General features: G+C 39.6%; 1 protein-coding gene, 1 non-coding gene and 1 pseudogene across 2 annotated transcripts; 1 reads left to right on the plus strand and 2 right to left on the minus strand.

Moving 5' to 3' along the window:
* Positions 1 to 12,749: 12,749 nt before the first annotated feature.
* NR0B1 (nuclear receptor subfamily 0 group B member 1) lies at positions 12,750 to 17,240 on the minus strand. Its single transcript, XM_004471298.4, has 2 exons — positions 16,061 to 17,240; positions 12,750 to 13,100 (listed from the first exon to the last, which is right to left on the minus strand). Exons 1-2 carry the CDS (start codon positions 17,238 to 17,240, stop codon positions 12,856 to 12,858), a joined length of 1,425 nt encoding a protein of 474 aa, XP_004471355.1. The 3' UTR covers positions 12,750 to 12,855.
* Positions 17,241 to 20,641: 3,401 nt separating this feature from the next.
* On the minus strand, positions 20,642 to 46,213 carry LOC101421195 (homeobox protein NANOG pseudogene; annotated as a pseudogene).
* A 1,293-nt stretch (positions 46,214 to 47,506) lies between these two features.
* On the plus strand, positions 47,507 to 47,669 carry LOC111767307 (U1 spliceosomal RNA). The gene has a single exon (XR_002799160.1). It is a non-coding gene; the product is annotated as a U1 spliceosomal RNA (small nuclear RNA).
* Positions 47,670 to 72,089: the final 24,420 nt, after the last annotated feature.

Here is a 72,089-nt window from a genome sequence, read left to right on the forward strand (position 1 = left end):
TCAGGACAGAGGAATAAAATATGTATTAGAGTGGTCCTACTGGTATTCCACTATAGAATTATAGTGACACTAACAATGGGAGAAATTATATCACTGATGTGGAGACAGTGGCCACAGGAGTTACTGAAGGCAGGGAGAGGGAAAAAGAGGTGTGATATTGGGGTATTTTCAGGACTTAAGATTTGTCCTGAGTGATATTGCAGGGACAGATGCAGGACATTATATATCCCGCCATAACCCACTGAATATACTTGGAGAAAGTGTAAACCACAACATAAACTATCATCCATGCTGTGTAGCAATGCTCCAAAATTTACTCATCAAACACAATGACTGTACCACAATGATGAAAGAAGTTCTTGATATGGGGGCAGTGGGGGGTGTGGGGAGTGGGGTATATTTTTTGATGAAACATTTTGTGTGATTTATGTATCTTTAAAAAAAAGATAATAAAAAAGGGGGAAAAAGAAAGATGGTAAAGGACATTTTTAAAATAAATGCTATATAATAGATTATGAGTTCTTCTAAAAATATATTCTTTCATCAGTCATGATAAATATACCACAGTAATGCAAGGTGTTAATAATAGGGAGGTATATGGCAACTCTGTATTTTCTGCATAATTTTTCTGTAAACATAAAACTTCTCTAATAAACAAAAAGCCTTCATGTGAGCTGTCAATAGATAAGTTGACAGCACTGCCCTACCTATATCCTTGTAGCATATATATTCAACCTCTACCTAGAAAAAATATGTTATGAGAGTATACCATCCTGTAGAACCAGGTTCAAGTTTCCTAGCAACTTGTTTCTTTATCTTTCTTTGACGTCCACCAAACTCATTTAACTTCTTGGCATTTTGTTGGAGTGTGGATTAAGTGATGACTAAGGGAATGGCACCACCTACGTGATTTTCTATGTATCTGTGTGTGTATTATTGGAGACTGATTTTTCTTCAAATTGTTACCCAGTGTGTCTTATGATATTTTAGGTCGAAAATTCATTGCCCTGCTTTTCAGATTTCTCCTTGTGAGAAAGTCAATCATTGCTTTTCCTATTTATTAACGCTTACTGATATTAACTTTTTTTAAAAGGCAGACATTAGTTTACCTAAGGAAGTCCAGTCACCAGAGGCAAACCACACCGGCCTCATGAAATCAACACACCCCCCCCAGTGAGCCCTATTTGGGAATATAAGTAAATCTATTTCCCCAGTATAACATGGTTATGCTCATTTATAAATTCCCTAACCATGATCCTTCTACTCCTTTTATCTGATTTTATCTATGATTTTCAATTTACCTGTTAAGTGTATTTCTCAGAGACTTAAAGCCTTTGGATTGTTCATATGCCTGATGAGCTCTGAAACACAGCAGATATACAGTCAACTTCTGCTCTCCAGTTCTTGGAGCCTGCCCTAGACAATTAACAAAACAAGAAGGATAGACCTGCTCCACCCAAAAAAAACAAGACATATCTTCACCTGCAAGCAAAACAACTCCATTCTTGCCCCCATAATATCTACATCCCTTTTCAGCCTGAAGCAGTCAGAGCAGACATTGTCCCAAACCCTTCATGACTGAGGAATGAGCAAAAATTGGAGGGGAGTAGACAGAGAGTGTAACCACTTACCAAATCAGATTTATTGTTATTGTAGTCATTATCTTGTGATTATAGAGAAATTTGTAACATTGATACAAATAATAAAAAATTTAAATAGAAAGTAGACATTAATTTATGTGTATTGAAGTTGCCACGTGAGCTACAATGGATTGTCCTTCAATTTACATTTTCCTAGAACACTTTGTTAACCTTATCCATAAGAATTTTGGGTGCATCCCATCTAAAATCAAATTCTCTATACCTTAGTTACTCACTATATCACTTTAGGTCGAGTTAGGATACAGAAACTGAACCAGTTATTTGAATAGAGAAAATTAATATAAAGAGTTAATAATTAATAAAAGTTAAATACAAACCAAGGTAAGAGAAGACTCTACAGCAGGGGTTCTTAACTTTTTTTGTTCCAAGAACCCCTTTGCCAATCAGGTGAACACCATGGACCCCTTATTAAGTCCACACTCTCCTGTGTACTAATTAATAAATATGTCACACCCACACCAACACGTCCCCAGAAGAATAATGTTTTTTTAAAAATTTCAATTCAAGCTCACGGACCCCTTGTTATGCACCCCTGTTCTAAAGGGCCCATGGGGGAGCAGGCTCAAAAAAAAAATCCAGCTTCAATCTCTACGCTGAGGAGTGCTGATAATAAAAGAACAATAACTTAGTAGACAGTGCTCCCAAGACTGATATACAGACCTCTTCAAAGAGGATAGGAATAGGCACTCTGCCACTGGCAAAGAAACTAGCCAGAAGACATAGATCAAAACTGTTCGGCCACTCAGTGGGAAGAATATGACCTGAGAATGTGGCTGGAATTGATCCATGAGAGTCAAAAAGCTCCCATGTTCAGTAGTAAAAAAGGAGAACCAGAATTGAGAAGGAAAGTGACTTCCTGCTGCTATTGCCGTGCAGTGTCCTTTAACTTATTTTTATTGAAGCCTAACATTTTGTCAACTGGAAAAAGAGAAATGTTTCTTGGTTGTGCCTTCAGTATCACAAAGCAAGGCAAGGAATGGAAGATTTGGGCTGAGAGCTGAGAAATTGATAATTGGCATACTTACATATATGACCTAACTTAGGTGTCCACATTTTTTAATATATTGGCCAATACAATGTATTTATATGTTTTCTTTCATCCTCTAAATCACATGGCCCTAGAGACCCAGAAAGTAATCCAAATGAATAAAATACACGAGATACAAGGCAGTGGTGTAGACTGCAGTGAAATACAGAGTATATGACTTGCTTCCTAAAGGTGTTCCAATTTATACCTGTATATCTGAAAGCTGTCTGTGGTGCTAATTTACTACTATAGTACTAATTTATTATATGCATAGGGACCCTATAATACTACGCTAATAATTATAAAATAATAAATAAATAAAATTATAAAATAATACATAAAATTATAAAATAAAGCTGTCTACAGATCAGAGGATTTTGTTTCATTTTGTTTTCTTGGTGTGGCCAGTGAGAAGTAGCATTCTTAAGTTAGTTAGGGAATGGCAGATACAATAAGCCATCCAATTGATTAGAAGAGATTTATCATTCATACACTGTTTAAATGCTGTCCATTGTAAGACTCCCAAATAAATAATTCATAGTATTTAACACGGTATATGTGTGAATGGTTTTTGGTCTAATTAAAAAGTAATCATTTTAATTTTGTATTGGAAAGAAAAGAAGTAAAGGAAACAAGGTTCCTTGTATTTTAATATTCTACAAGCTATGCCTAATTTGAATCAGGATACATTTTCCACATTGGCAATTCCCTTGTTTTTTATTTAAAGGCCATGATAATAGTATCATCAGACTTTAGTGCAATTACTTTGCAGAGGTAAGAAAAAGAAATAGCCACTTAAAGCATTGTAATTACATCAATGTTATTAAATTCTCTAAGTATGTTTTTAAATGTCAAAGTCCTAACATTAATTACCTTTATGCAATGAAGCGTGAAATAGTTTCAAAGTCCTTAACTAAACAAGGATTGTGACTAAATTAGAAAGGGTAAAGTCTCAAACTGAGAGTAACAAAAGACTTGGCTATAAAGGATAGAAGTGTGCTTATAGAACCATAAGTTTGATATTTTCTGGCTGGACATTATTTCATGACTTTGTTTTTCTTTTCAATTTAGGTGATTTGTTAAACATATGATTAAATACATTTTACATTTTATGGCTTCGTAAGATTTTGCATATAAACATGTTCAAATCTGAAGCTCATTTTGTAAAGTCTATGTCCCAATATTTGGATTGAAAAATGGGTTCCATGTACCTATACAATGTCAGTACAGGAACCAACAGGTTTACCCATAGCCAAAAGTGGTCTTAGGTACCTGGATTTAAAAAGAAAAGATGTATTAGGTGAAATCTATAAAGTGTCACAAACACATTTAAATATTGTATTAGTCAGCCAAAGGGGTGCTAATGCAAAGTATAAGAATTCTGTTGGCTTTTATAAAGGGTATTTATTTGGGGTAAAAGCTTACAGTTACAAGGCCTAAAGTGTCCAACTCAAGGTACCATAAGAGTTATTTTCTCACCAGAGTCTGTTGCCACTTGTTGAAGCAAGATGGTTGCCGATCTCAGCAAGGGTTCAGCCTTCCTCTTCCTCTTAAGGCTCCAGGGGCCCAGCTTCTTCCAATCTCAGCTGTAGGCTGGAGGGTTCATTCCTCTCCAGGCCTTCTCAGCTGCTCAAGGCGCTGGTCTACTCAGTTGCAAACTATCAGGCAAATGACTCAGCTCTCCCTGGGGCTTTAGCTGTTCAAGCCTTCTCCTTTCTGTCACATGGCAGGACCAAAATTGACCAAGATCTCTCCTCTTCTGTGTCTGTGGAGCTCTCTTTCTTCTTGTGCCTTCTTCCGAATCTTCTCCTGTGTGTCTTCTTGATTGAGCATCCATTTATATAGCCCAAGGGGGAGGGGACTCAACCCTGAGCCACACACTACTGATGTGGTCAAATCAAAGACCCTTAACTGAGATCATTATGTAAATTAAAAACCTTTGAATTTAAATCAATCAAAGGGTATCATACTCAGAGAAACAGACCAGTTTGCAAATATAATCTATATCACTTTACGGAATTCATAAATAATATCACAGTGCCACACACATTTAGCTTCAGCAGCTAAGTTGGGACAGTGTGGCATGGTGCTAGGAAAACAGGCACTCCCATCTTACAGGACTACTTCAACTCCTAGCCCACCTTATGCTAGTGACGGGTGCGGGACAAAATACCCACAATTGCTAAGCCTTGATTTCCTCATCTGGGAAAATGATATTTAGCTTTTAGAGTTATTGTGAGGGTTGGAGTAAAGCAAACAGTGTAATGATATTGCCTATTTTAGGTTGTCAGGCATTTATGTTACTTTTCTTCTCCCTTTCATTGCTTATTTTGTCTCCCACGCTCTGCTATTTGCTATTTTCCTATTTCTTTTCTACCTATTTTTACATTTCATTTTCTGTAAGTCACCCTGCATTTTTCTTTAATTACCTAAATTGCTCTTGAAATATATGTCAGAAATGTTTGGTCTTTGGCTATAAAATTAAGCATGGTTTGATGAGAAGGTTTTCTGGCCTAAACATCAGAGTCAGGATTAGATTTCACTTCTTCATACAGATGCCCATCTAGTGCAAAGACCTTCTCGGCCTAGAAGAGTTCAGGTTGCCATGAGTAACTTCTTGATATCATTCTTAAATTGTAAACTTGTGTTTCAGTTGTTCCCAGCTGAAAGAGCTCACCTTCAATATGAAGATGGCCATGCTGCCTCCATTTCCCTTCTCTTACAGATGCCAGGAAACCTTATTTGATCTGCCCTCTTCCAGTCTGAGCTCCCTTATCCGACAACTGTCCAAGGATCCAAGGAGTGCACCCAAGGCTTTCTGAAGGTAATACCACATTCTTTGTTGGACAAAAGGCCGAGCAATTATTTACAAGGTCCAATTATGTCAGAGTACCCACGGAGTGATCCTTAGCTCATCAGGCAAGATAAATTCCTTAGTATATTTATTTTTTTGTGCATGGTCACCTTGGTTCCCTATTTCATGGATATAAAAGCAAGTTGAAGGGAGAGGATGTAACTCAAGTGGTGAAGTGCCTTCTTCTCATGTTCAAGGTCCTGTGTTTGATCCCCAGTACCTCCTAAAACAAAACAAACAAACCAAAAAATCCAACTCTCATTGGGGAGCAGATGCAGCTCAGTGGTTGAGTGCCTGCTTCCCATGTGCAAAGTCCTAGGTTTAATCCTCAGAACCTCCTAAAAAATAAATTAAATTTTATAAATTGAAAAACAAAAAAGCAAGTTAAGGTCTTCATAATCATAGTTTGCTGGGGATCCTTGATAAAGTATCAATTATTAGTCATATTAATGACTGGAACTTGAAAAACTTCTAGTTAGGCACTATTGATCAGTAAGAAGCTCATAAAATTAAATTAAGTAATATCGACCCAACCCTTGGAGATTATTACATTAAGACACTAAACTGTAGCTTCTTATGTTCATATACATAACTTACTAACCGGGTGTGACAATGCCTGAGTGTAACATTCTAAGGAATTTTTTTTTAATTGTTTATTTATTATTTTTTTTAAATTACATTAAAAAAATATGAGGTCCCATTCAACCCCACCGCCCCCGCCCCCCACTCCCCCCACAGCAACACTCTCTCCCATCATCATGACACATCCATTGCACCTGGTAAGTTCATCTCTGAGCATCATTGCACCCCATAGTCAATGGTCCACATCATAGCCCAGACTCTCTCACGTTCCATCCAGTGGGCCCTGGGGGGATCTACAATGTCCCGTAATTGTCCGTGAAGCACTATCCAGGACAACTCCACGTCCCGAAAATGCCTCCACATCTCATCTCTTCCTCCCGTTCCCCACACCCAGCAGCCACCATGGCTACCGTTCCCAAACCCATTCCACATTTTCTCTGTGGACATTGGATTGGTTGTGTCCATTGCACACCTATGTCAAGTGAGGGCTTAGATTCCACATGGGTACTGGATGCACTCCTCCCGCTTCCAGTTGTAGACACTCTAGGCTCCATGTTGTGGTGGTTGACCTTCTTCAACTCCATGTTAGCTGAGTGGAGTAAGTCCAATAAATCAAAGTGTAGGAGCTGAAGTCTGTTGAGGCTCTGGGCCTGGGTGTCATATTATCAGTCCAGAGATTCAAATCCCCTACATATATCTTAAACCCAGCACCAACTACAATTCCAATAAAGTAGCATGAAAGTCTTGTGAAAAGAGATCCCCTCTGAGTCCAATTCCATCACGCAGAAACACCAGCTCCAAAGAAGGGCCATCTGTCATGGCAGTGAACCCCTTCTGCCATGACCATAGAACCCGTGGGTCTCTTTATCCCTCAAAAGAACCAATACCTGGGGTTGTATCTACCTTATCTGTCTCTTAGACTCTGTTCAGTTGTACATAGGGGTATTCCTTCTGACAACCTCCAGACTCTTTTTTAGAGACTCACAGCCTTATAATCTCATTTCTTCTTTTTTTAATGGCTTTGTTATTGTGTTCCAATTTTTTTCCTCTCCTCTTCAGAGCAGTATGTCACTCACCTTAACTTCAGTGGCTATATTTCACTATGTCATCTAACTTCAAGATGAAAATGAGTCAAAATGAAAAGAAACTACAGTGCTACAGGAAGCACCATTGACCAATGACTGAACAAGAAGGCAGCAAGAGTAGGGCCACTGCAGCCATCCAGACAGAATTTCTAAGTAGGTGTTTAGGGTCTGATGATTTTTCTCCAAAGACCTTTCTCTATTTATTGTTGGACCCTCTCACATGCCACCACTTCCACCATACCCCCAGCCTCAGTGTCTAGTTGAAATTTCCTAACAAGGTTAATTCCAAAATTTCTCATCCCCCTCAGCAGAGACAAACCCTTATTTCTTCAGTGCGCCTCTTCTTAGTGACTAATATTATTGGAAAAAACAAAGAAAGGCAATCTAATTTAGTATTTCTAACTAAGGTGTAAGTCTGTAAGTTGGTATTAGCAATTTAAAAGAAGAATATTATAAATCAAACCAATTTTCACAGATAGTATCAGCACTCTGAGAAGTATACACTGGAATCACAGAACCCTTTTCCTGTGTTGAAAGTGGACTTTCATCCATCACCTGATGAAAGACTGTTTGGAACATTCTCATGACAATGCTGCCTGCCAGCCCACTGTTGTATTTCAAAAGTGTGCAATCCTAGTGTGCCCCCATAGCAGTGTTTGTGAAATATTTAAATAGTTTACTGTACTTTGCCCTTATTATTTTATAAGAAAAAATAATTTAAAAAAAACACAGGAAATTGAAAAACAAGAAGGTGCAGGTCAAATTTAACACAACTGAGACAAAGTTTGAAACCATCATGTATTCCAAGAAAAGTGCTTATTGGGCTTACATGGTGATTATGGGTTCAGCCATTTAGGAAAAGAACATTAATGAATGAACATACGTTATTAACTGGATTTTTTAAGGAGGTACCAGGGATTGAACCCCGCACCTTGTACATGCAAAGCAGGTGCTCAACCACTAAGCTACCCCCACTCTACTGGTAACTGGTCCTTAAAATAGGATGCTGCTACAAGTTCTACTGTGGCACAAAGGAATCAAGAAGCCTTAATGTGTTTTGAAATCATGATTCATAAACAGTAAAGTTGACATGATTCTTAATTCCTCACCCACATCAAGATTGCAAAAGATTTGGAAGTTGGGAAGGAGAAAGAAATTCTGTGGGAGAGCTGATTGTGTGCTGGGGTGCCCCAAAAGAAGGAAGGGCGGTGCCTCCCCTTTCATCTCAAGCCAAGGACTTTGAGCACTTAGAGAGCTAACACATGTCTCTTGCATTTGGGGGACATTGTGAATTGGTGTCTGACTTTCACCTGGGAATCTGAAAAAACAGGCTGGCTAGGTTTGGTGGCAGAACACAAAATAGGTGGCTGGGTTGGGGAACCTACACTCTCAAAGTTTGCCAAAGCAAAAAATGAGTGTTTCCCTTCAAGAGGTTGAGAAGAGAGAGCACATGCATGCTGCCACCAGTTATCTTACATCCAGCCTAAAAAAGTTGCCCAGAGAGGTGAAAAGACTTAGAAGAAGGAAGCTGGAGAGAATTTCAGGTATCTGGGGACTGAGGAAGGAGACTTAAGACTAGAAGGGCTAGAGAGAGAGCGCCCAAGAGACCGCGGTGAGGGAGTTATGGAGGAGGTTCTCCAAAGAATCTGTGAAAGTATGCACAAGAGGAAGGGTCAGCTTTAAGCAGCTGACATGGTCAAAGGCAACTACATGATTGGCATCAGTCAGGTAAGAATTCTTCTGATCCCCTTAACTCTTCCCCCTTGGAGGTACCTACAAATGTATGTAGCAAGATATGGAAGTATGAATAGGACTGCAAAGTGGGTAAAAAGAAACCTCCACTGTCCCACAGCAGACGTTAACTTGGAAAGGCTCAGACTGGGGAAATAATTCACTATTCACTTTCAGTGGTTCTTAATTAATAACCAATGGACTCTCCCTGTTTCAGGAGCCAATGGATAGAAATCAGGGGTTATGAACTTGAGTGGGAAAAAAAGTTACATGTTTATTCAGCCCAATCAGTAGCTGCATATCAGGCACTACAATCATACCACATCTGAAACAGCAGCTGCAGTTGGAGTCACCACCTGTTTACATTTACAGTAATCCATTATCATCCTCCAAGATCCAACTGTTTACTGAACAGGCCAAATAGGAGAATTGAATGGACATGTAGCAGGAATCACCACCCCTGCATCCTTCAAGTCCTTGATGGTGGCACTGATCTCTGTTATCCCTCTGGGAATGGAGTCTTGTTTTTGGTTTACTATTTTGCTAGGTAGAGGCATTTCTAGTTGCTTCCACTTTGCCTTTCCTACCTTCATTCATAAGGCAGGGCCCCAATGTGGGGATTCTGCCAGTTGCTGAGTATATCTAGTCTAATTATGCATTCTGGAACTGAGGAAATAACCAGAGACTAGGTTTGGGAACCCACTGGACCCACTGTGAGATGGACCTGAGCTAGAACTCCTTTGCTCACCTGACCTCCATAAGCACCTACTCTGACTGGTGGACCACAGTGACGTTTTTGGGTCTCCTAGAATTAATGTCAGTTCAGAGCCAGAGTGTAATAATTCTCAAAATATATGATCATTTCCTTTTCCCCAATGTGTAGTCACACTGGTAAAAGGCCATAGGTCCCTTTAGGGAAGGCTGAGAAGATTACATTTTTGGCAGCGTAGGTGATCCTTCCCCAGTGCGACCCAACTTTCCCTTCATTCAATGTGTTCTGGGTCTGTAAACTCTCTCAAGTCTGAGAATTGATTAAGGGACTGTGACTCTTTTGTGTGTGTGATTAAAGGTAGATTTCTTCACTTGATCTTGGACTCTTCTGCTTATATGGGTCAAATAAGAATTTTGTAGACTGACCGACTATTTCACTTCTAGGTACCCCGTGTTCAAATAGCCAACACCATAGGTCTCTGCGAATCAGGCTATTCTGATTACTGCTTTAACTCTGCTGTCCTATGGTAGCCACATCCACCTTATCATTGATGATTAAGTGCTGCCACTTGGCTCCTGCCAACCCATGATCTGATCACCCCCATTGTGTTTAGGGAACCAAATTTAGTGGCAGCAATTCCCACAGTAATATCTCACCTACAAAGAAGAGTGACCACAGAGCTCTTCAGGGATGACAGAGCTGCTCTCGAAACTTTATTCCTCACAGTCCTGGTGAAAGGTGTGTCTTCTGCACATTCCTGGGGCAGGTGAGCAGGTCTTTCACGATAATTCCACTCTAACATTTCAGTCTCTCTAAGCTTTTAGATTTGTCCATCCACACTATACCAGGGCAGTTCTGGCATTTCAACTTCAGGTAATGCTGGTTTGGCCCACTCTTCATCTAACCACCCCAACTGTCAGAACCCTCTCTAAACCCTCAAGCTACCACATTGAATCCAGAAGTGGACCCATATCAATAAATTCATCCTGATCCAACTTTATGTTCCTTCCATCGTTATCCCACACCCTTAATATCTACTGCCACACATATTCCCCTGATTTCTATCTATATAAATGGGAAAAATCATGCAGTTTTTTTTGGAGTATAGCATACCCCCTCATGGATCACACTTTGTACCTCACCTTTCTGGACTTGTAGGGACTTCAGTCTAATTATAGGTCTGAAAGAAAAGAAGGGTGGGTCAAGAGAAGAATTAGCAGTGTTTTGCAAGCCAACTACCTCAGGGTATTGCACTACAGTTTCACAGGGTGAGACAGGGTTAATCTCTTCAGAAGGAGGTGTGAGGGCTGTTTCCTCAGCAGTGGCAGTTACAAGTTTATCAGGCAGAGCAGGGTTAATCCCTTCAGGTGGAGGGGGGGGGTCTCCTGCTAAAAGGGGTCCTAGTGGTAATAATTTTGCTGTAAGGGTGCTTTGGCCAAGGCCAAGTGAATGGACTAAGCTGAAAAGAGTGAGCATAGCAGGCTTGACTGATCTCCTTGGAAAAGGCCTGCTTATAGGCTTCACCCTTGACTGACGTTTGGGAAATCTGACTTTGGAAGTGTTCTCGTCCTTCCCTGATGAGTGTGGCTCACTGTGCCTGGACTGTTGGTGCAAACCCTGTGGCTTATGCTGAGCATGTGCTTTCCTTCTGGGAGTCTGGAATTTGGGTACATGCTAGTCAGAGTGCCTAGGTGAATACCCCCCAGTAAAGACCCTAAATTCTTGAGTCTCAAAGGGTTTTCCTGGACAGAAAATATTACATACACATTGCTGAATTTTCACTGCTGTGGGACAAGGCCACTGTATGTGACCTCTCATGGGAGGGAGTGAGCATAAGGAGCCTACACATGGATTTCTTCAGACTCTGCCTGTCTTTTTCCCTTATGATCTGGTTGTGTATTCTTACTACATCATGGCAATAAGACTTATCTGTGAGTACAACTGTATTCTGAGTCCTGTGAGACCTTCTAGGGACTCTCTGAATGGAGATCCCTGGAATCTACAAATGGATCTTGAACAGTCACCAATGGAAATCTCAGATATTTTCTTATCACATTATAGAGTTGCAGAGATCTTGAAATGTCAATGACATTTATCACTGCTTCCAAATTATGGTAGATATGAGAACTTCCACTGGGTATTTTGTTAATTAGTGTGTTAATAAAGAAGCTCGTATATTATTATGCCACATTAAAGTAGTTTTACTGTTGTGCTTCAAGACGGTTCATTTACTTGCTAATCCAAAAGATTTCTTTTTTTGCATCATACTGAGAGCCTGATTCTGAGAGGATATCCATAGGAATTGCCAGACTGCCAAAGGGATCTGCAGCATAAAAATAAAGTTTAAGGTTCCCTGCAATGGATTATTGTAATGGACTAAATGTGTTAATTGCTAACAGGTGATTTCTTACCCAAGCGTTAATGGACACATAGTTAGTTAAGGTATGGCTCAACTGAATCTGCATGACCTTAATCCAATATGACTAGAGTCCTTATAAGCAGAGGAAATTTGGACACAGGAGTAAGAAGTAGGAGACAATCAAATGAGAGACAGATTGAGTTACAGATTGGGGGCAAGCCACCATAAGAACACGTCAGACTTCAGAGAAAGCAAGATCATGCCAACACCTTGATTTTGGACTTACAGCCTCCAAAACTGTGGTACGATAAATTCCTGTTGTTTAAGCCAACCAGTCTCTGGTGTTTGTTATAGCAGCCCTGGTAAACTAAGACACTTGCTGACCCTGGCAGGTCATAATATTAAATGTCCTGCTGCTACCTATGAAGACAGCTTAGTTTTTGTTGACTAGTTCATCTAAGAATTTTAAAAGCCATACTTAAACGAAGCTTTTTTCAATCAAGTTAGTGGTTAATACCTTAAAATTTATTATAACAATATTACAATTTTGATATTAGCAGGTTCAATGGAGTCACTAAATTTGTAAAAATAGTTTCTTGGTGTAGAACTATACGTTTTTCCTTAAATATGTACAGGTATACCTGTTGGCAAATATTTTCCTTCACAATGAAACAGTATGGAGCAGAGGATTTTTTAAATTGTAATTAAAGATTTTTTAAATTGAACACAATCATACGGTGCATGGAAAAATAATAAAAAAAGTTTATTTTAAAATATATTACACTCTTCTGACCACACCTCCTTAGTCTTCATAGTGCCCTGCGCTCGTGTAGTCCACATGCTTTCATAACTTCGCACAGAGCATTTCCAGCATCATATCATCCATGCTGACGGTGCCAATGATGGGCCTGAAGAACAGTTCTGCAATGACATTGGCATTGATGAATCTCAGCAGGGAAAGGGCACTGTTCAGTTGGGCGAATCTGGCCTGGTAGCCTCTGTGCGTCATCCTGATGTGTTCACTGAGAATCTGCTGAGTACCCCACTGAAGGTTCTGGATGTACTTCACGCACTGCAGACCTGGCAGGTCTGGAAGAGAAAAAGGAAGAAAACCCTCTTTGTTTATAAACAGCTCACTGCAGAGTGCTTTGCCAACTTTTAAAATCTATCCACTTCAGCCTCTTCCTAACTAAATAAAAGCTCAAGTTTCCTGGTTAAAAGGCTTCCCTAGAGCAAGGAGAAAATGCCAAACCAAGTCTAAGTTTTCAGAAGCAAGAATGAAACATCACACGATTATTCTTATTTCATCTTCACTACTTTTGGTTACCCACCTTTACAAAACATAGGCCATGAGCTAACAAATGCATATTAATTTATTATGACACTAGAATATAATTTAATGAATCATTGATCCAGTTTACTATCTATGGAAATATGAAGAAATTATTTTTTAAAAGTACATACTTTACCTTTTACCTATGGGAAACAGGCCATTGTAAAAATCATAAGACGCTTTGCAAGATGACAAACATTTTACCAACCTTCCTCAACTTTTCTGCCAACATAATGATTATTCAGCCGGTGGCGATAAATTTCACAGCCACAAACTGACTCGTGGCTCTCATTTTAATTATTTGCCCGCAGGCTGATTTTAGTGTAAAAGCCCATAATAATGTAAAAGATAATGCTGACCACTTAGCTCTGGCCACTTAGCTCTTTGTACCATGATTTCTGTATTGGGGAGCATAAAAAAGGTGATTTTAATGAGGATCTCTTTTAAAAACATCACTTTAAAGTGAGGCTTTGAACTATTATCTTAGAATCATGAAAAGTTTAAAAAGTAAAAAACTTCATCATGGAAACATGGTTAAAAGTAACTTTTCTAATAGAAAAAGCATTTCCTTCCTGCAGTAAAACATAATACCTAAGTAAAACTGAATGAAATACAGTACAGGAAAGATCAAGTGCATGTAAATTTTATAAAGAAGGTGTCAAAAGGAGGCTGTTTTTAAAAGTCCTTTGGTCCTCCGTGATAGTAATGTTGTAGTAAAGTTTTTTTTAACTTGTATTTAAGTACTTATCAGTCATACAGTCAACTTAAATGATGCCAATGATGACTGCAATCACTTTCCTTCCCCTTTTCTACAAAATCCAACAGAAAAGTATTTTTTCTCTGCTTTCACGCCACATTCCTGCTTCACCCACTCTCCCACATACACCCCCCAAAAATGGCTTTTCCCTGAAAGTCAGGCTTGCCTTCAAAGCAAAGTCAGGAAACAGAAAAGGCAGACGCAGGCACTTCACTGCAGGGAGCAGAGCAGGAAGGAGGTTTAAACATTTATGCTCAGGGAATCCAAAAGGATAAACAGCAAAGAAAGGCCATAAATTTAGCAATCATTACTCCCCAAAATACAGGTGCATTTGTGTTTAAAACACACTGGGCTTGGCTGGTTAAACTCTTATTGAGAGGATTCATTTAAGCAGAGAAGGGAAGGAGGGAGGGAGGGAAGGAGGGGGAGAAAGAGAGAACCAGCATTCATGCTGGTTGGTGGGAAAGGTTTGACCAAAGTATGCAAAACAGGGTGGAAGAAAAGAGGGACACTATTGGAATGTAAACTTCTGAATGAGACTCTGTCTCACCTTTGTATCCCAAGAGAACAAGGTACACTGTAGCTGTCTAATAACACTGGATGAAGGAGTGATCATACATTGTTTTCCCAATGACCTTAAGAATCACCTGGAGAACTTGCTATGAATACAGATTTGCAGACCCTGGGCCAGAGCTACTGAATCAGTCTCTCTAGGGGAGAGGCCTGGGCAGACTTTTACTAAGCCCCCCTGAGTGCTTCTTATGCTCAGGCAAGTTAGGAAAACAATGAGATTAGCGAAAAGGTCAGGTCACTGGGCTGAGCTGAGGTCTCCCAGTCTTGCAACATAAGGCCTGAATTATTATTATCTCATTGAATCCTACTCCAGACACCCTCCTCAAATGATAGGCAGGAGGCAGGGACATGACCAGAGACCTGCCATACAGGAAAACAAGGAATGTGGAGAGAGCATTACAAAAATGACCCCAACTCTAGTTGCCTGGAAACTTCCTTCCCACTTGTGATCCTCTTAGAAGGATGCTGGTTGAAGATGACTACAGTAGTGGGAAATACCAGAGACAAGACACCAGGCTGTCCAAGCACATGTCCTCCCAGGATTTGGCTGCACTGTGTGGGGTGGAATGTCCTGCACCCAAAAGACAACCTAAAAGTATGGTGCAGCAAACATCCCACCAGGCCCAGAAGACAGAAGATTCAGGCTCCACAACGCACCTACCATTTATTTTGGAGTAAGGTCACCTGAGACTCTGCTACTTAATCTGTAAAATGGGGATGGGGTGAATGGGGGAGGGTGGAGGGGAATGAGTAGGAGGTCTCCAGCTCTAGAAGACTGCTTCTTTTCTCACCCTAGTGTGTCTCTTTCTTGCCCCTTTGCTAGTTTGGTAACCCAGATGCTAGAAAGATGGGATGATCTGGATGCTTATGACCTTCCAGAATGACCATTCAAAGGCAGACCTGAGAAACCCCAGTTTCTGACAGCGTCTCCACTGGATGGTCTCTTTATGGGTCTTTAACAAATTGGAATTGCCCTCCAAAAAAAAGGCTCCAGCAAATTTCAGCAAGAGATGGAATAGAATTTGCAGTGAGCAAAAGCGGGTTTTCAGTTACTGTACTGGATTTAAAAAGAAAACTAGGGAAGGAAGAGCCATACCCCTTGAAAGGGACACACTTTTCTCTAGGAACAGAAAGGTGTGGAGAGCTAAGTACAAACCACAACAACCAACCCCTCTCCTCTGGCTGAAGTTTCTGACAGCAGCCCACCCACAAGGAGTGGTCCCAGAGCCCCTCGCCCCAATTCTGCTGACTTAGGCTCCACTCTTCAGCTGCGCCCGGCCGCTGCCCTGACTACTGAGCATCTTCAGTGCCCGCACCCCGGGGAGGCACCGTTCAAAGCTTTCCTGAGCAGAGAAGCCGGAGCCCGCCCGCGGCAGGCGCCCTTACCCGGGTTAAAGAGCACGGTCCCCTTGAGGTAGGCGTACTCCTTGGTACTGATGTCCAGGCTCCAGCACTTGGAAAAGAAGCCCTTGATGGCCTGGACCTCGGCGGCCGAGGGCTGTGGGCCGGCGTCGGGCGGCGGTGCCAAGTGCGACGGCGGCGTGAGCAGGCCGGGCGGCTCGTCGCCCGCGGCCTCCCGCCGCCTGGCGGGGAAGATCGTCGGCAGCACGCTGGGCTCCGAGGTCTCCACCGTCTCGAAGTGCAGGTGGTCCTGGGCCAGCTCGAGCATGAGCAGCGGCGCCCAGCAGCTGCGCACCAACACCAGCTGCTGGTCCAGGGGCAGCACCTGGAAGCAGGGCAAGTACTTGACGAAGCGCAGCGTTTTCAGGAGGCCGGCCGAGGCCACCTCGCACACCACCTGGGGGCTCTTGAGGGCCACCGGCCGTGGCACGCCCCACGCCGGGCCCCACCGTGGGACCCCCGGCTGCGCCTCGGGCTCGTCTGGCGCCGCGGGCGTTTGCTTCGCGCTCGGGGGCCGGCTGTAGAGCTCGCTGCCCTGCCGCGGGTGGTCTTCGCCGCAAAAGCAGCAGCCGTACAAGAGCGCTACGGGCGGCCCACCCGGCAGCCCCTCTCTGTCCCCCAGCCTCGGCGCCCCATAGGAGCGGGCCCACCACGCACCTGCCGGCAGCGCCTCGGGCGCTCCCGGCGCCACGTGCGTTTGTTTGGCGCTCGTGAGCAGGCTGTAGAGGATGCTGCCCTGCCGCGGGTGGTCTTCGCCGCAAAAGCAGCAGCGGTACACGGGCGCCTCGGCCTGCCCGCCCCCCGGCCCCCCTCGGCCCCCCGGCCGCTCGGCGCCGCACGCGCAGCCCCAGCACGAACCCCCGCGCCGAGTGGCGGGCGCCTCGGGGGCCGCGGGCATTTGCTTGGCCCTCGTGAGCATGGTGTAGAGGATGCTGCCCTGCCGCGGGTGGTCTTCGCCGCAAAAGCAGCAGCGGTACACGAGCGCCGCGGGCCGCCCGCCCGGCAGCCCCTCTCGGCCCCCCGGCCGCTCGGCGCCGCACGCGCAGCCCCAGCACTGGAGGCCCAGCGGGGCCCCGGGCGCCGGGGCGGCGGCGCGCGTCTGCTTGGCGCTCAGGAGCATGTTGTAGAGGATGCTGCCCCGCCACGGGCCGTCTCCGCCCGCCATGGCCCGCGCCGCCTGCAGCCCGGCTCTGCCCGGCGGCCGCCGCCTGGGACTTATTTATACCCCGCGCGCACGCACGCGCGTCGGCCGCCTCCGCCCGGGCAAGGGCGCGGCGCTGGGCGGGCGGGTAGACGCCCGGGACCTGAGCGGTTCCAGAGGGGCCCATGGTGCTTAAAGGCTGGAAACGGAAGAGCAACGGAGGCGTGGGAGCTCCTGAGCCCTTCCCTCCTCCCTCTCTTTACTCCTGTCCCTCCCTCTTGGGGAAGGGAGGGGGTGCGCAGAGCGGCAGGAGCAGGGAGCCCCGGCACCGGTCCAACTCTTATTGTCCCTTGGCATCTCATTTGTTCCCTTTATTGGGAGGACGGGGGTACCTAAAGGGGAAGGGAGGGGGGGGCGAAGCTATTTCTATGCCATCTTTATAAACTTTCATTAAAAGATCACGCTTTGCATGACAGTACTTTGTGTGTGAGATAGAGAGGTCTCGTGTGCTGGGACTTTGAAAACTATAGATCATGTAGCAGCAGTAGCAGCGGCATGTGGGGATTTGTTAGAAACGCCCAATCCCAGGCCCCAGCCCGAGCTTCTGACTCGGAATCTGCATTTTTAACAAGGTTTGCATGAGAGCCACGTGTGCCTTAGAGTTTGAACAACGTTGGTCTAAGGATGCTATAACGTTTCCATTCAATTCAGTCAGCCCACTATATCCTAGACGCTGTGTTAGAGAGCTGGTGGCAGTGTCCGAGAAGTAAAGATAGCTAAAACTTGGGAACGTAGGGAATAAACGGTTGTTACAGTGAGAACCTTGGATCCTCCTAGAAGTGTTGCTTTGGGTAGAGGCATAAGGTAACCTTTCTTTACCTCCCATCCTCCGAAGCAAATGATGAGAAATACAGGTATCAGGGAGCCTGACTCCTTTGACCCTCACTTGCCACACAGCCTTCTTCACAGACGTCCCAACAGGCACTGAGCTCAGTGGGTCTCCCCACACCATCACCTGCCCCTTGTGTAACTAGCTGGTCACAATCCGCTGGTCCTCAAATTCTTCATTTCTGAAATGGGAAGTTTCTGTTAGTGAGCTCCTGGGCCCAGGACTGAAGTCGTAGAGCAGAGAAAGGAATGGGAAGCTGGTATATGGGGCCCCTGGCGTATTTTTAGTTTTCCTGAGACTGTTGGGATTCTGCACATAGCAGGAAAACATAGGAGACCCTCGTGTTGCATTAAGCCTGACATTTTTTTTTATGCCTGTGAGAGGCCCTAAACAGTGGTTAAATCTCCAGCACTGACACCAGAATGCCTCAATTTTAATCCTGTCCCTAACAATTTGCAGCTCTGTGGCCTTGGGCAATGCATTAATTTTCTATTGCTGCTGTAACAAATGACCAGCATTTAGTTGCTTAAGGCAACACAAATGTATTATGTTACAGTTCTGGAGGTCAGAAGTTTGAAATCAGTTTTGCTGGGCTAAAATCAAGGTGGCATTATTTTTGGAGACTCTGAGAAAGAATATGTTTTCTTGCCTTTTCAGTTTCTACCCACATTCCTTGGCTCCTGGCCACATACCTTTGACCTCTGTTTCCCTTGTCATATCTCCTTCTCTGATTTCTCTAAGGAGCTGATAAACCAGGATAACCTCCCCATCTCAAGATCCTTAATTGATCTTGTACAAGATCATACTCACAAGTATAAAGAAGTACTCACAAGTTCTGGGGGTTAGGAAGTGGGCGTCTTCAGAGAGGCATTATCCAGCCAACCACAGGAAAGTCATTTAAACCATCTGTGTTTCAGTTTCCTCATTTGTAAAATGTGGACAATAGTCACTGAGAGGTAATCCTCGTACTCGAGTTAATTCAAGTAATCTGTTTAGAAGAATGCTTGGTACATGGTAAGGGTTGGATGTACCAACCACTATTTTGCCTTTTTAAAAGATAATGGGGGGTAACTTCAGAGGTAGGAGGTGATACTGCACCTGCACCACCATTTTTCTGTCTCTCCTAGAGGCGCCCCCCCCCCCCCATCCCCACAGCCTGGAAGCATTTTTTCTGTATGTCCACAATTCTTGGCCCAGACTTGAAACCCTGGGTGTATCATTTGGACCACAACAGTGATACACAACGACAGTGTTATTTCACTGTCCATTTCAGTATTTGCCATTTCCAGTATTCCAGCTGCTATTTGGGGTATTATCTCTGCTGCTTAAGCCATCTCCTTGCCTTATGACCCCACTGACCAGTCTAGCTGAAAAACCCAGCCTACCTCAGTGCCCATCATCAGTTGCCAGTGGTAGTTATTTTTTTTTATCATATTTCCCAATTTTATTTTCTTCCTAACATGTTTCAGAACCTGATATGATTTATTTAGTTGGTCCTTTGATGGTTGTTGATTGTTTCTCCCCACCCACCACCACCAGTATAGAAGTCCCTTCAGGGTAAGAAATCTGTCACTCTGTATACCAGCAATTAGAACAATGAATGGCACTCAGTAGGTGCTCAAAAATATATTCTTTGGCCAGCTGCACCATTAGAGAGAGAGGCGAAGGATATGCGTCTTCTCTCATCATAGAGCAAGCATGGCCACACAGCCATTGCTGCACTGAGCCTGGATGGAGAGAAGTGAGCAGGCCCTGTAGGATCCAGAGCTTTTTGGGGCATATTTTGATTCCAAGAGTGCTACAGAAACTCTAGTAAGGTAATGAGAAAACTGGGCTAACAGTCAAAAGACCTGGCTTTGAGTTTGGGCTCTTCTACCTGAAAGATAGAGCACTGGACAAATCGTTTAACTTCAACCTTCTAATTGGTGAAATGGGGAAATACGTCTCTAAACTAGTATTTTTTAAATGTGTATTTTTTATGTATCTATACTTAAACTTACAAATCAACCAGCCAAACTTCTATAATATTACCGTTATATACAGCCAAAACAAAACATCTATCTACAAAAATTAATGAACAAATTAGAGTCAGTAAAACACAGAGCAGAAGGGGTAGAGAAAATCAATGAGGCAGTTCCTGATAGTTTAACCCTTCATCTTAACAATTCAGTTTTTTAGTAAGGGAAGCCTCCCAGTCCTATAAAATGAGTATTCCATCACACATCTTTTATACTTTCACTTCCTATTCTTGAGACTAGATCCTAAAAATATCCAAATATTATATCTAGTTTTTGATAGCCATGGATATCTTATCTTTTATGTTGTCCAAGGCAGCCAAGGTAATCTGGCCTATTTGAGTTTTTTTAACCTCTGATTTGACTCAAAACACACCCACTCCCACCCCACCCCCACAGTCACACAACAAAACCAGGATAAAGTCAGATTCACAGCTCTCAAGAAAATTCTGCAAGGAAGGAGGTAATGCAGACTCTGCCCAGATCAAGGTTGGATTATATACCCATCTTCACCCACATTGTCACACATCTTCAGGCTGTTCATTCATGGAGGAGTAATTTGGGAATAAACCCATGGTTTGTGTGGCACTAAAATACTTAACAGTTTATTGTATTACATTACGACTTTCCCAGCACTTCCCAAGGAGGACTCTAAATCACTGGCAGGAGGATTTTGCTGGAATTGGATCTGAGGCTGCAGGGATTCCTGATTGTTCCAGGCCTAGTCGTTCCAGGCTTGGTTATTCCAGGCTTGGGTGCACCAGACCTGGTACTCCAAGACTGGCTGTTCCAAGAATGGCTGCTCCAAGTCTGATTGTTCCAGGTCTGGTTGCTCCACATTGGAGCAGTGTTCACCAAGCACCCTGGGGATAGGAAGAGTAGAGTCCCAGGTATTCTGTAGGTGCTGAGCCCTTCTGGGTCACACACTGTTGCCACTCTTTGACCAGTTGGCATTTTTCTGTCACCTCTTACATTTCATTATCTGGTTCTCAGCTACCTGTTTGTAGCTGAAATTCAGAATGTTGGAAAGTTCTTGCATCTGCTGGAGGCTGAGGTATTTCTGTCTTTGAAATCTGTCATTGAGTATACACAGCTGGGTCTGAGAGAACACAGTACTGATCTTCTGTTTCTTGAGCCGGCCCTCGTCTTCCTTCTTTCCTGTGCTCTTCTCTACAGAAGCAGATAGTTTCACTTTTGGTGGAAAAGAATCAGGGCTATCCTGAATAAGCAGGTCCATGGAGGAAGGAAGAGGAGGGACTGTCTCTGACTGGTGTGTCTCAGCGGATGACACTTGCAGGAATGCATAATTTTCTTCGGGCTTATAAATCTCAGGTATTGGTGAGGACTCCCTAGAGTCAGATTCTTCCAGGGCATGGCAGGCTTTGGGGAGAAACTAGATCCACACTTACGTTATTAAGTAGAAGGAGGGGGGAAAGAATTGAAGACCTAGACTGTGAGAATGGCCAAATCAGGCTTAAAGACTATTTGAGTGGAAGATCTTCAAGAAATAGGAAGACCTACAGGTGTGTATGACTACAATGTGGACCACTGTCCATGTGCTGCAGTGGTTCTCCAGAATGTATTCACTGGGTGCAGTGGATGTGCCGCAACGAGGGAAGAATTTGTTGATGTGGGTGGGATGGGGGTTATATGGGGACCTCATATTTTTTGAATGTAACACTTAAAAGAAAATAAAGAAAAAAATGAAAAAAAAGATCTGATGAAGGGAGTCCTTCCACAGTAACAATAGCCAACAAGCCCAATGCAGCCTAAACAGTATTAACAAGTATATCTTTGTTCTGAATCATTCAAGGGCTTTTCCTCCCTCTCAATATGGCCATTTACAAAAATTTTCTGACACCTTTAAAGTTTTGAAAATTAACTTAAGTTTACACTCATTCACTTTCTAATGAGGTAACACTGAGCAAAGCATTTAATGTCTCTCTCATCTCTTCTCACTATGAAATCATAAAAAAAAATGCTATAAACTAATTTCAGTACATTCGTTCTAGCCCACATCCTTCAAGGGTTTTTCTACAACTCTTTTCATCTCATCAACTCTATTTTTAAAATCCTCGTAACTTAAACCCATTTGTTGTGACTTTAATCATTCATCCTCACACGTCTTTGATACATTTGACTTTGACTTTCAAAGGTTGTCTGAAATTGAAAGTGAAGTGCAGTGCTGAGAACCATGAACTTATATTGCCTATAATTCCCCTTTATTCCCAGAAGCAGAGTCTTCTGATTTTCTTACTTGTGTTTTTCTTGAAGTTGTAATCCTCTATTCACAACTCTGAAGGACTTTCTAGCTTCTTTGGATTGACTGAATCTAAGGAGAGATTGCCTGCTTGTCCTTCACCAGTGTTCATCCTTGGAAATGTCAGGAGAAAACTGACTTCATCTCTCCACTTTCCATTTTTTCCTCCCTTGAATAAATAGCTCGTGAGAAACAAAATCATCCAAACACTCCAATGCAGAGATTTGCACCAAGTAATGCTAGCCCAGTGGTTGCTACAGGATTAGTGAAGACATAACCTTCCAAGGCAGACACAGGCTTCTTCATTTGATTTCTTCCATGTCTTCAGACCACGGTGACAGCTAGACAAAAGGACACTCAGCAACTGCACCTGTCATGTGCTGAGTTTGTCCACAATGGCAATTTGGATATTTATACTGACTCATTGTGTGATGACCTTGGTCAGTTGGACACCTGCTGAACAGAATACATTATCAGTTCCAACTCAGGGTGGGAGTAATGCTATTCTGCCTGCCTGAATGCAACCTTCAACGTCAAAGTAGCGCAGTTTTCACTAAAGGATGTAGGAGTGGAGTACAGGTGGGGATAAAGCTAGGTGCAATTTAAAAACTGACCTTTGCACAGCAAGCCGATCCTGACGTGTGAAGGCATGATGCTCTGGCGTGTGATAGGAATTCTCAACCTGGGTTTAAAAGAGGTGGAAGGCCTCAGAATTCAGTTCCTTTCACAAACAGGTAACAGGGCTTAACATTAGCGTCTTCCTTATTTTTAAAGGTAAATATTGAGTTAACCCTATTGTAGAGGAACAGTGGCTGATAAAATTCAAAATATGGTCTCACTCTTTTCCCTTCCAAGAGCCAGAGGTTTTAAAGCTATATTTATGGAAGAATGAATAGATTTCAGCGGCTGACTCATGAAAACCCCTAAAGAAGTTTTAATTATTATTTTCCATCAGATGAGCTACAGAGGAAGTAATCAGCTGCCTTATAGGTCACATAGCGGCTGAACTGCAGCGATGACTTGTATGCTTCCTGTACTCCTTAAGTCTCTAAAATCAACTTTCAAATCAGCCATACAACCACTCTGTTCAAGGAAACTAATTCACCAAATCCATTTGTTTTACTGACTCTACCAATACTGAACCCATCTCTATATCTGGTGTTTGTCAAATTATCTAATTATTAAATTGACTGGTAGGTTTAAAAATTGCTGTACCAGCAGTGAGAAAACAGTTTCTTACACATCTAAGGATCTTATAGCTTCATTAGGCTGTTCAACCTTTACTCCTCCACATGACTGGGTGGATTTTAACAATCTTGCCAGCCCTGATGGTAAGAGCTCAAGTCCCTTCTGCCAAAGGTTAGCTCCCTGTCCTATTCACTCTGATTTCTAGTTTAATATTCTGCAAAATAAGGGTAAATATGTTTTCTGAGTTTATTTCACAAAGTTGGTGAGTGTATCAAACTATGATATATATATACACGCACACAGTAACAGTACCTCATGAGTGTGAGTTCTTAGAGATAGATTACAATTTATTTAAGTCGGAATCATTAGACCTTGTGAAATGATACATTGCCCAACTAAATCAAATTTGTGCATTTGAAATTATCTGTACACACACATATCAAATGTATTTGAATAAGGGATCATTATAGTGGATAATGTCATTTGAGCCTAGATTTAAATATATTTAACATTAGTAGTACCATAAACCTAATTGCTCTCTCTGAGCCCACAATGATACAAATATGAAGGACAAAAAATGGTGTGAATGAACATAGGTGAGTTTCTTTGCAGCAAAGTCAAAGACCAGTGATGAAGAAAATCAAGAACTTTATTTCCAAACTGATGCTTTTGGCATGATGAGTGCGGCTGGGATATTATAAAGAAACTGTTTTAGCTTGAGCTGCCTGAACTCAGGCCTGAGACAAGGACCGCAAGCATGTGCTTGGGAGGTGATCCCAGAAAGGGATGGTGAGGGTATAGGAAAAGTGATACTGGGAAGGAGGAAATGCCAAAATAAAGGTGCGTTGCTGAGACCCCTGCTGTGGGCAATAGGGACAATTCCACCAGGAGCCCTGGAGAAACATACCACATGCCTCCCAGAATTGTCCACCCAAAGGAGGCAGCAGCAGTATTTATTAACTCCCATCCCTCAAGGTGAGGGCTGCCACCAAGTTTCCACCAGTATCTACGGTATTGCAAAATAGTCAGCATGAAAATAGTCACAGCCTGCTTAAAACTGTCCACCCAGATGTGGGTGGAATCAGAGGCATGGGCAAAAAAGATACAAGGCAGGGAACCAACGGGACACATCTGATAGAGAAGCTCGTGGCTGATCACACTGAACTTGCTGCCGTGAGGCCAATCTCACCTGTTACAGAGAGATGGTTGAAGTGATACAATAACAACCTCAGAACTCCTATACTGAGCTTGTTCATCTTGAAAACCATGTTACCATTATGTTCCAAGAGTTCAGTTCTTTAGATATGTAAGTGTTGAGTGGGGGAAAGCAGGAACATTTGCCTAACATTGAAGAATAATTTTTCCCTAACTGAACTTTTATACAGCAGTATTCCCAGCCACTTTCTTGTAGACAGATGGTGAAAAAATAACAACGTTTTACCAGTAAAACAAAAGTTTAGCAGATAGCCACAACTTTTACAAAATTGCGGGTTATGGCAGTACTTGCAACTCTTCGGTATTTCGGAATACTTTGAGATTATCCATAAATTCTTGAGAGTTTTCAATCTGTTCAAAGGGGCTTAAACCAAACCAGAACTTTCAAAGGCCTCCTCCTGAGGCTTGAGGCATGGCTGGATCCAGGTACTCAAACTACATTACTAGGACACATTTCTTGAAGCCTTCTGACCCCTCATTCAAATGTGAGTTATCCTGGATCCATATTCTTCAACCCATACAGCTAACTCAGTAGCAAATTTTATCATCTTTGCTTTCAAAGTGTGTCTCAGGTCTACCACCTTCCCATCATCACCATCACAACCACTCAGACCCAAGCCACCATAATGTCTGACCTCTGCAATAACCTCCTCACTGGTCTCCTGCTTCCATTCTTGCTCTGCCAAAACTTAGTTCTCCGAAGTCAGAGTGATCCTGAAAGATCAGTGAGATTGTGGGTGTATACTGCTCAAAGCTTCCAATGCCCTATCCTTGAAAATTTTACAGATCTGGCCCTGACTGTCTCTCTAAGTCCTATCCATCACTCACTGGGCTATAACTACATGGCCTCTTTGATACTCTTCAAACCTGCAACCTCCCTTATCTGGACTGTCACACCTCCTGCAGCTAATCACATGATTTATTCTTTTCACTGCCATCAGGCCTTTGCTCAAATGTCATGTCCTCAGAGTGACACTCCCTGACCTCCCTGCCTAAATAGCACTTCCACCACTCTTTATCCTTGTTGCCTGCTTAACTTTCTTCTTGGCCCTTAGCATTATCTGTTGTATGTTCATTGGATTATTTGTTTATTGTTTGTCTCTCCCATGAGATTAAAGGCCAAGGCATTCACTGCTGTCCTCAGCATCTGGAGCAGTGCCCGGCACAAGGTAAATAATGAATAATGTGGACTGGTTATTCTCTAGATCTACTGCACCCAACTGCCATCCTGGAATTTCTTTTCTTTCTCCTGTTGACTGAGCAAGCCATTCCATGGATGGTTCCTTAATGAATTATCTGAACTACTACCCAGCAACACACTCCTGCCCTCCATGCCTGCCATCTCTGCCGGGGGAGCTTCTTGCAGGGCTCTGCCAGGTAAAAAAAACCAAAAAAACAAAAAACACAAGCCAACATTCTCAATAGCTTTTTCTGTGTGTTTTCTGGCTTATGTTTTCCTCTGCCCTGGCTAATCTATCAATGTAAACTTATCTTCTTTCTATTTTCCAAACATTTATCAAAATTTCCGTCCCATCGATCATTTACTTCTCAAAGCTGTAATGATTTATCCATCTATACCATTTACTTTGCTATTTCAATAGGATTTTGAGGGAATAGGTAAATGTATGTGTTCTACCTGCTATCTTGAGCCACAAGCTCCTGGTTGACAGTTTATCAAGCCGGATCCTATTATGCACCTTCACTGGAATAGTGAAGGCGTCCACCTACCACATGGGAGGTCCACGGTTCAAACTTCAGGCTCCCTTGACCCGTGTGGAGCTGGCCCATGCACAGTGCTGATGCTCGCAACGAGTGCCCTGCCATGCAGGGGTGTCCCCCGCATAGGGGAGCCCCACGTGCAAGGAGTGCACCCCGTGAGGAGAGCCGCCCAGCACGAAAGAAAGTGCAGCCTGCCCAGGAAGGGTGCCACCCACACGGAGAGCTGACACAGCAAGATGACACAACAAAAAGAGACGCAGATTCCCGGTGCGGCTGATAAGGATAAAAGCGGTCACAGAAGAACACACAGCGAATGGACACAGAGAGCAGACAACTGGGGGTGGGAGGGGGAAGGGGAGAGAACTAAATAAGTAAAAGAGTACTGTAATTTGGAGGAAGTAAAATCTATAGCCCAGGTTTATAAGAGCAGTTTCACCAGTAAAAGTAAACAAGCTGGTAGTGTTTGGACGTTACCATTCAGAAAAGCCTTGAAAAATTCCAGGAGAATATTCTCCAGGAGTTTTGCTTAGCCAAAGACTTTGTGTGTGTGTGTGCATGCAAGTGCATGTGTGTGTATGCTTTTTTTAATCAATTGCACAATATGAAGGAGCGTTCCAAGGACTTAGCCAAAAGCGTTGTGGAGCCCATAAGTTTCATAGTGTTGGAATGCGGGAAAGGGAAACTGCCAGTGCCACTTCTGAGACCTTCCTCCAGCTTGAGATCTAATGGATGGAAGTAAGAGGTGCGATTAGGGCACAGACCCGGAAGGTTGATTCCAAAAACATTCTGCAGCATTTGAGGTGGGCATTCCACACATAAGAATGTTACACACAAATGAGAAATTAAACATTTCATAACAATTCTGTTAAAAACCACCGAAACTAGAGCAATGCAGTGTAAATAAATACAATTTGCCTTATCTGTTGTAGTTAGAACTACTGTAGCTAGAGGGAGATAATGTGTATTATCAGCACACTTTCCGCAGATGAACTTTAATCTCATAATATATATCTCATTTTCAGACAGAAAGGGCCACTATAAATGGGTTTACCTTGTTTGTCATCTATTAAATGTTCATTTACCACTCTTAATTATGATTATACATTGGTTTGTTGTGTGTCCTTTTAAAGTAATTTGATTAAGGGCCAGTACAACATAGCCTTTCACATAGCAAGGTTATCAAGATCTATTAAAAGGGTAAATTGTATAATGTGTTGCCAAGCGCAAATCTTGGCTGTACTTTGTTAAAGTGAAGCACATTCGACTTTTCATTAGCACTCGATCAATTACTTATAATGTGAAGGAGATGGGCAAACAGTGGTTGAATACTTAGTCAAAATTCCCAATGTAGCCCTGGGAGCAAAGGGAAAAGAAGAAAAATGTTCCTTGATAATCATAAATAAGAGTATTTCCTTTAAAATGTCCTGAAATGGTTTTATAACAGATGCACTGACTGTGCACCAAGTCCTGGCTACACAAAGTGTGGTCCTCAGAGCAGTAACATCAGCCTCACCTGGGAGCTTCTTAGAAATGCAAACTCTCCTCACCCTAGACTTGCTGGATCACAATCTGCTTTGGAGCAAGAGCCTCAGATGATTTGTATGCACTTTTTTAAAAAGATTAATTTTATTTATTTTTTTCTCCTGCCTTCATTGTTTGAGCTCGATGTCTACTTGTTGTGTGCTCCCTCTGTCTGCTCGTCTTTGTTTTAGGAGGCATTGGGAACTGAACCCAGGACCCTCCATGTGGGAGGAAGGCACCTAATCGCTTGAGCCACCTCTGCTCCCTGCTTGTTGTGTCTCTCATTATGTTTCCTTGTTGTGCTATCTTGTTGCATCAGCTCTCTGTGCCGCCCTGTTACATCAGCTTGCTGTCTTACTCATCTTCATTAGGGGGCACCAGGAACTGAACCCTCCCATGTGGTAGGTGGGCACCCAACTGCTTGAGCCAAATCTGCTTCCCAGATTTGTATGCACTTTAAAGGTTAAGATCATTCTCTAAATCTCTGGTGCTCAAATTTGCCTGCACATTGGGATTAGCTGGGGAGTTTAAAAATTTACTGAGGCATGGATCCTACCCCCAGAGATTCTGATATAATTAGTATAGGATGTGGTGAGGGCATAGAGAGTTTCTGAAAACTCCCCCAATTAATTCTGATGACGAGCTCAGTTTGAGAATCATTGCTCTTAAAAATAAAACCTGGTAAGCGGATATGCCTCAAGCGGTTGAGCACCTTCTTCCCACATGGGAGGTCTTCAGTGCCTCCTAAAAACAAACATACAAAAAACCAAACAACAAGCAAACAAAAAAACCAACTCAGGGGAGCTGATGTGGCTCAGTGGTTGAGATCCGGCTTCCTACATAGGAGGTCCCAGTTCAATCCCTGGCCCCAGTACCTATAAAAAGAAAAATTAATAAAACCCAACATTATATTTTCTTGTGTAAAAACAATAAAAATAATAATAATGAGTAGTAACCACTTTGGTATAAGGAGGTCTTCAGAAAGCACAGATGAAAGCAAACATGGAAACTGTAATTAATGAAAATGTCATGTGCCATTATCACATTAATATGAATCAGTGAATCAGAGTATCAGAATGATAGGGGGATGGGACCGAAGTGGAAATGGGTAGGAGTTGAAACATGGGGTGAGACACAATAAGATAGACCTTGGGAAGTAATGAAATGCAGGGTCCTCAATAGTTACCGTACAGGGTTCAATTCATAAAACAATGTGGTTAGCAAGGACTCAGCATCAAATTCACTTTTAGAAAATTGAGACCACAAGAAACTACAAGTGATTCTTTTGTGCTCTCCTACCCCATTGAGGGCATTGATATAGCACATGGCACCTAAGGATGTCATAAGAAGACTGAGGAAATAGCAGATATGACCATGACCTTAGCTCCAATCCTCATGCTCTTGATTGTTTCATAGCACTGAAGTCCTCATTTTTCTCGCTGCCTCTCATCATTCCACCACCTCATCCATCTTCCTCATGTGGCCAGAGTGATGGTTCTGAAGCACAATTCTGATCCAATTACCCCGTTGCTTTAAAAATACTCTGAACATACCTCATTGTGTGCAACATAGTTTCTTTGGCATAATAGATTGGGGAAGGAACTAAGATTTATTGAGTATTAGTAAAACTTTTATACTTCAAACCAAATTTATGAAGTAAGTGTAATTATTTCCATTGTACAAGTAAAGAAACTAAAATTCTTTTTCAGGGGGAGAATATTTAATGGCAGAGACAAAATTACAATCCTGATCTGCCTGTAGCTTCACTACCCTCCCTAGCATGGTATACAAGATCCTTCATAATCTAACCTTTCTGGATCCATCTTCCAACTTTGCCCCCAAATTATAGGTGACTCCACAGACATTACACATCCCCCAAACGCATCATGCTTAAAAAATTAATTTCATTTCAGGCCTCTAAATTTCTGAAAAATTTTCTTGTTTATAGAATGTTTCTTCAGTGTAATCATAGTACTTTCTACATGCCATATTAGCTTTCTTTTTCTTGAAAGATTTTATTTATTTCTAACCTCTCCCCTCATTGTTTGTGCTTTCTGTCTGCTCTCTGTATCTGTTCATTGTGTGCTTGTCTTCTTTTTAGGAGGCAACAGAAACCAAACCCGGGACCTCCCATGCAGAAGGGAGGTGTCCAATCACTTGATCCACCTCTGCTCCCTGTTTGTTGTGTCTCTTTATTGCGTCATCTTGTTCCATCAGCTTGCCGTCAGGTTTTAAAATCAGGATCTATAGCATTCTTCTGGTTAATTCAAAAGAACAATCTTGATTCTATTTTCCAATCTCCAGTCAATTAACAGGCCATTTAAGGGGCCCAATGAATGTTTTTCTTTTCTGTCAACATTTGTCAAGTATAAACACAGTCAAGGAAGGTTAAACTCTGCTTACAAGTGCTGCTAAAAAAAAGTGGGGGAAAAGAAAAGGATTTTTCCTGCCAAATGTATGTCTTCTATATTTAACATGCCATTATCATGGAGACATTCACCCAAGAGTATGTTAGTGTGCTAATGTTAGACAATGAGGGTGTGTTTGCCATAAAACCCACATTTACTCATGCTCCATGCACATCCTTATATGCCATATTGCTTCTACAAACATGAGAATCATTTGACATATGATCTGATGATGTAGCAGTCATTCAGAAGATGAGTTAGAAAAGGCTTTTTGCCCAAAGATGAGCAGGTAACTCAAACAAGATAAATTAAAATATGTTTTATATCTGAATACTTTATTTAAATCTTCACTGATATAATTGAAACACTATGCATTTATAGATAGCTGAAATACCCAAGCTCTGTTGGCAATTGTATTTTTTATTGTATCCCTGTATGTTTGGCTTTTTGTGCATTATTGAACAATGAGAGTCTATTCATTCAACAGATTTTTATTGAGCACCTGGTATATTCAAGGTACTGTGATAAGGTAAACATTTTCTGTGTATTATTTCATTCAATTAAAGAGGTTCAAGAAACACTTCCTTTAAAAGTCATATTTAAATCAGGCCCTGAAAGGTACATGAGATTTACCAAGAGAAGAGAGCCTTTCAAGTAGAAGGTATAGTTGGGCCAAAACCCTCAGGTGGGAAGAATCTTGGTATGTTTAAGGAACTGTGAAGAGACAAGTAGATAGGACAGAGTAAGTAGGGCAAGATGACTATACCATAACCATTTACAGCCTCTGCCATATTTAATGGATGGTTTTGCCAAATATACAATTCTTAGTTGACTAGTTTTTGTTCCTTTCATCACTTTGAATATTCCATCCCATTGCCTTCTGGCCTCCATGGTTTCTGGTGAGAAATTGGAAATCTTGACCATTGTATAGGATGAGTTTTCAAGATTCTCTATTTTTCTTTAACTTTTTTGTCAAGGGAGTAAAGGGTTTATTGAGAAATGAGGGAAAAGAAAAAAGTACACACCCCATACATGGGTGTGGGTGTACTACAGGGTGAGGTGTGCCTTTTCTTTAACTTTTGACCACTTGATTTTGATGTGCCTTGGCATAAATCTCTTTGAGTCTGTTCTACTTGAAATTCATTAAGATTTCTTGGACGTGTATATTCGTGTCTTTCATTAAATAAAGAAGTTTTCAGCCATTCTTTCTTCTAATATTTTTCTGTCCCTTTATCTTTTTTCTCCTTTCCTTTTGGAACTCCCATTATGTTGGTGCACTTGATTGTGTCCCACAGGTCTCTTACGCTCTGTTCAATTTTCTTCATTCTTATATCTTTCTTCTTCTGAGATAATGATATCAATTAACTTATCTTCAATTCAAGTTAGCTAATTCTTCTACCTGCTCAGTTCTGCTGTTGAACCCTCTAGTGAATTTTTCATTTCAGCTATTCTACTTTTCAGATCCAGAATTTCTGTGTTTTTGTTGTTGTTGTTTTGTTGTTATCTATTCAGAGAGACAACATTCTCATGGTTTGCTTTAGTTCTTTGTAAATAGTTTCCTTTAGCTCTTTGAGCACATTTAAAATAGCTGATTTAAAATCTGTCTAGGGAAGCTTGGCCCAATGGATAGGGCATCCACCTACCACATGGGAGGTCCGCGGTTCAAACCCCAGGCTTCCTTGACGCATGTGGAGCTGGCCCATGCACAGTACTGATACACGCAAGGAGTTCCCTGCCATGCAGGGGTGTCACCCGTGTAGGGGAGCCCCATGAGCAAGGAGTGTGCCCCATAAGGAGAGCTGCCCAGCACAAAAGAAAGTGCAGCCTGACCAGGAATGGCCCCACACACACGGAGAGCTAACGCAGCAAGATGATGCAACAAAAGAGACTCAGTTTCCCAGTGCCACTGTTAAAAATACAAGTGGACATTAGAAGAATACACTGCGAATGGACACAGAGAGCAGACAATGGGGGGAGGGAATAAATAAATAAATAAATAAAAGTCTGAAGTCTAATACCTGGGATCTTCATTGAGAGTTTCTATTAATTTCATTTTTCCCTTTATATTGGCCATACATTATTGTACCTTTTCATGCATCATGGTTTTTCATTGAAAAATAGTCATTTCAGATATTATAATGTGGTAACTTTGGAAATCAGATTTTACTCTTTCCCCAGGGTTTGCTGGTGCCACTTGTTGTAGTTTCTGTTGTTTGTTTAGTGACTTTTCTGAACTAATTTTGTAAAATCTATGTTCTTTGTTATATATGGCCACTAAAGCCTCTGTTCTGTTGCCTTGGGGGTCAGCTAGTGATTCAATAGCAATTTCCTTAAATGCCAAGATTCTGCTATTTTTCTTGATTAAGGATCCCTCTGGTTGCTTTAAGCTTTTTATTAGATTCTACAGTTCTGAGAAAACTATACTGAATTTTTTTGCCAAGTTATGCATTGCTTCTGTGGAGGGATGGACTTTTGGAATTCCCTAAACCAACATTTTCATTGGTGTCACCTTGAATAGATTCTTTTAAACCTAGACAACTAAATCAGACAACCAAAGGATTTGTACAGAATAAAGGAGGCAGATATATCTATAGAGCCTTTAGCTAAGTGCAATACCGCCTTCTGAATATAATATTAGATTTCCAACTCCTTTGGCCTTCCTGGGCTTAAACATTTATAAGTCCTGTTCCCATGTCCCAAATCTGCACCATAATGGTTATTCCCTCAACTCAGCATTTTTTGAGGTACTGGAGATTGAATTCAGGACCTCATACATGTGAAGCAAATGCTCAACACTGAGCTACACTCACTCCACTCAACTCAGCATTTAAAATACCATCTTCAAATAATTCTAAGTCCTTTTCCAGTTGCTCTGAGTATTGTCCCATAGTCTAGATTTTTCTGGTCTTTCATTTGCTATGGGCATTCCCCTAGCCAGGGGTTTCAGGAAACAAGTATGGACTGTGGACTGGAGAGAGTTGGCTTATGGCATTAGGTCACAGAGTAACTCCAGTGTTTCTCAGATGAAGTTGAGTTCAGAAAGAGCATGAAGCAGTATGAAGAAGCAAACCCAAAACAGAGCCCTGTTAGAATGATGAAACTTAATTATAAACCAAAAGGAATCTCTAAGTGACTCAGGATTTCAAGTAAGGATGATTTGACAGATAAATGGCGATTCCTACAGCATAGGTAGGCAGATGAACAGAAACTTTCCTAATGACTAAAGAGGCAAGAGAGAGTAATGTTACAGAAAGAATGGTTGAGAAGAGGTTTCAAGAGGAGAGTGAGTAGCATTAGGGGGATAAGTCAGGCAATTAGTGAAACATTTCTTTGGTTTTAGCAACTGGAAGGTCATTGAGGACTTCTGCAAGAGCAATTTCCATAAAGAAGTGCTGTCAGAAGTCAGACTATAGTATGTTGAGAGAGAGAATTCATTGACTGTAGACCATTTTTTAACCATTTTTTGCTGTGAATAGAAGGAAAGTGAAATGGTGGTATTGCCTTGAGGAAAATTTTTGATGATTGTGTTTTCTTGTTTGTGCTTTTTGAATATGGATAGTACAAATAGCCTTTTGGCATACAAAGTAAATGAGCAAGATCGATTGATAACTCATTAATTAATTCATAATTAATGAAGCACGGTCACTGATGAAGACAGAAAGTATGAAATCCAAAACAGTAGGGCTTAGATTAGATCTGGGAAAGGGGAGAAACACCTCATAAACTGAAACTGAAGGGAAGAGGCTAGAATGATGTAGATGCAAAAGTGGATATATTTGTTGAGGAAGAATGACTGCGAAGTTGCGGGAGGTCATTCCTTTTGCATTCAATATGTTCTGTGGCAGTGGAGGAGAAGGATGGAATAAGTGGTACACCTTGTCAACCCACTTCAATTTGTTTATAGCAAATATGCCACACAGTTTAATTTCACATTTCCAAAAATGTAAACTAAAGCTGAACCCAGTTAAGGGAAAAATAATGGGTTCTTTTTATGTGATAGAAAGAAGATTCCAGTTCATCAGAAGAGACAAACCTTACCTTTACTGTGAACTTTGGAAGAATCTTACCTACATTAGGTATTTTTGGAGCTCTCCTTTGACTAAGGATGGGTCATAGGACTGTGATGGAGACATTCAAGCTGGCAGTGTATTGGCCTCAGAAACACCTGCCAGTAGGGCGTTAACCTTAGGACTGAGGTTCATGTATTGGTCAAGAGAAGGTTGGCAAAAATAGAGGGTTTGCTTGCTGGGAAACTTATCAAGGCAGTAGGATGCAGTTGGCACAGTAGTTGAATAGGAAAAATAATTATTTCCAGAAAGAAGCAAAAATCCAGTTAGCAGGACAAAGCTAGAATTAGAACTGGTTACCTGAGCTTGAGTATTTAAGTAGAGCCTATTAAATACTTTATGATCATAACCTAGTGTTTCTCAATCATGGCTACACATTGGAATCACCTGGGGAGCTTTAAAATCACTTGACCCTGAAGGATTTGATTTAATTTGCTTATGGAGGAGCATGGATATCAGGGTATTTAAAAAACCCCTTAGGTAACTCTAATAGGTAGCCAAATTGAGAACCAGAGCTCGAACCAGAATTTTTACCAGAGGTAGAAATGAGCCTGGAGGGACTCAGAGGGCCCTTAATGTCCTATAATACTGGATTGACAGAATAAAACTCATTTCATGGTTTCTATTCAACCCTCCCCCAATCTGAATATTCTCTGGTTTTCTTGATTTCTAATAATGTTGATATAAATCTCCTAAAGAGTTAGGATCAAAAATTTTAAGTTGTCTTTAAATTTCTATGATTACTCATCCCCCCTTCTGTATCCCTTACCCCCACAAACTATCATTTGACACATCTTCTTGAAACTATATCCAGAATATTTCTTCTTTCCATTCCCACTGTGACTTCCATTCTATCTACAACACAAAATATTTAAAACTAGATTACCTATTGTCTAAAGTATTTTAATAGTTCAACATCTGGCTGCCCTTCTGACCAGTATTTACCTTCCAAACAATTCTATATGCATTTTCCCATTACACTTGTCTTCTTACCACTCACTTCCTCAGCTAGCTGAGGAATCCTCAGCTTGACACTAAAGGCAATTGTAGTAGACTCAGCTGTTGCCCCTTCTCATATCAAGTGAGCTCACCAGAGTTCACTGGAAGCCAATTTTTCATCTCAAGCCCTTGTGTTTCTCATTTTTTATCTGAAGGATACCCCCAGCAACCTGGGAGCTTGGTTAGCTGCCTGCAGTGGCAACCCAGAAGTGTGGTGGTATACTAACCCTTATTCCTCAACCCTCAACCAATGGGGCATGAAGCTTCTCTGAAAAATACCACCTTTCCCCTCTGCCCATGGAATAATTCTGCACTATATTCCACATGGTTTTCCAGGGCATTCTCCCATGGAATTGGGCCACATTTTCCCAGAGAGGTAACCTGCTCATGGATACACTATTTATTTGCTTTTCTCCCTTCCCTGTCTCACGTCCTCATTTGTTCTTCCTGGGATTACATCCCAAAGTAACTACCTGTACCCAAGTCCTTGTCTCTGGATCAACCTTGATGGGAACCCAAATTAAAAGTGTCTTTCACCATATCTGATCCAAATCATCCTTAAAACCCACTCTATACCAAACGTGACTTGTAACTTCCAGAGGATTTTTCTCACCCCCATCTATTACTTACATCATTCCCGTCCTTAGAAAACCCTCCCTTCTCATATGCAGCCTCCATAAAATCATGTTTAGTGTTTCCAAGAGTAAAGAGATCATTGGGAAACTATGTAATCTCCCACAAATCTCTGTGTGTATGTGTTTGTATAAATATAAATACAATCATAATATAACTGTCCTCTTCAAACTGTGTATGCAGTTGCACTTTAAAACAAAGTTTTTCTTCACCAGTAAAACAAACAGATTTGAAAAACGATTTTTTAATGAAAAAATAATCAACCCCAAATCACTATTATCTAATGTTCTGCCGATCATAGACATGGCTTTTCAAAGAGGAAAAACAATCACAAAGATTACCATTATCAACAATAGACTTTATTGTTTTGGGGCCTCTAGCACTGTAAAACTTCATGTTTCTAAAATACATGCTGGGCGGCGGACTTGGCCCAGTGGTTAGGGCGTCCGTCTACCACATGGGAGGTCCACGGTTCAAACCCCAGACCTCCTTGACCTGTGTGCTACTGGCCCATGTGCAGTGCTGATATGTGCAAGGAGTGCCTGCCCTGCCACGCAGGGGTGTCCCCCGCGTAGGGGAGCCCCACGCGCGAGGAGTGAACCCCGTAAGGAGAGCCGCCCCGCGCGAAAGAAAGTGCAGCCTGCCCAGGAATGGTGCCACACACACAGAGAGCAGACACAACAAGATGACGCAACATAACAAAACTCAAATTTCCGTGCCTCTGACAACAGAAGTGGACAAAGAAGATGCAGCAAATAGACACAGAGAACAGACAACCGGGGTGGGGAGTAAGGGGAGAGAAATAAATAAATAAATAAATCTTTAAAAAAATAAAATAAAATACATGCTAAGTTATAGGTTGAATGTAGTTATTATAGCTTGATCATTTTAAATATGCTATGTAATAAGGATAAATATGTTTTTTCTAATTCTACAGTTGGGTTGATACTTTTATATTTAATAAATAGTAGCTTGCTAGAAAAATAAAAGATGACTAAGACATAATTTTAAAGTATTTAATAAAAGATAGAACATCATTTTACTAAACCTATGTGAAAACTCACTTTTCCTTTGAAGTAAAGTGCATGGAATTATCTTTTCAGATTGATTATACCCTCACCTTTGGGAAAGCTTAAAAATGACATACACACTTCCAGGTACAATTAAGATCAACATTTCTCTCTCTCATCCTATAATATACTCAATCTTTTTTTAAAATTTGATTTTATTTTTTAATTATCTTTTTTTAAAGTTAACAGATCACACAAAACGTTACACTACAAAACATAAGAGGTTCCCATATACCCCACTCTCCACCCCCTACCACCATCATTTTTTAATTGTATTTTTTTGAGATACATAGATCACAAAAAATGTTACAGTAAAAAATATAAGAGATTCCCATATACCCCACAACTCCCCCACCCCATTCCTCCCACATCAACCTCTTTCATCATTGTGGCACATTCATTGCATTTGGTGAATACATTTTGGAGCACTGCTGCGCCACTTGTATTATAGTTTACATTGTAGTTTACACTCTCCCCCAGTACATTCAGTGGGTTATGGCAGGATATATAACGTCCAGCATCTATCCCTGCAATATTTAGGACAACTCCAAGTCCCAAAAATTATATACTACTCTCAAAAATCTTTCAAATAACATTTAATCCAACAAATATTTATTGAGACTCATATATCCAAAACCTTGTGTTAAGCTGTGAATGGAGTAGAAATGTGAATAAAATGACATCATTGTCCTCAAGGAATTTGCAGGTGCCCTGGGCCAATTTATTTAAGACCACCTTTTGCATGAAACTCACTCTGTACTAATATGAAGGATTTAAAAACATATGGTGTAGCTGCTGAAGGTAAAACTCGATTAACCGTCCTGTTTTTGTCCTGTAAGAGTCAATGATCAAGACAGAAAAAAGTAGATACTGGGGATTTTAATTTCCTAGTCAGTTTTTAAAAGAGAATTTAAATTTAACCAAAAAAGTAAAAATTACTTTGTCCTTTTGCGTTTGAACTAAAGAGTACCTATTAACACTTAATGCCATTTAAAACTAAACAAGGCCTTTCAATTATGTATGATATTCAACAAACTGTTAGAATATACATGCTGAAGTTGTAAAAAAAACCTGTCTGGGACTAAGAAAAAGCAATTCTGCTATTAATCAGGGCGGGAGGATAGACACAGATAATGTTAGCTGCAAAATTAACAGCAAACACTGGCTCTCCCAAGGCCATGCAGGAGCTGTAAAATGCTGTAATGACCATCTCCCCAACCCTTGGCCCAATTTGAGTGTTTGCTGCTTTTTTACCGATGATGCCTCCATATCTGCCTTGCTATTCTCATCTATTACTGGAGATACCCAATTGCTAGATTGCCCATGCTTTATGACAGGGCCCAATTCCTAGCTAATCTTCATGTTTTCCAATCCCACCTCAGAAAGAGCAACAAGTCCAGAACTGATCCCCATTTCCTGAGACCCTACACGGATCCCTTCAACAGGAACCCTTACAAAAGATGCTTCCATCCTTCTTCATGTGGAGAGCAGTATTCCATGGTCCCCTTGAAGTACAACTGCCTCACTGAATTGGGACAATAAATCTGATTCTGTAATACTACAAGCTTTTATCTGGTGGTGTATTGGCTGATTGGTCTTTAACAACACATATGTTCATATTAAATGACAAATACTTAAAGAAAAACACCAATATATCTCAGCATAATTTTCATAGTTGACCTGGGAGGTAGAACCCTTGTTTAAGTTACTTGAAACCTTTGTGCAATCTCTCTTAGAATTACCTTCAGGGATAATGGTTCCCTCCCTCCTTCCCTTCATTCCTTCCTACCAGTTGATTTTGGTGGTAAATATACTGAAGATGCGTCTGAATTTTGGAACGAGTCTAATATTATTTGGAAACATACTTACCTTGTACCTTTCTTCCATCTCCATAGATATTTGTTTAAAACTCATTCTGAATAAGAAGAATGCTTTATGTACAGTTTTAAATATATTGACTCCATCCATTTTTCAAATGCAAAGATTACAAGATACAAATGCAACTTTGTATAGGCAGATACTGTTAAAGGCATAGAATTTTTATGGTAAAATGTGATAGTGTCTCCTTGTGCAGAGATAGTGTACTGTTGCCTATATTTTTCCCATCCACAAATATCTCCACATTGATGTTCCAAAATAGAAAATTTCAACCATTAAATATTTACTTATGTATATTCCATACACCATTTTTTCTCAAAAAAGGATTTGGGATGACTATCATTAGTTTAAATCATTTGGATTGCCCATTCTCCATGAGTGAGGTCTCCTTTGTAGATTTAAATCCATCCACTCTTGCCTTAAAAAGTATTTTTCACTACACTCAATCTTGGCAGTCTTCTAAAACTTTAGACTCCAAGATACCTGAGAGTCTCCAAGAGACTCACAGATCTTTTGTTAAACTTCAGACCTGTATTTTCAACCTCCCTCTGAGTACATCATAAATACCTCAAACTCGACCTATTTTACTTTCCAAGCCATTTCTATGTGGCTACCACCTCTTCCACTCTACTGAAGCTGCTTGGAAAAAGATCACCAATGCTCTCCAGGTAGAATAATTCAATTGTTATTCCCGCTTTTTGAATTACTTTTGACTTCCAGGCCTCTGTATTCTCTGTCTTCTTCTTCCCCTCAACAATTTTTCTCTTTTACTCACTTCTCTTTTCCAACTTGCCCCCTATGTCTAGTTATTCCTTCAGATTCTTTCCTAGTGCATTTAACAGCTGGGTAGCATCTACTGAGGGGAATTCACATGCCTGCAGTGGCAAAGGAGAAGCATATGTAATGGAAAGAAAGTTGTGTTTCAAGATATTGTGAAAGATGTAAGAGAATGGAGTTGGCATGATCCATAGTGAAGGGATGTAGAGACCCTATTCAGCTTCAGCTAAGTGGGAACACTTCTTGGACCAATTGCAATGACAAAGTCAGTATCTCCAATCCACAGCTTTTCCTGCACCACACTAAGTCATGGTTATTAAAAGAAAAACAACCAAATATATGATAATTTACTGTTTATTTGTGAGTTTGTGAGGGAAAAATTCATTTTTTCATCTCTGAATTTCCAACATCTAACACACAAATTGATCATTGTAAGAGCTCAAAAAATTTTTTAAAAAGCAAATGAATGCCTTAAAAGGCATCAGAATCCAGCTAAAGAGACATTTGTGATTTTCCTTCTACAGTCCTTAGAAGCTCAGAGGTGAGAGGAGAGAGATTAGGTAGTTGGGATATCCAATGGCTGATTACTTGAAAGAAGGGAATAATTGAATGTGAAGCTAGTAGAACCAAAGGGATTGTTTTTTAATAAGATGGGCTGGGTTCCAGTGATAGAAGAAAAAATAGATTTGGTAGAAGCATGGTTAGAATAAATGTGGAAGGAGAGCAGGCTGAGGTCAGGAAGAAAAATTTCAGATTATCCAATCTTGGATAATCTGTAGTTTTGCATGATGATGAACCTCAATTTGTGATTATTTCAGAATCAATCAAAGTTGTATGAAAACAAGGTAGAGCAAGGATATGTGAGCTAGAGGAATAGTGATAGGGTGCAGACAAAGGTGGGGAAGATCAATGTGATCCAAGTGCTAAAGAAATCAAAGAAAATGAAAGAAGTTTCTATCCCAGAGAAGTAGTATGGCACAGTGATTAAGAGGGAAAACTCTGAATTCAGAAGGAAGACTTGATTCAAACATCTTTTATTACAACCTATGTTACCTTGAACAAACTACTTGACATAAATGAGTTTAAATATCATACTGTTTATATGCACTTGTAGAGGTTTCTTACTGACTACTTGAGTTAAAAAAAAACTTCTAGAAATGAATGAAAAAATGCAGTCATCAACAAATGATTTGATACATGGTCAAAAACATCAGGTGATATTATCAAGACGATAGATCTCTGTCCTTTCTGTGTTTGAGAATAAAACATAATGATCGTCAAGAGAGACTAGCGATATGGAGGCACAGTAAGGAGCTCCTAGAGTCAGCTCCTGCAACAGGGCAATTAGTAAACACCCGGAACTATCCGGAAGTAGCCGAAGAACCTGTTTGGGGGCTCCAGGAGACCAGAAGAGCAACCAACAACATCCTTGAAGGAATGGAAGGAGGCGACTGCCCATCTGCAGAGAAGATTCATAAGTAGAGTGCTCCATGCCATGGAGGCCAGTGCCCATCCTCTACTGGAGGCACAAGCCACCTCTGGAGTTGTTTCACGGCTGGAATTGGAAGTTCCACTCCCAAAAACAGGGAAGGAAGAGATGGTTGGGCACCAACTTCAGCTACTGATGAGTAAATTCAGCAGGCTAAAGAATAATACTAAGAACAGCTAAAGTTTGAACCTGTCCAAGTCTGAAAAAGGCCAGTAGCTGCCATTTTCACTCTGCCTCCAGCATGAGGGGAAACCAGGTTGACTGAAAATCAGTGATGGTAGTAACTGGTTTCTTTCACCCAGATCGGCCTACAGCCCTAGCCTAGGCTTTGACCCCACCTCTGGCAGGGAGAAAACTGTTAGACCCTGCACCAGCTTATTCGGGTAACTTCAGTTACCTTTGGCTGACACAAACTGAATAATCGGAAGTCTATTGGGACAAATGCAGTCATCTTGGACCCACACTGCATAGATTGCTGCCCACACCTGCAGCTCCATTCCTGCCACAGGCAGTGGAGAAATGGGCATGAAGCATCATCATCAATCTGGGCAACTGCAGTCTAGGCCTGCACGACTTGGATTATTCCACACAGGTGTGACTCTGTCCCTACCCTTGGCAAAGGAGAAAGTTGGGAGAAGCTTCTTTGGTCCCTGGGGCAATGTAGGCAGCTTGAGCCTCCACGGATTATAGCACCAGCTACATATTTGGCTCCTAATGCACAACCAGCATGGGAGAAAGGTCAGGAAGCCCTAAACTAAAAAGAAAAACTGCACAAAATATAAATAATCTAGTAAGCCTGATGCCAAGACACCAACAAAAAATTTCAATCCACACCAAGAAATGGGAAGATATGGCCCAGTTAAAAGAACAAGATGAACCTCCAGATGACATATTGTTGAGACAAATAACCATAGATGTTCAAACAAACCTCCCCAATAAATTCAATGAGATGGCTAAAGAGATTAAGGATTTAAGAAGACATTATATGAGCACAAAGAATAACTTGAAAGCATACACAGAAAAACAGCAGATCTTAGATCTTAGGGGGATGAAAGGTACAATAAATGAAATTCAAAATACACTGGAATCATATTTGAGGAGGTAGAAGAAAGGATTGGTGTGCTTGAAGAAATGGCCTCTGAAAGTGAACATACAAAAGAACAGATGAAGAAAAGAATGGAAAAAAGTTGAACAAGGTCTCAGGGAACTAAATGACAGCAAGAGAGGTGCAAACATATATGTCATGGGTGTCCCAGAAGGAGAAGGGAAATGGGGCAGAAAGAATATTTGAAGAAATAATGGCAGAAAATTTCCCAATCCTATTGAAAAAATATAGATATCAATGTCCAAGAAACACAACATACTCCCATCTGAAAAAATCTGAACAGACCAACTCTGACACAAATACTAGTCAGAATGTCAAATGTCAAAGAAAAAGAGAGAATTCTGAGAGCAGAAAGAGAAAAGCAAAGCATAACACATAAGGGATACCCAATAAGATTAAGTGCTGATTTCTAACCACAAACCATGGAGGCAAGAAGACAGTGGTCTGATATATTTGAGATACTATAAGAGAAAAACTTCTAGCGAAGAATCTTTTATCCAACAAGATTGTCTTTCAAAACTGAGGGTGAGTTTAGAATATTCAGATAAACAGAAACTTAGAAAATTTCTAACAAAAAGACCAGATTTTCAGGAAATGCTAAAGGGTGTGCTAGAGCCTGAAAAGAAAAGACAGGAGAGAGAGGCCTGGAAGAGAGTCTAGAAATGAAGATTATATCAATAAAAGTAACTAAAAGTGTCAAAAGAGTGGTGAAAATAAATATGACAGATTAAACTCAAATAGCCAGGAATAAACTTAACCAATGATGTAAAGCACTAGTATTCAGAAAACTACAACTCAATGTTAGAAGAAATTTTAAAAAGACCTAAAGAATTGGAAGAACACTCCATGCTCATGGATTGGAAGACTAAATATCATTAAAATGTCAACTCTGGGAAGCAGCTGTGGCTCAACTGATAGAGCATCCACCTACCATATGGAGGGTCCAGGGTTCAATACCCAGGACCTCCTGACCCTTGTGGTGAGCTGGCCCATGCACAGTGCTGCTGTGCAAGGAGTGCTGTGCCATGCAAAGGTGTCTCCCATGTAGGGGTGCCCCATGTGCAAGGAGCACGCCTAGCAAGGAGAGCTGCCCCATGTGAAAAAAGCGCAGCCCCGCCCAGGAGTGGCACTGCACGCGCGAGAGCTGATGCAGCAAAATGATGCAACAACAACAGTAACAAAAAAAGAAACACAGTTTCCCGGTCCTGCATGACAAGAATGCAAGCAGACTCAGAAGAACACACGGTGAATGGACCCAGAGAGCAGACAACAGGTGTGGAAGGGGAGAGAAAAAATAAATAAATAAATAAATCTTTTAAAAAAAGTCAACTCTATTGAAATTGATTTACAGATTCAATGCAATCCCAATAAAAATTTCACCAGCTTATTTATTTATTTATTTCTGCCCCCTTGCAGCTAGCTTGCTGTCTGCTCTCTGTGTCCATTAGCTGTGCATTCTACTGTGTCTGCTTGTCTCCCTTTGTTGCATCTTCTTTGCTGCACCAGCTCTCCATGGGCACGGGCCGTCAGCTCTCCACAGGCATGAGACGTCAGCTCTCCACAAGTGTGGGCCAGCTTGCCTTCACAAGGAGGCCCTGGTACACCAACCCAGGGCCTCCCATATGGTGTACAGGAGCCCAATCAATTGAGCCACAGTTGCTTACTCCAACAGCATTTTTTAAATAAATTGAAAACATGATTATCAAATATATTTGGAAGGGTAATGGATCCTGAATAGCCAGAAACATCTTAAAAAGGAAAAGCAAAGTTGGAGGACTCTCATCACCAGACTTTAAATCATATTACCTAGCTACAGTGGTAAAAACAGCACGGTACTGGCTTAAAGACAGACACATAGACTAATGGGAACCCAATTAATGTTTCAGAAACAGACCCTTACGTGTATGGTCAAGTGATTTTTGACAAGCTTGTCAAACCTGCTCAACTTGGGCAGAAAAGGCCATTCAACAAATGGTGCTGAGAGAACTGAATATCCGTAGCCAAAAGAAGGAAAGAGGATCCTTATCTCACACCATATATAAAATTAACTCAAAATGGTTCAAACCTAAATATAAACGCAAGAACCATAAAGCTTCTGGAAGAAAATGTAGGAAAATATCTTCAATACCTGGTGGTAGGTGGTGGATTCTTAAAGAAGATTAAGAGGAGTGAGATGGACTACAGATTTTTAATATACGTAGAAGTTTTAATTAGCTTTACTGTAAAAGTGTGGAAATGCATAGAGTGGATGGTAACACATAGTGAGTAACAGCCAGTTTATAAATGGGGATGTGGCTGAAAATGGTCATTTTGGGATGTAAATGACAATGGACAGAACTAGAGAATAATCTAGGAACCGAATAGCACAGTAAACTCAGAGGTGGGTAAGAATTGTGGTTGATGGTACAAATGCAAGAGTGTCCTTTCTTAGCTAGAGCAAATGTACATCACTATTTGATCATATACAAATATGGGAAAATATGGTGGGAATGGGGAGAAGTATGGGAAAAAATACAACTGGAGTGACCTATGGACTGTGGTTAGCAGTAATAATGTAATATTCTTGCATCTATCTCAAAGATGTACAGTGTTGATAATGGGGCAGTATGGAAAATGTGTGTCAAATGTACACTATGGATGTGATAACAATCAGATGATACTATTTTATACTCCATAACCAATGTTCCACCTCAGTGTGGTGTGTGGTGTGTTGACAGAGGGATTTTGTTTGGGAATTCTGCACATGTGCATGATTGTTTTATAAATTTACAACTCCTGTCATAAAAATATATTTTAAAAATTATATTAGGGTGGGTTGGGGGAAAAATACACCAGATGTAAGATAAGGACTATAATTAGTAGTAAGATTTTGACAGTATTCTTTCATAATCTATAACAAATATCTCACTACAATGCAAAGTGTTGGTGGAGGGTCAATATAAGGGACCCCATATGATGTTATGCATGTTTGCTTTGTAAGTTCACAACTTTTACTATGCACATTGTTTATGTATGTTCACATATAAATGATATAAAGGTAATAATAATGATAGAGTGGGTTGGGGGAAAATACTTTGGTTAGTAGTAATTTTTGATGATGCTCTTTAATCATTAGTTAAAAAGGTTTAACAACAGTGGAAGTCATTGGTGGTAGGGTTAGGTATGAGAGTTCTGTATGATGTTATATATGTTTGTTTTGTAAGTTCACAACCTATTACTATACACTTATTGTTTATGTATTTTTATGTATAAGTGAGGTACTTTAATGAATTTTTAAAAAATATATAATCACCAATGTGGCCTACTCACCTTGGATAGGAACCAGCAGCCATCTATGTTTCTCTTTCTTGTCTGGATATATAATTTGCATTTGGAACTAAGAATAGCTAATATTCTGAGAGAAAAAAAATTTTGGAGGTAGAATATTTCCCAATACATATTTCTCAGGGAATGCTACTAAGCTAGGGTAAATTGAAGTTTTGTAGGACTTAAAGCTTTTAAAATGTGATGTGGGAATCTCTCTCTAAATAAAAAAGAATACAAAATTATGTGAACAATAATTGAAAGAGGGTTTGGAAGAAATCCATAATGTAAGGAGCTCTGAAGCTGAAGTTTCATTTTCATCATGGTAAATAAACTCCCTTTCCCAGGAAATCTGGGAAAAGCCAGTCTTTAGAACTGTGATCTTTCCATTTTTTACCCCTTTTAATTTATTTTGTTGTAATGGGATTTAACAGTTATTTTTACTTCCTTACCTCCACCATGTCCCGGAAATGTATGGCTATGACTCATGAGCCCATACTATTATGGCAATAAAAATTTAGGCTGAACTTTCTAAGTCAAACTCAGCACGTAAATGCATTACCTCCTCCCAATGTGAGACATGAGTCCCAGAGATGAGCCTCCCAGGCGCTGAGGGATTGCTACCAATCACCAGCTGGTGATGCAACTAGAAAAAGATCTTGAATAAAAGGAGGAAATGGTAAAGACAAATGAGTCTATATGGCTAAGAGACTTCAAAATGTGTCAGGAGGTCTTCAGAGGGATCACGCTTACATATGTCTCAGCAGGAACACAGGGACAGTCAAAGTAGATACAACCATAGGTACTGGTGCTCCTGAGGGCTACAAAGACACACAGGTTCTACAGTCATGGCAGATGGCTCTGGAGTTCAGAGCCTTTCCAGTGGGCCCAATTTTGGAATTTGTGCTCCTGAGTGTGATGGAGTTGGACTCAGATGTGACCTCTCTACACATGCCTCTTCTGTCACTTTTACTGAACCTGTGGTTGGTGTTTCAGTTTGTGTATGCTCAGGAGATGAATCTCTGGACTGTAGATGTGCCAGCTGTGCCATGAGCCTCAGCAGAGTTGCAACACCTATTCTCTGGTTCATTGGACTTACCCAAGTCAGCGAACAGGGAGGTGAGGATGGTCAACCACCACACCAGGGAACTGAGAGAATCTACAACTGCAAGCAGGAGAATCCCATCCATCAGCCATGTGAGATCTAAGCTCCCTGGTGATTCAGAGGTGGATTGGACATCACCATGCCAAGGTCCACAGGATGGATGAATAAAATATGAATTAGAGTGGACTTACTGGTATTGTACTATAGAACTATTGTGACTCTAGCAATAGAAGAAATTGTATCATTGATGTGGAGACAGTGGCCACGGGAGTTGCTGAGGGCAAGGAGAGGGAAGAAGAGGTGAGATATGGGGGCATTTTTGGGAATTGGAGTTGTCCTGAATGATATTGCAGGGACAAATACAGGACATTACATATCCTGCCTAACTCACTGAATGGACTGGGGGAGAGTGTAAATTACAGTGTAAACTGTAATCCATGCGGTGCAGCAGTGCTCCAAAATGTATGCACCAAATACAATGAATGTGCCACACTGATGAAAGAGGTTGTTACTGTGGGAGGAGTAGGGGTAGGGGGTGGAGAGTGGGGTATGTGGGAACCTCTTATATTTTCTAATGTAACATTTTGTGTGATCTGTGAATCATTTTTAAAAAGACAATAAAAAATTTGCTAAAAAAATTTTAGGCAGAATACTGACCTGACAGGGGAGATACCATGGTCGAAAAGTTGTTTTTCCCAGGGTGAGGCTTATCCATTCCACTCCAGATGTGTTGACCCCTGTGATTTCTCCAAATATGGGAAACTCAACTGTTTAAATTGTGGTAGTGGGGGGACTGAACTCGCAGTCTTCAGTAGTTAAAAAAAAATTTAGCTTGTTTTCACCTGGAAGTCTCCTTTTCCTATTAGCCATAAATAACTCTGCTGCTTCCCTTTCCCATTCCATTTTTTTAAAAATATATTTTAATATTTATTTTTAAAAGATACATAGATTTCATAAAATATTACATTAAAAAAATAGGGGATTCCCATATGCCCCACTCCCCACACCTCTCACTTTTCCCACATTAACAAATTCTTTCATTAGTGGGGTACATTCATTACAATTAATGAACACATTTTGGTTGAAACATTGTCACACAACATGGATTATAGTTTACATTGTAGTTTATACTCTCTCCCACTTCATTCTGTAGGTTATGGCAGGATATAATGTCTTGTATCTGTCTTTGTATGTTATTCAGGACAATTCCAAGTCCCAAAAATTCCCCTATATTACACCTCTTTTTCCCTCTCACTGTCTTCAGTAACTCCAGTGGTCACTGTCTCCAAATCGATGTAATTTCTTCCATTGCTAGAATCACAATAATTCTATAGTAGAATGCCTGTAAGTCCACTCTAGTCCATATGTTATTCCCCAGTCCTGAGGATTCTGGGATGGTGAAGCCCACTCCACCTCTAATTGAGAGGGGGCTTTGATCCCATATGACTGATGGATAGGACTCTCTTGCTTGCAGTTGTAGACTCTCTTGGTTCCTTGGTGTGGTGGTTGTCCATCCTCACCTTCTTGTTAGTTGTCCTAGGTGAGTCCAATGTACTGGGCAGCAGGTGTTGCCACTCTGCTGAGGCTCAGGGCTCAGCTAGCACATGGACAACCCAGAGATTCAAGTCTCTTGGACATACACCTAAACCAACTCCAGTGCCAACTATAAATTCAATAAAAGGAAAAGAAGAGGCATGTGTAGAGAAGTCACATCTGAGTCCAACTCTGTCACACTCGGGAGCACAAACTCCAAAGTAGTGTCCACTGGCAAGGCACCAATCTCTAGAGCTATTTGCCATGGCCATAGGACCTGGGTGTCTCCAGAGCCCTCAGGAACCCCAATATTTGGGGGTAGCATCTACTTTGGCTGTCTATGAGATCCTGCTGAGACATGCATAAGCGTTACCTCTTTGATGACCTCCTGACTCATTTTGAAGTCTCTTAAGCTATATAAACTCATTAATATAGTAACTATATGAACAGATTTTCTTGGACAGTGCCAGTTTATTCCTGTTGTGCTGGCATAATTATTAAAACTGTCCCTTTCTGGGTCCACAAGAAACCAGAAAGAAGCATAGCAATAGCAGAGAGAGAAACTTGGCAAAGAGACCCGACAAAGCTGTTTATAGACCCCTGGATTCAATCACAAATTGTGCTTGTGTGGTTCTGATCCTAGTAAGATTCTAAAGACTTTAAGACTGAACCCACAGATAGTCCTCCACCTAGGTACCAAAATAACCACTTTGTATTACAGATGAGAAACAGTACCGAATAGCCTGAAAAACCTTCAAAACTGAACAGACATCGGTATCACCATCCACAGAAGATGAATTGGAACTTGCAACGTGAACTTAGCCATGTCAAGTACCTGCAAAAACAAAAGCATTCTAACCAGTTCAAGTATCTGCTAAAACAAAAAAGTTGATATCCTATATAGAATGTAAATAATATCTAGAGTGTTGAAATGAAATATTCAAAATTTTCAAAAAAACAATCCAAACTTACTCAATATATGAAGTATCCCCCAAATCTTAAATGACATGAAAAAAGACAATTAAAAGATGCAAACAATAAGATGACATAGATATTGGAATTTTTCTGACAAAGACTTTAAAGCTGTTACAATAAGATGCTAGAAAGAGCACTCATAAACACTCTTGAAACAAAAGTTAAAATAAAATGTATCAGCAAAGAAACTGAATATATAAATCAGAACCAAATGGAAATTTTAGGATGAAAAATACAATAACTGAAATGAAAAAATGTCACTGGATATACTCAGTAGCAGAAAGGAACTGAAAAGAGAAAGACTCAGTGAAATTGAAGATAGATCAATAGAAATGGTCAAGTCTGAAAAACAAAGGGAAGAACATTTGAAAAAATGGACATAGCCAAAGGGATCTGTGAGATTGCAATGAAATATATAACATTCATGTCATTGTTGTCCTAGAAGTAAAATACGAAGGCTGTGGTATTGAAGAACAACTAAAAGAAATAATGGCTGAAAAATTCTGAAGTTTGACAAAAGATCTATGAATTCAATGAACTAAACAAAGTCCAAACAGAAGAATTTCCCCTAAATTCAAGTGCAGACAAATTATTGTCAAAGTACTAAAATTAAAGAAAAATAAAACTCTTGAAAGCAGCCAGAGGAAAATGATTCACTTTCTATAGGAGAACAATTAATTGAATGACAATAGATTGTTCATTGGAAACCATGGTACTCAGAAAAAAAGGGCAGAAAATTTTTCAACTGCTAGAAGCAAAGAATGGTCAGCACGGAATCATATATCAAGAGAAAATATCTTTTGGGGAAAAGGTGAAATAATGACATCCTCAATCAAAGGGAAACTAAGAGAATATGCATCCAACTAACTTGTTCTAAAAGAATTTCTAAACGAAGTTCTTTGGGCAGAAGGGAAAAGATACCAGAAGAAAACTTGGAATATTAGGCATGAAGATAGAGCACCAGAAGTTGTAATATCTGGGAGACATATTAGACTTCCTCTCTCCTCTTAAGTTCTTTAAAATATATCTGATGGTTAAAAATATAACAGGGCCTTATGGGGTTTTCAATTTTATCTAGATGTTTATATAAGACAATTATAACATAAATGGTGATGGGTGGGGATAAGGAAAACTATGTTGTGATAAAATATATATGTTCCAATTGAAGTGGTAAAATATTTACTCTAAATAGACTGTGAAAAATTAAGCATGTATTCTGTAATCTCTAGAGCAATCAAAAAATATATACAAAGACATACAGTCAAAATCATACTAGACAAATTAAAATGGATTACTAAAAATGTTCAAATAACCCAAAGATGATAGGAAAAGAACACAGAGGAAAAAAAAAGAAAATAAAAACTATAATGGCAGATGCACATCTAAAATATTGATAATTACACTTAAATGTTTTAAACACACCAATTATAAAATAGTGATGCAAAATGGATTTAAAAAAGAACATGAACCAACTGCATGTTGTCTACAAAAAAATTAGTTTCAAATATAATATAATGATATAGGTGGGTTAAAGGTAAAATGATGGGGAGCAGATGTGCTTGAGCAATTGGGCACCTGCCTCCCACATGGGATGTCCCAGGTTTGGTTCCCAGTGCCTCCTAAATAAGACAAGCTGACACAACAAGCTGATGCAACAAGCAGAGGCAATGAGCTGATGCAATGAGCAGAGACAGCAAGCAAACAATGAGCAGATAAAGGACCCATCTGGAGATGGAAGTAAAATGATGGGTAAAAGTAACAAGAAAGTATAAGATGTTCCAGAAAGCTATTCCTCCACAGAATCTTTGAGCAACCAACAAAAATTTACATAACCTTTTCCCTGGATGCAGTAACTGGAAGAGTGCCAGTCAAGAAAATGCACATTTTTAAATGGTAGGAGAAGCTTGTGGCACCCTTGCTGCCCCTACCCCACCTCCTCCCTGATGTGGTGTAATGCCAGCTTGCACTCCCATTGTAGGTCCTTGATCCTGTTCCAGAGAGAGCAGAGTAAATCCTATGCACATAGTAGGGTGCCTGTATGTCAGTTTCAGTCTGCTTGGATGGTAATCTGAAATGCTTAATGAGGAAACTTATCGCTGGCTCACCTTTCTAGAAACTGACCTTCAAGAAGAAGCAGATTGTGGATAGCTAACGCAGTGTAAGAAACTATTAAGTCATAGCAGCCCGGGGTAAATGATAATCAGTTCCAAGACATATTATAGAGTACCCAGGAGGAAGGAAAGTATATTTCATAGGGAATAGAAGGGAAGTTCTGATTCTTTAATTGGGGAAATTGGGAAACTCTGAATTCATAAGACAGCATAAGCTCAGGACAAGAGCCAGGCTCAGAAAAATTGAGAGAACCCTGCACATCACTTTTGACTCAAGTTGGTATTCTTCACAGGAGGGCTGAACAACAAAGGAAAGGACCAGCCAAAGGAACCAATTTGAAAATATGGTGTGAAGAGTTTTTTGTTTTGTTTTCATTTGTTTGTTTTTGGTAGATCCTGGCACCCAAGGAACTTTCTGTCATATCACTAGCTCAGTACAAAATTAAGGAGCAGACAGCTCAGTGACTAAATCCCAGAGTTAACACTTTAAAATATTAAAATGTACAGTGTGCAACAAAGTGTTATAAGACAAACAGGAAATGATGGTCCATCAAAGGAACAAGATAAAAGTTCAGAAATCATGAACAAAAACCCCAGACTTTGCATATATTAGAAAAATGCTTTAAAAGAAATATCTTCAGTATGCTTAAGGAGATAAAGGAAAACATGGAGAAAGAATTAAAGGATATCCTTAAAATGAAGAGTGAGCAATGTGAGAATCTCAATAAACAGAAAATTTTAAAGGAACCAAACAGAAATACTGGAATTGAAGAACACAAAAACTGAATTGAAAAATTCCTTAGAGCATTTCAATATCAAATTGGAGTTGACAGAAGAAAGAATCCATGAACTCAAACACAATACAACTGAACTATTTAGGGTGAGGAGCAGAAAAAAAAACAATGAAAAAAATGAGTGGACTGGCAATGGACTTGGCCCAGTGGTTAGGGCATCCGTCTACCACATGGGAAGTCCGCAGTTCAAACTCCAGGCCTCCTTGACCCGTGTGGAGCTGGCCCATATGCAGTGCTGATGCGTGCAAGGAGTGCTGTGCCACGTAGGGTTGTCCCCCACGTAGGGGAGCCCTACGCGCAAGGAGGGCACCCCCGTAAGGAGAGCCACCCAGCGCGAAAGAAAATGCAGCCTGCCCAAGAATGGTGCCACACACACGGAGAGCTGACACAACATGATAATGCAACAAACAGAAACACAGATTCCCAGTGTCGCTGATAAGGATAGAAGTGGTCACAGAAGAACACTCAGCGAATGGACACAGAAAGAAGACAACTGGAGGAGGGGGAGGAAGGGGAGAGAAATAAAAAATAAATCTTAAAAAAAAAAGTGAATTACACCCAGATACATAGTAGTCAGACTGTCAAATGCCAAGTAGAAGAAAAGAGTTCTGAAAGCTGAAAGAGAAAAGCAACATGATACCAATAATATTAAGTGCCATTTTTCACCAGATACCATGGAAACAAGAAGACAGTGGGACAAAATATTTAAAGTGCTAAAAGAAGACAATTGACAGCTAAGAATTTTATATATGATGAGACTATCTTTCAAAATGTGGGAGAGATTAAGACATTCCTAGATAAATAAAAGCTGAGACTTTGTCAACTCTAGACTTGTACGAGCAATGTTAAAGTGAGTTCTTTCAGAATGAAAGGAAAGGACACTAGACAGTGGATTGAAATAGCATAAAGAAGTAAAGACCTCCAGTAAAGGTAACTATATGGGTAATTATAAATGTCAGTACTATTGTGTTATAGTTTTTAGTATACAAATCAATTTTTTTACTTCTTACAAGTTCTAAAATGCAAGTGCACGAAGAGTAATGATAAATCTATGGTTTGGGATATACAATGTATAAAGATAGCATTTGTAACAACTACTACAAAAAGATGGGAGTATGAAGGGTTATGGGAACAATATTTGAGTATGCTATTGAAGTTAAATTGATATCCATGATCCAACAAACCTGATTTTTTTTACAAGTGTGTCAAATCTACTCAATGAGGAAAGAACACTCTTTTCATCAAATGGTGCTGGGAAAACTGAATAAGCATATGTAAGAGAATGAAAGTGGACCCCTGTATCATACCACATGCAAAAATTAACTCGAAATAGATCAAAGAACTAAATATAAAAAATCAAGCTATAAAATCCTACCAGAAAACATGGAAAAGCACCTTCAGGACTTTGTGTTAGGCTATGTTTCCTTCGATTTTACACCAAAAGCTTAAGCAACAAAAGGAAAAATAAACAGGACTCCATCAAAGTTTAAAACTTTGGTGCATTGAAGGACTTCCTCATGAGAGTAGAGACAACCTATAGAATGGGGGGGGGGGGAATATTTGGAAACCACGTATTAGATAAGTGTTTAATATCCAGAATATATAAAGAAATCCTACAACTAAACAACAAGAAGATAAAAAGCCAATTAGAAAATCGGTAAAAGACTTTAACAGTTACTTCTCCAAAGAAAATATACAAATGACCAATAAGCACATGAAAACTTTCCCAACATCATTAGCCATTAAGAAAATGCAAACTGGAATGAGCTTTCCTGGCACCTAGGGATTATTACCAAGCAAGCACCAACTAGCAATGCATCTGGAAAAAGACCTTGGCCAAAAGGGGGAAATGATAAATACAAATGAGTTTTTATGGCTAAGAGATTTCAAAGTGAGTCGGGAGGTCATTCTAAAGGTTACACTTAATGCAAGTCCCAGCAAGATCTCATTAACTGCCACAGTAAAAGTGCCTCAAATAGCGGGACTCTTGAGCATTCTAGGGATATCCAGAAACTATAAGCAGGACAGACAGCTCAGGAATTTGGCACCCTGTCAGTGGGCCTTACTTTGAAATTTATGCTCCCCAGTGTAACAGTTAGACCCATTTATAGATACTCTACACATGGCTCTTCTGCCCCTTTTATCTGAACCCATAATTAGCACTATACTAGATAAATGTATGTCCCAGAGATTTAAATCTTTGACTTGTCTATGTGCCAGTTGAGCCCTGAATTTCAGCGGAGTTGCAACACCTACTCTCCAGTTCACTGGACTCATCCAGTACAACTAACAAGGAGATGATGTTAGACAACATCCATCCCAAGGAACAGAGAGTGTCTACAACTGCAAGCAAGATAGTTCCACTCCTGCCTCATGGGGTCTAAGCCCCCTCTCAGAAGAAGAGTGGGCATCACCATCCCAAAATCCTCAAGATTGGGGGATGAAATATGGACTAAAGTAGACATTATTATTCTAGTTTAGAATTAATAAAATTCTAGCAATGGAAGAACTCTTACCATTGGTGTAAAGGCGGTGGCCACCAGAGGTTCTGAGGGATGGGAGAGGCAAGAATAGGTGTAATATGGAGACATTTTCAGGACATTGGATTTATCCTGCATGGCATTGCAGTGATGGATACAGGCCATTGTATATTTTGCCATAACTTACAAAATTATGCTGGACAAAGTGTAAACTCTAATGTAAACTCTAGTCCATGGTTAAATGCTTCAATGTGTTCATCAGTTGTAACAAATGTACCACACTAATGAAGGATGTTGTTAATGTGGGCAAGTGTGGGAGGGGGAGGGAGTGGGGTATATGGAAATCCCTTATATTTTTTATGTAACACTTATGTAATCTAAAATTTCTTTAAAAATAAAAAAAATTATAAAAAAGCAAGAAAAAAAAGAAAACGCAAATCAAAACCACAATGACATATACCATTCCACACCCATTAGAATGGCTACTATTAGAAAAAAATGAATATAACATGCTGGAGAGAATGTAGAGAATAAAAACACTCATTCATTGCTGGTGGTAATGTTAAATGGTACAGCTGCTATGGAAAGCAGTTTGGTGGTTGTTGAAAGTTAAGTATAAAATTACCATGTGACTTGATAATTCCTCTTCTAGGTATATACCCAAAAGAATTGAAAGCAGGGACTCTAACAGATATATGAACATTGATGTTCGTAGTTGCTGTATTCACAATTGCCAAAAGATGGAAGTAACCCAAGTGTCCATCAACAGATAAATGGATAAACAAAATGTGGTATATGCATACAATGGAATATAATTCATCAGTAAAAAGGAATGAAGTTCTGATATGTGCAACAACATGGATGAACCTTGAAGACATCATATTGAGTGAGATAAACCAGACACATAAAGGCAAATATTGTATGAACTGATTGAGCTGAAAAATTAGAATAAGCAAGTTCATAGATTTTAAAACTGGCATACAGGTTTCCAGGGGTCAGGTGATGGAATAGTTTTGGTTATGGAGGGTGGTCCTGGTAACACATCATTTGAATGCAATTAACAGTACTGAATTGTATATTTGAATATGTCCAAAAGGGGAAATTTTACATTGTATATATGTTACTAGAATAAAAATTTTTAAAAACCATACAACTGTACAGCACAGTGAACCCTCATGTAAACTATGGATTATAGTTAATCACATAATTATAGTTATATTATTTCATCAGTTATAACAGAGATACCACACTAATGCAAAATATTAATATTAGGGAAAACTGTGTGAGTAGGGTATATGTAAACTTCATATTTTCTGCATGATTTTTCCATAAACCTACAACTACTCCAAGAAATACATATATAAATAAGGTAAAGAAAGTAAAACTAAGAAAAATTCGATACCATGCAAATACTAATCAAATGAAAGCTGCAGTGAGTATATTAATATCAGAAAAAGTAGACTTCAGAATAAATAAACTTACTAGGGATAAAGAGGTATATTACATATTGATAAAAGAATCAATTCATCATGAAGACATAATTCTAAATGTATTGAAACACACAAAGCAAAAACTGGCAGAACAGAAGAGAGAAATAGATAAATCCCCAATCATAGCCGGAGACTTCAACACTCATCACTCATTAATAGATAAAGTAGTAGACAGGAATCAGTACTGGTAGGCAGACAGTAGTAAATCAGCAAGGGTATAAAAGAACTGAACAAAACCATCAATCAACTGGATCTAATTGACATTTATCGAACTCTCCATCCAACAATATTAGAATACAAATTCTTTACAAATGAACATAGAACCTTCAAGATGATAGGCCACATCCTCGGTCATAAATCAAACCTGAATACATTTAAAATAATTTAAATCATACCAAGTATGTTCTTTGACTACAATGGAATTAAAGTAGCAATCAATAGCAGAAAAATAACAGGAAAATCTATATATACTTGGAAATTAAACAAAATACTTCTAAATATTCCATGCATCAAAAAGAAAGTTTCAAAAATATTGTGAACTGAATGAAAAATGAATATACAATTTATTAAAATTTGTGGAATACATCTAAAGAAGTGCTCAGATGAAAATTTATAACATCGAATATTTATATTAGGAAAGAAAATAAGGTTTCGAATGAATAATCTAAGTCTCCATTTTAAGAAACTAGAAAAGAGAAAAACTAACCAAAGCAAGCAGAGGGAAGGGAATAATAAATACAAGATCAGAAATCAATAAAATTAAAGACATTAAAACAGTAAAGAAAATTTAATGAAACAAGTCTGGGTTTAAAAATATCAATAAAATAGATAAATTTCTAGCAAGCCTGATAATTAAAAAAAGAGAAGTCACAGGTTACTAATATCAGGAATGAAAAAGGGACTTTTAGCAAAGAAACCACAGGCTTGAAAATGATACTAAAAGAATATTACTAAAAACTCTATCCACATAAATTCAACACCTTAGATGAAATGGATCAATTCCTTGAAAATCACAAAACACCATAGAGATGTGAAGTGGGGGCCCCTCAGGACTTGGCGCTGTCCTAAATGATATTGCAAGGACAGATGCTGGACATTATATATCCTGCCATAACCCACTGCATGGACTGGAGGAGAGTGTAAACTATAATGTAAACTATAATCCATGTGGTGCAGCAGTGCTCCAAAATGTATTCACCAAATGCAATGAACGTGCCACAATGATGAAAGAGGTTGTTGATGTGGGAGGAGTAGGGGTGGGGTGGGATATGGGGTATATGGGAACCTCTTGTGTTGTTTAATGTAATATTTTTGGTGATCTATGTATCTTTTAAAAAAGGACACAAAAATAAACACCATAGCTCACCTGATATAAGCTAAAGAATATGAAAATCTCTAGAACTATTGAAGAAACTTAGCAAAGCATGTACATGATATTTATGCCAAAAACTACAAAACGCAGAGAAAGAAATCAAGTAAGACCTAAATAAATGGAGAGACATATGTGTTCATGATTTGGAAGACTCAACATATATTAAAGGTATTAATTCTCCACAAATTAATCAATAGTTTTAGTGCAATACCAATAAAAATTCCAGGCGTATTTTTTGTAAATATTGACAAACTTATTCTAAAATGTATATAGGAGGGCAAAGGAAGTAGAATAGCTAAAATAATTGAAAAAGAAGAATAACATGAGAGTAATCAATGTAACTTAATATTAAGGTTCTCTACAGTAATCAAGAAAGTATGGAAATAGGGGAGAGACAGACAAATAGATTTACAGAGAGTCCAGAAACAGACCCACACAAATATGGCTATTTTATTTTTGATGAAGTTGCAAAAGAAATCCAATGGAGAAATGATAGTTTTTAAAACAAATGGTTTTTGAACACTTGATCATCATATGAAAAAATTTTAACTTCGACCTACTTTATACCTTATACAAGACATCTCAAAAGGGTAATAGATTTAAATGTAAAGATAAAATTATGAAACTTTTAGGAGAACATCTTTGTGAACTTGGGTTAGAAGAGTTCTTAGATGCAATACCAAAAAGCATAATTCTTAAAAGAAAAAGTTAGTAAAACTACTTTTTCTCTATGAAAGGCAGTGTTAGAATAAAAAGACAAGTTACAGAGAAGGGGAAAATGTTTGCAAATCTGGTAGATAAAAAAAGGCACTTATCCAGGACATAAAAAGAACTCCCAAAACTCAACAATAAGAAAACAACAATCACATTTTAAAAATGGGCAAAGATCTTGAGTGGACATGTCACCAAAGAGGATGTAAGGATGGTAAATCAGAACATGAAAAGATGTTCAATATCTTTAGTCATTAGAGAAATGCACAATCATTCTGGAAAATACATTTGACAATTTCTTAAAAAATTAAACATACATTTACCATATTACCTCAAAATCCCACTCCTGGGTATTTATCCCAGAACAGGAGTTGGCAATTTTTTTCAGTAAAGAGGTAGACAGTCAATATTTTAGGCTTTGAGGGCCATACAGTCTCTGTCACAAATATGCAGCTCTATAACAGGAAAGCAGCCACAGATGATAAGTAAATGAACGGGTGTGCATGTACTCCAATAAAATATTTTTATTTACAAAAACAGATGGCAGGTCAGATTTTGGTAGATGGCTGTAGTTGGCTAATCCCTGTCCAAAGGAAATGAAAACCTATCTTCACGCAAAAGTCTGTACATGACTGTTTATAGCAGCTTTACTCATAATTGCCAAACACTGGAAACAACCTAAATTTCCTTCCACAGGTCAATGGATAAATCAACAGTGGGATATCCATTCAATGGAATATTACTCAACAATGAAAAGAATTAGTTGTTGATACCTGTGGCAGTTTAAGGTTATTTATGAATCCCCAAAAGAGAGATTATATTTGTAAAGAAGTCCACTCCTCTGGGTGTAATACCCTTTGTATTAAATTCAAAGGTTTTAAGTTTACTTAATAAAATTGGTGACGGACTTGGCCCAGGGGTGAGGGTGTCCGGCTACCACATGGGAGGTCCACAGTTCAAACCCCAGGCCTCCTTGACCCGTGTGGAGCTGGCCCATGCGCAGTGCTGATGCGCGCAAGGAGTGCAGTGCTACGCAGGGGTGTCCCCCGCGTAGGGGAGCCCCACGCACAAGGAGTGAGCCTTGTAAGGAGAGCTGCCCAGCGTGAAAGGAAGTGCAGCCTGCCCAGGAATGGTGCCGCACACACGGAGGGCTGACACAACAAGATGACACAACAAAAAGAAACACAGATTCCCGTGCCACTGACAACAGAAGTGGACAAAGAAGATGCAGCAAATAGACACAGAGAACAGACAACTGGGGTGGAGGAGGGGGGGGAAGGGGAGAGAAATAAATAAATAAATAAATCTTTTTAAAAAGTTTACTTAATAAAATCAATTTAGGGCCTTTGATTTGAACGTGTCAGTATGGTGTGACTCAAGGTTGAGTCCCCGCCCCTTTGGTGGGCTGATATAAACGGGCACTCACTCAAGAAGACACACGGAAAGAGAGAGAGCTCCATAGATGCCAGAAGAGAGAAGTCTCAACCAGCCAAAGTCTGGGAAGAGCTGAGCCATTCAACTGATAGTTTACAGCTGAGCAGCTGAGAAGCTGCGAAAGCCTGGAAAGAAACAAGCCAGACTGGTATAGGAAGCCCTGAGAGACGAGTCCTATGCCAGCCTAAGCTGAGATCAGAAGAAGCAAGGTCCACAGAGCCTTAAGAGGATGAAGGAAGGAGAGACCAGGCAGAGATCGTCCACCTCCTTGCTTCAACACGGGGCAACTGAATTTGGTGAGAAACCATCCTTGACTTGGACTCCTTAGAGCCTTGTAACTGTAAGCTTTTATCCCAAATAAATACCCTTTATAAAAGCCAACTGATTTCTGATACTTTGCATCAGCATCCTTTAGGCTGACTAATACAATACCCTTAATAAGTTGGATGAATCTTGATGAATTTTGCGGAGAATCAAAAGGCAATCTCAAGGCACATACTGTATGATTCCATTTACATGACACTCTCAAAAAACGAAGGTGTAGCAACATTAAACATAGATGAGTGGTTCCCAGCAGTGGAGGTGGGGAGACAATGCGACTATGAAGGCAAGAACAAGGGAACATTTTAGATTGAGGGAGCAGTTCTGTGTCCTGATTTTGATGCTGGTAACACAAATGTATACATATGTTAAAATTCACAGAACTGAACACCAGTTAAAAGTCAATTTTACTTTATGATTATTTAAAAAATAAAATATAGAGGAAATTATAAATTGTCCCCTTTCTTAGTGTGTCCCAGCTTGGATAATTATTTGGTCATCCTACTTATGAACTCTTTCACATCAAAACAATATCTACTCTTAATTTTTAATCCCATTTGCAGAAAGTGAAACTGGGATCCACTAAGAGTTGAACCTATGATGTCTAAATGCAAGGCTCAACCTTTATCCATAAGGCTATCCAGTCATCCATCTGATGGCTATTCATTAGATCAGCTGCCTCCTGTGCAATTAGTCTGATTATATCAGGTTATCCTTATTGTTAAAACTTAGTGAATTCTGAGATAGTTTGGGCAGGTAAGGACTATCTGAGGAGTTAAAATTTTAGGCCCAAATGAAAGTAAGAAGTGAAAGATGTGAATTTTGTGGGAAGACGCATTCCAAGCACAGAAAACATCAAGTGAGACATTTGAGGCAAGATCCAGATAGATGTTTTCATTCGCTAGGCTGATTAAAGAAAAATACGATGAAATGATTTGGCTTAAACCATGGGAATTTATTTGCTTATGGTTAGAGTCTGGGGGAATGTCCAAATCAAGGAATCAAGATGATGATTTCTTCCCAAAACCAGCTACCTGTGATCCTTGGCTCCTCTGCCTCATGACAAGGCACGTAACAAGTAACAGCATCTGCTGGTATCTCCTTTTCTTATGGATTCCAATGCTTTCAGCTTCTTGCTTCTGTGGATATCTAGATATATATAGATATAGATATAGATATAGATATAGATATATTCATTCTTTTTATAAATAGTAAGAGGATTAAGACCCACCCTGAATGATATGGGTCACACATTAACTGAGTAGTCTTATCAAAAGATCCTACTTAAAATGGGTTCACACCCACAGGAATGGGTTTGATTTAAGAACATATTTTTCTGGGGTACATGCAGCTTCAAGCCACCACATTCCACCTTCTGGGCCCCAAAAAGACATTTTCTTCCTACATGCAAAATGCATTCATTCCATCACAATATCCCAAAAGCCTTAAGTTCAGTAACAATATTAAGTACAAAGTTTCATCAAAACTGGTTATAGATGTGGATTGTCCTGGTACACAATTCCCCTCCATCTTTGGACCTGTAAAACCTAAAGAACAGGTTATCTGCTTCCAATATATAAAGAAGGGACAGGCATAAGATAAACATTTCCATTCTCATAGGGAGAAATTGGAAGGAAAACAGGGGTCACAGGTCCCAAACAATTCTGTAATCCAGCAGGACAGACTCCATTAAATTTCAAAGTCTGAGAGATATCTATAGAATAATCTTTTGTCCTCTGGAACTGATGGAGCAGCAGCCCCAACCCTTCCAAGTGTTTGCACAGGGGTAATGATCTTTCCAAACACTGGGATGAAGGCTCCACTCTCTCCAAGCATTGAGATGATAGCCACCCTCTGCAATTCCCACAGCACAAGCTCAGCCCTCTCAAAACACTCTAGTGATAGCCAGACTTTCCACAATCCCCAGGAACTAGTTCATCCCTCTGAGAAAACTGGGGTGGCAGCCAGACTCTCCACAATCCCCAAGGCACAGGTTTCAACCTCTTGGAAGAATGGGGTGGTAACACTCTTCCTGAACAGGGTGGAAGGTCCACTCCTCCAAGTGGCAGAGAAGACTTACCCTTTCCACACACAAATTGGGCCCACTCTCTTGGCCTGAGAAGATGTGTTTGGTCCAGAACTCAGCTTCCATGTTCCTGACCTTGAAGTAATTTTTCCTTCAATCTGTCCATTTTAGTCCAGGCTAGCAATGGTTCCATTCATATAGACTTGCAAAAACCTTATCGGTTTTGGATGTAGTACACTGGGGTCCGAATCATCAGACCATAGGATTTACCACTGATATTTCTGAGATAACTGCAACTCCAATCCTGACTTGCACTTAATGGCTGACTGTATCCATGTTCACTTAAACCCTCACATGGAGAACTGTTCTCTGGAAGCTCAGAATTTTCCAAACCATCAATTTCTGGTTCTTTGTGCCCAGGAGTTCAATTCTCAGCTTATCCCCTTCCTCTTCCATTTACTATAAGCTGCAAGGGAAAACCAGGCTGCACTTTTCACACTTAGCTTGGAAATCTCCTCTGCTAAATATGCAAGCTCATCACTTTCAAATTCTACCTGCCATCTGACATTGGATTACTTTTTCCCCAGTTTCCAATAACACATATTCTTCTACGGTATCATCAGAAGTACCTTTAGCATCCATGTTACAACAGTCTCTTCCAAGCAATATATTCCTTTTCTGTCAAGCACCACACAATTCTTTCAGCCTCTATGCATTACCCAATTCCAAAGTCATTTCCACATTTTTGGTATTTGCAATAGCAGCATACAACTATTCCGGTACCAAAATACATTTTAGTTTCTTAGGCTGCTTAAAGAAAAATACCATGAAATGGATTGGCATACACAATTAGAATGTATTTGCTTACAGATAGGGTCTTGGAAAATGTCCAAATCAAGGCATCATCAAGGTGATGCTTTCCTCCCAAAGACTGGCTGCTGGTGATCCTTGGCTCCTCTGCCACATGGCAAGGCACATGGCAGCATCTGCTTATCTCTCCCTTTTTTTATGGGTTTTGGTGCTTTTCAGCTTGTTGCTTCCATGGCTTTCTCTCTTTCATATATATATACATATATTTTCATTCCCTTAATAAAGTATCCAGTAAGAGGATTAAGACCCATCCTGAATGAGGTGGACCACACCTTAACTGAAGTAACCTCATCAAAATGTCCTACTAACAATGGGTTCACACCCACCAGAATGGATTACATTTAAGAACATGTATTTTTGTGGTACATGCAGCTTAAAAACCACCACATATATATTTTCAGAGTAGTAAGAAGGTCAGTGTGCCTGAGGTAGAGAACATGAAAGGGAAAGTGCTAGATAAATGCTCAGAGAAGTAAGCAATAGCCAGATCATGTGGAACCTTGCAAGTCCTAATAGGGGCTTTGAGTTTTATTTTAAGTATATTGGAAAAACAATGAAGTGTTCTAAATAGGGAAATAACTCATCTGATTAACTATTTTGAAATATCATTCTTCACTGTATGGGGCAAGCATGAAAATGGGGAAAACAGTTAGTAGGTTATGACTGTATTCCAGGCTGCAAATGAGGATGTCTCGGACTAGGGTGGTAGCTGTGGTAGTTATGAGAAACAGTGAGACTCAGGACATACTCTAAAGTAGAGGTGACAAGATTTGCTGATGGATAGGATGCAGTCTGACAGAAAAAGAAGATTCAAGGATGATTTCCAGGCTCTGTCCAAGCAGTGTACAAATATATTCTCAATGCAATGGAAAAAATGAGTAGTGGTCAGATTCAAGGTATATTTTGAAGATAGAGACAACAGGGTTTGACAATAGTTTGGAAGAGGGGTGAAAGCAAAAGGGAATAATTAAAAATGACTCCTGGGATTTTATTTTGTCTGAGTAAATAGGTAAATAGAGTTACTATATGATAAGTAGAAAATGTTGAGGAAGCAGCAGATTAGGAGGAGAATTTAAAGTTAGGTGGGTTTTTTTGTTTTCTTTTGTTTTTTAGGAGGAACCAGGGATTGAACCCATGACCTCATACATGCAAAGCAAGTATTCAACCTCTGAGCTACACCTGCTCCCTGGAGTTATGTTTTTTAGTGCAAGTAGAAATGTTAGACAGTTTCATTTATGATCTTGTATTCAAGAAAGAAAGCAGTGCAGGAAATATAAATTCTGGAGTTAGCATCATCTAGATAATAGTTAAAAGTAATGGGACTGGATGAGATCACCCAGGGACAGAGTGTGGATAGAAAAGAGGAACAAAGACTGTGCCCTAGGACTCTCCATGATAAAATAAGAGGTCAGGAAAAGGAGGATGGCTTAACAAATGAAATCAAGAAAGAGCAGCCAGAGAGGTAGTAGGAGAACCATGAAGCCAAGTGAAGAAAGGATTTCAAGGAGGACAGAGTCATCAATTGGTTCAAACGTTGCTGAGAAGTCAAAGAAGGTGAGGATCGAAAATTGATCACATAGCTTGGTATTAAGTAGGTTACTGGTGACCTTGATAAGAACATTTTCAGAGAAAAAGGAATGAAAGTCTGAGTGGTGAAAGTGTGAAAGTGGAGACTAAATCTTTCCCTATTAGTTCTCTCTTTCATAAGGGAAATAGGAGGGGCATGACTTCAAGTGGATAATTTTTTAAGTGGGTCCAAATGTAATGTAGTGCATGGTTGATAAGAGAGTCTGGATAATTACCATGTTCCAAGGACACATTGTTAGGGAGCTCTGTTGTAATTAGAGTTTTAAAATCAATAAAAGTTATTTTCTATCTTGAAATATAAAGGCCATGTATTAAATGATGAAGCAGAACCAAGTTAATATTTAATTCAATATGAGGATAATCTTTGAGGTCAATTCCATACATTTAAATGAAGCAAAAGACTAGCTCTGCAGATAGCTTAATAACTTTATATCTTTGAGAGGAATCTCTAAAATCACAATAGCTGATATGGCTATCTTCAGAGCTAGTCATTTAATATGTGGCATTGACCTACTTTCCTCTTTAATTATTTAAGAGTTAGCTGTTCAGTTGAATCTTGTCCTTGCAATGTGAAGAAAAGGACTGTTATTTGTTGTACATTTTTAGTCAAAAATATAGAGTTTATATAACAAAGAGCTATATTGCAAATAAATGCAAAATAAAATATGGAATACATAAGGATACAGAAATCATTTTTTAAAATATTGCTTTTTCCAGTAGTCTGAGGAATTTATATTACTATTTGGTAGTCATTTGTTCCCAATTTTTTATGTTAGACAAATTGGTTTCCTAGTTATTTTTGAGTAGTGATTTATATCTAACATGTACCTAGGCAATTGTGAATATTGAAGGGACTCATTTTACTTTCCCTTATTATGTATAATATGATGTGGTTTGTGGTGCAGGTGAGAGGAGAATTACTTTTTTCATCAATATCAAGAACTGTGGTTTGTTAGCTGTCCCAGCATGGCAACTGTCCTGAATAATATCAGGTACTATGATTTTCATATTTAACAGCCTGATTTCTGAAAAACAATATGGAAGAAAGTCTTACAAACAGCTCCCTCTACTAAAAAAATGAAAGAGCTAGAGAAAGAGACTGTAATAAATTCGGTTCTAACCCTGGAACTAAAGTGGACATTTCAACTACAGGAGAGCCAGAGGAAGCTAGAGGCTGTGAGAGTTCCCCTATCATTAGTAAAAGCATGGACCAGTGACAAGCCCTCATTTTACAGCCCCGCAGCAGCAGCTGTGGAAATGTTCATGGCTTCAGCAAAGCAGCCTAGATCCCAGACCGGCCAGCTGGAGTGACAACTGGAAGAGGAAACCTCCTCCTCCAGAAGTTGGGGTTGAAAGTTGACATCAGTCTGGAGGATCAGTGAGGAACCAGTGTGGAAGCTAGCCTTCATTTCAGCCCTCTGGGAAGCAGCACTTGCAGCCTCCCACCAGCATTCACCTGGACTTAAAGAGCTAGTGTTTCGGTTTCTGTGGGGTTTTTTTTCCTTCTCTGTATGGATGTCCCTGGTCTCACAGATCCCTGAGGGCATGGCACAGACTCTGGCCTTGGTTTCAGCCCTCTGCAGCAGTGGCTTTGACCTTACATCAGAACTTAAAGCCCCAGTACACTTTTAAATTGGTTAGGTTTCATCTTTCTCTTTACTGTCTGTATTGTTTAGTTTTGCAGATCCCCAAATGCCCAGAGCAGACACTAGCCTCAGTTTCTCTCCAAAGCACCATCTTCTAGCCTAACACCAGCACCTACAGGGACATAAAGAGACAGTGTACCTCTTTTCCTCTTTCTTGTTTTCCCATTGGGTTTTTTTCTTTCTCTTTTTATATTTTTGGGTCTGTTGGATTCCTGAGGGGTAAGCAAGGATGCTGGCCTAGGTTTCGGCCTCAAAAGCAGCAGCTTCTGACTTCCCATTGGCATATAACAAAAGACTTGGAAAAGCAGTGCCCTTCATTATTTTTTCCTTTTTTGTGGGTGTTTTGTCTTCTAGTATTTTCTTTCTTTTTCCCTCCCTCTCTCTTTCCTTCGTTATTTTCCATTTTCTTTCTTTTTTTTCCTTTTTGTCTTAGTCTGGTGAACTGAAGAGTGAGAGAAATAGATTTCCAGAGTAACTACAAAATAATATTCAGAAGGCCCAGTTCTCAATAAACACTTAAAAAACTTATAAGGAGAAAGGAAAATGTGTCTCAGTCACAGGAAAAAATGGAATATGAAGTAAAATATTCTGGAGGACGTGCAGTCTTTGGAAGTACTAATCAAAGATCTTAGAAAACTCTCATAAATAGTATCAATAAATTAAAAGGAAAATAGACAAAGAACTAAAGGAAATCAGGAAAACAATATATGAACAAAATAAGAATTTTAAGAATGAGATAGAAATTATAAATAAGAACCAAATGGATATTCTGGAACCCAAAAGTAGAGTAACTTAAGGAAAGTTTTAAAAGAGAAGTTTAAAAACAGATAAGAGGAGACAGAAGAAAGGACCAGTAAACTTGAAACAAACCTGAAGACAAAACAATTGAAATTTTCGAGGTTGAGGAGCAGGATGAACCCAAACAGATCTATACTGTAACACATTATGACCAAACTGTTCATTGCCAAGGACAAAAAAAGAGTCTTAAAAAAACAGCCAAAGAGAAGTGATGTGTCACATATAAGGCATCTTTAATAAGTTTAACATCTGATTTCCCAATAGAAACCATGGAAGCCAAAAAGTAGAGGGAGGACGAATTTAATGTGCTGAAAGAAAAAAATAGTTACCCAAGAAACATATAACCAGCATAGTTGTCCTTTAAAAATTAGGAAGAAATTAAAATATTTCTGGACAAACAAAACTGAGGGAGTTCATTACCAATAGACTTGCCTTACAGGAATTGCTAAAGGGAGTCATTCATGTTGAAAAGGAAGGGCACTAGATAGTATCTCAGTGCTGGATGAAGATAAAGGTCTCTGGTGTAATTAAAAGAATGGGTAACTATGAATGTCAATATTATTTCATTTTTAATTTGTAATGCTGTCTTTTGCTTCTTATAAAGTCTAAAATTCAAATGCATAAAAAGCAAGCATAAATCTTTGTTACTGGGCACATGATGCATAAAGATATAATTTATGATAAGAACATGAAAGGGAGAAATATAGGTACTGTTTATTTGTAGGTAATTGAAGTCTAGTTGGAATAAACACAAACTAAATTATAATAGATTTAGTATGTTAAATTTAATCTTCTTGGTAAAAATAAAAGGTGTCTAAAATTCCACACAAAAGAAAAGGATAAGTGATCCAAAATAAATCATTATAAAATACCATCTAAACAAAAAGGAAGGCAGCAATGGAGGAAATGAAGGACACAAAAATGTAGAAGACTTACTAAGCAAAAAGGCAAATTAAATCTTGCCTTATTAATAATTTCCTTAAATGCAAACAGATTAAACTCACCAATCAAAAGGCAGAAATTGGAAACATGGGTAAAGAATAGTGACCCAACTATGTGCTACTTACAGGAAACCCATCTTTGAAACACAGATACAAATAGGTTAGAAGTGAAAGGGTGGAAACATATTCATTCAAATAGTAATAAAAAAAAGAGCAGGGGTGGTTGTATTAATGTAGAACCCGACAGACTTCAAGTAAAAGAATTATAAGAGACAAAAAAGGATATTATATATAGATAAAAAGGTCAACTTAAAAAGAAGACATAACAATTATAAACATATATGCACCTAACAGCAAAGCCCAAAATCGTGACACAAACATGACAGAATTGAAGGGAGAAAGAAATACACAGTTCTGCAATAATAGTTGGATATTTCAATGCACCACTCTCAATACTGGATCTAACATCTAAACAGAAGATTGTAAGGAAATAGAGGACTTGAAAAACACTATAAACCAGCTAGATCTAACCAACACATGTAGAACCCTTCACCTAACAACAGCAGAATGCATGTGCTTTTCAAATGCACTGAGATAATTATCTAGGATATATCATATGTTATGGCACAAGAGAAATCTAAATAAATTTTTAAATGTTGAAATCATAAAAAGTATCCTCTCAGACCACAATAGAACAAAGCTACAAAACAATAATAGAAGGAAAACTGGAAAATTTACAAAAACATGGAAATTAAACAGCACACTCTTAAACAACCAGTGAATTAAAGAAGAAATTACAAGGGAAATTAGGAAATATTTAGAGACAAATAAAAACAAAAACAGAATGTACTAAAACTTCTGGGATGCATCAAAGTCAGTGCTTAGAAAGAAATTTATAGCTATGAATGCCTAGACCTAAAAATGAAAAAGATCTGCAAGTAATTATAATCAGAACAGAAAATGGTGCTATCACTACTGACCTTACAAAAATAAAAAGGTTTATAAGAGACTATTAACAATTGTACATCAACAAACTAGATAATTTAGAGTAATTACTCAAAATGAATTAAGATGAAATAGAAAACACCAACCGTATTACAAATATAGGTATTGAAACAATAATCATAAATCCTCCACAAGTCCAGTACTAAATGGTTTCAGTGGTGAATTCTAGCAAACATTTAAAGAAGAATTAATTCTAATCCTTCTCAATCTCTTTCAAAGAATTCAAGAGGAGGGTACACTGCCTAATTCATTCTTTGAGGCCAGCATTAGTTTGATACCAAAGCCTGGTAAAGACATCACAAGAAAAGACAATTACAGGCCAACTTCTTTCATGAACAGAGATGCAAAAATCCTCAGCCAAATACTAACAAGCCAAATCCAATGACATATTAAAAAGATTATACACCATGAACAAGTGGGATTTATCGCAGGAATGATAGGATGATTCAACATACAAAAATCAATCATTGTACTACACTATGTAAATAGAGTGAATGAAATAAAAACACATGGTTATCTCAGTAGATACAGGAAAGGCATTTTACAAAATCCAGCACACTTTCTTGACAAAACTATACAGAAAAGTAGGAAAAGAAGAGAATTTTCTCAACATGGTAATCTATGAAAAACCCACAGCTAATATTATACTCAATGGTGAAAATATTAAAGCTTTCCACCTAAGATCAGGAATGGGACAAGTATGCCTGCTTTCACCACTGGTGTTCAATATTTCACTAGAAGTTCTTGCCAAAGCAATTAGGCAAGAAAAATAAACTTAAAGTATCCTAGTTGGAAATGAAGAATTAAAGCTCTCTATTTGCAGATAACATAATGTTATAGATAGAAAACCCAAAGGAATACACAAGAAACTATTAGAGTTAATAAATGCATTCAGCAAAGTTGCAGAGAACAAGATTAACTCATGAAAAAATATTTGTGTTCCTATACACTAGCAATGAACAATCCAAAGAAGAAATTAATGAAATAAATCCATTTACTATATCATCTAAAATAATAAAATATCTAGGAATTAATTTAACTATGGATATAAAAGTCTTGTATACTGAAAACCAGAAAATACTGCTGGATAGAAGAAATTATATCATTGATATGGAGACAATGGCCACTGGAGTTGCTGAAGGAAGGGAGAGGGAAAGAGGTGCAATATGGGGGCATATTTGGGACTTGGAATTGTCCTGAATGACATTGCAGGGACAGATGCAGGACATTATATATCCTGCCATAACCTATTGAATGGACTGGGAGAGAGTATCAACTACAATGTGAACTATAATCCATGCTGTGTAACAGTGCTCCAAAATGTGTTCATCAATTGCAATGAATGTACCACACTAATGAAAGAAGTTGTTGATGTGGGAAAAGTGGGGGGTGTGGGGAGTGGGGCATATGAGAATCCCCTATATTTTTAATGTAACATTTTGTGTGATATATGTATCTTCTAAAAATAAATAAAAATAAATTTTAAAAACACTGCTGGAAGAAATTAAAGCTAAGCAAAATAAATGGTAAATGGCAAAGCATGCCATGTTTATGGATTGTAAGAATTAACATTGTTAATATATCAATATTACCCAAAGCAACATACAAATTCAATACAATCCCTGTTAAAATTCCAGCAGCCTTTTTTGTGGAAATGGAAAACTGATCCTCAAATTTACATGATACTGCAAGGGGCCCCAAACAGCCAAAACAATCTTGAAGAAGAACAGAGTTGAAGGACTCACACTTCCCAATTTCAAGGTGTATTACAAAGCAACAGTAATCAAAATAATGTTGAAGGATCTCATAGTCGGCCAAAATAGATACTACTCCAGGTAGTGGCACTCCTGAGGGAGACGGAGACACCCAGTTCCTATGGTCATGGCAGATAGCTCCAGAGTTTGGTGCCTTGACAGTGGGCCCTATTTTTTAATTTGTGTTCCTGAATGTGACAGAGCTGGACTCAGATGTGACTTCTCTACACATGCCTCCTTTGTCCCTTTTATTGAACCTGTGGTTGGTGCTGGACTTGGTAGATGTATGTCCAAGAGACTTGAATCTCTGGGCTGTCCATGTGCCAGTTGGGCCCTGAGCCACAGTGGGGTTGCAACACCTACTCTCCAGTTCGTTGGACTTACCCAGGTCAGCTAATAAGGAGGTGAGGATGGACAACCACTGCACCAAAGAACTGAGACAGTCTGCAACTGCAAACAGGAGAGTTCTATCCATCAGTCATGTGGATGGAAGCCCCCTCTCAAGAGGTGGAGTGGGCTTCATCATCCCAGAGGCCTCAAGATTGGGGAATAAAATATGGATTAGAGTGGACCTACTGGTATTCTACTATGTAATTATTGTGACTCTAGCAATGGAAGAAATTATATCATTGATGTAGAGACAGTGACCACTGTAGTTGCTGAAGGCAGGGAGAGGGGAAAAAAGGTGAAATATGGGAGCACTTTCGAGACTTGGTATTCTCCTGAAAGATATTGTAGGGACAGATGCAGGGCATTATATATCCTGCCATAACCCACTGAATGGACTGGGAGAGAGTGTAAACTACATTGTAAACTATAATCCATGCTCTGTAACAGTACTTCAAAATGTATTCATCAAATGCAATGAATGTACAACACTAATGAAAGAAGTTGTTGATGTGAGAAAACGGGGGTGTGGGAAGTGGGGCATACGGGAATCTCATATTTTTTAATGTAACATTTTGTGTGATCTATGTATCTTTTAAAAATAAATGAAAAATAGATTATAAACCAAAAAATGTGTGGTGCTGGCACAAAGATAGAAAAATAGATCTGTGGAACAGAATTCAAAATCCAGAAATAGACCCACATATCTATGGCCAGCTGAATTTTTACAAGGTACATGCAGTGGGGAAAGAACAGTCCCTTCAGCAAATGATATTAAGAAAACAATATCAATATGCAGAAAAATGATGTTAGACCTCTACTTCAAGCTATATACAAACATCAACTAAAAATGGATGAAGAACCTAAATATAAGAGCTAAAACTATAAAACTCTTAGAAGATAACAAATGGGCAAATCTTCATGACCTGGGATTTGGCAGTGCATTCTGTGATGACACCAAGAGCACAAGCATCAAAAGAAGCAATAGATAGATTTT

Source organism: Dasypus novemcinctus, chromosome X (assembly GCF_030445035.2).
Source record: "Dasypus novemcinctus isolate mDasNov1 chromosome X, mDasNov1.1.hap2, whole genome shotgun sequence".
Lineage (NCBI taxonomy): Eukaryota > Metazoa > Chordata > Mammalia > Cingulata > Dasypodidae > Dasypus > Dasypus novemcinctus.

What these genes read in the sequence shown, in the direction of transcription:
- NR0B1 (XM_004471298.4), bottom strand. Translation starts at nt 17,240, where the DNA reads ATGGCGGGCGGAGACGGCCCGTGGCGGGGCAGCATCCTCTACAACATG. An exon ending in GACCGTGCTCTTTAACCCGG is followed by an intron (nt 13,101 to 16,060) that starts GTAAGGGCGCCT and finishes TTTCTCTTCCAG; the next exon opens with ACCTGCCAGGTCTGCAGTGC.